Raw genomic sequence first — 70,916 nt, 5'->3', positions numbered from 1 at the left:
CATCCTTTGTGTATTTGATTGTAGAACTCCCTTGGTGATTGGACAGTCATCTCAGGTTTCCAGTGAGCAAGGCTGCCCGATCGGTGTTACCGATACTGGCTGCGAGTGAAACTCAGTCCCTCTTGTCTCAAGAGACATCAGCAATTTTGGCACTCCAAAGGTTGTGCTAAAAGTCACAAGCCGTGCTGTCCTGCGACACGCCAGAGTAACGGAGGACCGGGGACACTGCGGTTCAGTGTTTGGGGAGCACCGGGGAGGTTGACCAAGCCACTGGTTCCCACCTGAATGACTTCAATTCAACCAGGTGAACCAAAAGTGATAAAACCTATCCACTTATTATAAGCCACAGAATATTAGATATTCCCCCGGATATATTTTAAGTGTTCTGACCCTTTTGCTTCTTTAAGCCACACCATATTTCTAGGTTTCCTACCCAGATAGCCCACTCACCTGTTGGCCCTATCTTAAAACCTAGCAGTAGGCTTAGGCCTCCTCATTCTCACTAACACATTGTGTTTCTATTGTTTTCATCTCATTTCAAGTGTTGTGTTTCACTTTGATCTTTTTCTACCATCTGTTCTGTTGTGATTTGTTTCTTTCATTTCACATAGAGACAGTAACCTGGGAGCCACCAACGAAGTTAAATAGTAGAGCGACGACCAGCAGCCGGTGTCATCACACGACCCGCTAGGCTACTGCCTGTCAAATCTCCATTTCAGGTCCTTCGTTGACCCAAGTTAATTGGCTACTTAACTGTCTGACTGTTTGCATCAGTCAGCCCCAAAATTCTCATAAACGGCACAGCCCGTATGAATATAGCTCGTTAAATGTAGAACGAATTTGCATTGGTCTTTTTGTGTGTGTGTGCTGTGCTTCTCTCACCGACAGAGAATCAGGATGTTCCAGGCATCCAGTCCAGCAGTCCACGGGGGCCACCTCTCGACATGGTTGAAAGCAGTGACGACCCCCTTCCTGCCCAAGGATGCCATTAACCTGCAGCACCCAGAGCAACTAGACACCGAGCTAGATGAACTGATGGCACGCGATCCAAACCAAAGCGACTACTACAGAGAACTCGCCAGGATCTTCGGAAGCCTAGTTCCCATTCTCGTCGCCCAGGCACCGCTCAGTGAACGGAGCAACATCGCGGAGGAGGCCTGGAAGGACCAGGCCCCAACCCAGAGTCATCTTGATCAGCTTCTCCTCGAGACCCAGAACCAGCGCGAGAAAGAGGACGACACAGATCCAGAGCTACAGAAAGGAGTTGAAAGACTTCACAATGCCCTGCAAGATCTTCGCCTCGACACAGATCAAAGAGAACAGCTGGAGAGAGAAGCCAGAAAAGAACTCAACAAAAAACTCCAGCAAGGCGACGCTCTCCTAATCAGAGCAGAGACTGAACTGAAAGAAAGAGACTATAAAACCTGGGCCTGCAAAACACACTTGCAAGCGGCCCGAGCTAAATTCAACAAGCTTACTCTGCAGAGAGATGAGCTCCAAGATGAACTTGACACTGTTCACACCGAACTGAGACAATCTCACAGATTACAGAGTGGCTGGATCGGAGAAACGCACACCACAAAATTTCTCCCGGGCCGCCACTCCAACCCTTTCAGCCAAGAACCCAGAGCTGGAAAAGGGGGTGTAGTCTCTCTTCTAAGGAAATCACCAGCCAGCTTACAAGAACATCTGTCAACAACGGAGGGAAGAGAACCCTTCCAGAGAACGCATGTCACTAAACCCTGCACTGCTCACAGAGAACTTCACAAGCTAGCCAGAAGCATCTCTACCTTCAATCCAGATCCTGCAGGAGGACATGATGTTCATGCTTCTTTACAAGCCATTGACTTTCATTTGCAAACTGTCGCCAACGTGACAGATGTGAACACATTGTACCTGTTAAAAATCACGGCCAGCCGTGATGTGCATTGCTTTCTGGATCGTCAACCAGAGACTGTCAAAGCGTACTACCAGCAACTGCTACAGACTTTGATTCTTGAATTCTCTGATCCAAACTCAGATCATGGGCTCCTTATTGCTATGGACCTCAAACAGGGCCGATTTGAAAACCCACAGACTTTCTGTAGTCAGCTACGAAACACCTACTTCGGAGCATGCAACGAACCAGGTATGGAACAGGATTTCAACTTAAAAACTCTGTTCCTCCCAAACCTACATGCCAGTTGGAGTTTTCATCTCAGAGTCCCAGCGTGTCCCCGTAACAGAACTACACAAGAGTTACGGAACTTAGCCCACAAAGCTTGCACCAAGCAAAAGACTATTTGTGAAAAGACTGTGAAAAACCCCAACGTCTCTGTCTCTGAGCACTGCTTGGAGTTAACCCTAGATGGCGCCCTACAACACCACAGTCACAGACATTTTTACAGAGAGTCAATACCATTCCAAGCCAGCAGAGGGCAACACAGTGCAGCCACGTCTGAGACAGCAGAGATCCTGAGGGTGCTGAAAGTGCTTCTTCACATGAAAACTCACAAGGAAGATGAGCCAAGCACCCAGAACACTGCCTGTCATCTACAGACCACAGAGCTAACTGTTACAGCTAACTGAACGAGACAGCACAGGTCCTCACACCAGGTACCACAAACACAAGGTACCAGAAAATGCTGTTTTGACTACCTGCCTTCGCAGCGAGCTACACAAGACCGGTCCTCATCACCCACCGATCGTCCCACCTGCCCTAATGCCAACATTCCTGGGCAGCCCTGTCAAAAAGGGGGTGGGTCAAAAAGGAGTCAACAGGGAAGACCTGATCGACACAGGATTAAACCTGACGGTGATCTCATCTTACCTTTTCAAAAGACTCCAATTTGAAGCTAAGAGACAAGATCGAACTCTTACACCTCAAATTTATGAACTGAATGTACAGACAGGATGACATCCAGTTTGAACAGGTTGTTTCCATTCACCTGACATTCGTTCCGATGAGTCTAATACATCCCATGTATGTCCCACCAATGAACACTCATACATTGCTCATCGACAAAGACCTGCTAGAACACTTTGACCCTTTTCTGAACTTCAAACAGCTAAAAGACTTTGCTCAAGTGCGAGAACCTCTTTCTCTCCAGCCACACAGGTTGCTAGAGCCAGACTGTCAGGTCGCAGAGGTCACGGGAACTCCCACAGAGCCAGACGGTCAGGTCACAGAGGTCACGGGAACCCCAGCAGCCAGCCATGAGTACAACGCCCTAACAACAGGCCCAAGTTCAAGCCTCTATACCTTAGTCAACAAACAGGGTACGGTGGTACCAGCTTACACCAAAGGGGTCGCTGTTCGGCTCAACCTGCAAGGTGGTCAAACCTTACACCACACGCTGGGTTTCTTCCAATCCTCACCTGAATGTGTGGAACTCGGACTCACACTTGCAAACAAGCATGTCAAACACCAACACCTGTTCCAGCAATGTGATAACATCACAAAAACACACAATGTGATCGTGTACTGGAAGAAGGTAAAAGGACACTCGAAGTTACCAAGTCTAGACACGGACTTTAAAGATCACACTGACACCCTTGCCAAAACTGGCACACTAAACAACATTCTGTTGTCACTCCCAACCCACCCACCCACATTCAAGGTTGAAGTGATTACACACAGCACAAGAACTTTACTAGCTAAACTGCCTACCTCAGAATCGCTTACGCAGGCTCCGTTGTCTACACAGACCAACATAGCGGACATGCGGGCTTCTGAAACCTTGATAATGACTTTGTTTTACCACCTCTCAGACCCCTCCATCCACCCTGGCAACCAGTCTACAGTCACTGACAACAAAAGCCCCAGACCACTGCATGATACACAAACCATGCTGCGTGCACAGAACAATATTGTGGGTTGTGCACCGTCTGACATCACAATGCCAGGGCGTGTAATGCCACGGAGCAAAAGGGGGATACTGCCAATATATTTCCATGACGCAGCATGTGCTGCACCACGCAGCACCAGAGCCACTGACACAACACTGAGGCAAGCGTCATGCCAGCAGCAAGATGTGGCAAAACATGGGCGAGGGCGAGCTAAACCCAGTCGCCGCCCACGAAGCAAAGAGACTGTCCTGTCCAACCAAAGAAAGGCCTTGTTTGTTTCTTTCTCCCCTTTCTCTCTCTCTCTCCCTATTATCTGTACCAGGATGCTGCTGTGGTTTGCCGTGCTGTGCTGTCAGCCAAAGAGAGGACAGCTGCCACCGAGAAAACCGCTGAGACTCCTGACTACCGATGACAGGGCACACTACCCCAGCACTGTAACCGAATACAGCTGTACAAGGTTCCGATGGAGAGAGGACTCCCTCACTCACACTGAGGCCGATGTCAAACACCTGTTCAGCCAATATGAGAAAGTGACGGTTACACAAATGGAGTTAGGTGGACACCACCACCGCTCCAAACAGCTCCCGGGAGCTTTGCTTAGAGCCGCTGCTGCTGCCGCCAGAATGTTTAACATTGTTATGTCCAGTGTCAATGCAGCGAACCAGACTGTAAACTCCTTGAAACCACTGTTTACTGTCTTCCAGAAGGACTTTACCCAGACTCAGCTGTTTACAGCGTTAACAACAGACATGCTGTGGGAGGTTAGCTCCTCCAAAGACAGCCTAACCACGAGTAAAACCCCACCATACATGATACCCTTAAGCCTTGTGTTAACTGTGCTGTCTTACACCATCACCATGCCAGCTGACCTGCTACGAATGCACCTGGCCAACTCTCTGGATAGCGCCTTCCTATGGCACGCAAACCCCAAACAGGGAGAAGTGAACGTGCTCCTGAACCAACTCATCAGCGAGTCAAGCCAAGTCTACAGACCTAAAGACATTGTCAGTGTCAGGATGTGGAAGAGCAACACCCACACCAAAACACACATTCCAAATGTGGTGGCCTACCACGAAAGCGACACACAGCTGTACCTGGCCCCAAACATGCACATGTGTACTTTAACCAAAAACATTCATTATCTCTGCCTTAGCAAACCCTTCCTCAGACACAACTCTGAAGGAATCTGCGAGCTGCAACCCTGGGTCAGCGATACGCGCTGCCCTGCTGAAGCCAAGCCTCGTACACAAGTCACAGAAACGCAAGCAGAGATTGTGGGTAACAGATGGCTCGTCAACACTCCTGTGCGCTCAGCTATGCTGACCTACGACCAGCATGACACCGCCACCCGTGCCAACCTGCTGGACCAAGTACTGAAAGGTACCACCCAACACATTGACATTACTCCTGTCGACACAGCCCTCCAAGCACAGCCTCGACAGCCCGTTCTGAACCAGTCATCTGCGGTCCTAGCCTGGACTGCTGCCGACACTGCACGGGGCATCTCCACTGTCATTGGTCCCGCCCTGACTCTTGGCGTAACCTTCATCCTATACAGGGTACTCAACGAGATGCAAACCTCTACAGCCAAACTCACGACAACTGTGGCTGGAGGTCCCCGATGGAATCCCCGGAAAGGGGGTGCCAAGTCAAAGACAACACCGAACCTCATCAAGGGGAGTCCTCAGCTTCAGGAACCACCTGCCATCATGACCCACCTGCTACATGACCATCACGATTCACCTTTCATCTGCCCATCCTGATGATTGCCGTCCGATGATGTCCACACAGGGACTTCATCTGACGAAAGGGGGAGATGTAACAGATATGCAGGTCAGCGATTCATGGGTTAAATTCTGTTTTATAAATTCAGACTGTTGGTACTAAATGCCAGCCTGGCTGGACTTAAACTATTTACGATGCCCATGCGAGCTTCAAAGAAGAAACGAAAACCCCCAACCCAAATTCTTCCAACACTGGAGACAAAGGAACTTTTCGTATAAGTTCCTTACTTTCATTTTATTATTAATATGTATTTTAATTATGTTTATGGATTGCATAAAATGGTTAATCCTTGTTATGTGAAGAGTATAAGTTGCAAGCTTATACTTTAGGAAATGTCTTTCCTCACTTTAACTTCCTCAAAGAGAGCCATGTTTCTGCAACCCCCACTTTTGCAGGTCGTAAAGTTTACGACCACACTGGAGAGGAGAGAAGCCAAATCTTCTCCCCAATGCATTCTATGGAATGAATTTGTTACCTGTTAGTTTTTATGCTGTATAAATGTATTACGTATTCCCTTTTGGTACATTTAGATGTTTCCCAACATCTGCAGTGTTATCATGTGTTAAGCAAATCTTTCAGATGTAGAATTACACATATTTAATGTAACTTCATGTTTTGATCACATATACCTATTATGTTTAGTCTTGTTCTAATCGTCATGCTTTGACAGACCCACTTATCTAAAGTAAAGTAATGAAAAATGTATTATTCTGGAATTACGAACGTGCTAGAATATCCCTGATGAAATCGGACAAGTCCTAAATCATTAGGGTGGGTTGTTCCCAGAGACAAAGGAACTTTCCCGCCGCTTCAGATCGCGGATGTTCATTGGGTGGTTCACGCGAAAAGAGGCGTGAACATCTCAATCTATAAGAGTCGACCAAACAAGGTCCACCCGCTCTTCTTGCTCTTCTGCTCTTCTTCTCCGTTCTCGGACACGCTGCTCTCCAACGTTGCTTCCGCGCGGCCATAGGCCGCGCTCATAGCGCGAACCCCCTCAGCACAGGGGCTGAGAGAAAAAGCCATTTTAATGGCTCCTTTGGAAGCTTTCGTTTCGTTCGTTTTCTTTTCTTTTCTTTACTAAGTTTATTAAACTATTCGCCTCTCCACGCAAGGAAGACGAATTCTGGAACAATGTTTGTTGAACCTTTCAAATACCGCGCGAGGACAGAACAAAGGACCACGTGCTCCACGCTCACGCCAAGCGCAGCGTGCACGCGCGTCACATGGCCTCCGTTTCATGGCACATGGCTGTTTCAACGCGCAAAGCTCACAAGCTCGACGCCGATCTCACGCCACACTCACATGGGACACTTCTGCAAGTATCACTTTCTCTATGGAGATTTAAATGCTGGTTTAAAGTGTTGTTATGATCTGATTTGTTGTTGGTTCCACTAAGGTTTACTGACTGATTTTCATACCTGAGCTCATTCTGTGATCTCTCTCGCTTTCTCCACTTCTCCCTCTCTCTCTCTCTCTCTCTCTCTCTCTCTCTCTCTCTTTTATTTGGATTCCGTTATGTCTTGTAAATGTTTATTGTCTGTATTTTCGTACGCATATTTACTCTGTGTGATTTGTAGTTTGATGTATTACTAGTTGAATTATTAAAAACCCATATATAAAATGATTGGCTTTGGACTCCACCCCACTCACATTACGAGTCACTGAGATGTGTCTGATCTTTAGCTACAAGCTCTAAATTTAGAAACTAAATTTATCATAAGGATAGGATAATATTTTCATGGCCAGAGAATACTTTTCCTTGAATTATAAGGCGTGATAACTTTATTGAAAATTGATAGGTCTACAGTGGTGTGCTGGACATACCACGGTTTGATCTGCAGTAATTTACAGTTAAGAGATATCACAATAATTGATATGAAGAATGTAATATTGACATATTAATGAGTAAATTACAGTGCCCTGTGATTAGTATTGGTATTGGCAATTGAGCTATTTTTCATAATCAATAAAATTAAATGTAACTGTCATCTGAGATATATATTAATCAAAATTTTGATTAATTATTCAAATTCCCTATATATCATTTGAGTTAATTACTATGTAAAACTCATTGTTGTTACAACCTTCACTTTTAGAATAAGGCAGTCAGTGCGCGTGTATGTGTGTGTTAATGCATATTGCATAAATCCTTGGTTTCTGCCTGAATATGTGTATGCTTCACAATATAATGTGCCGTAATGCACTCGAGTAGTGTCGGAGGACAGTAATTTACTGATTAATGTTACAGTTGGTACTTGTAATGGGTACATAGAGTAATTTACTGTAATTTATTATTTGAGCTGCATACATTCTTAAAGATGCACCTAATATTACAGTAAGATATTGTTCCCAGAAGATACAGCAAAACACTGGCTATTTTACAGTTATTTACCCTAGAAAATACAGCAAGGGTTAACAGTGTACCAACAAAACATTGTGCTTCTATAAAATAAAGAAAACAAACACGATGTGCTTTCTGCCGTCTCTGAACCCCAGATGCCTCACAGACATGATAAATATATATATATATAGAAAGCTTTAAATGACTGCTTAATGAAATAAAACTAATCAAAAACAAACACACTTTCATTATTATCATAATCTGTGAACATGTACATCTCTCTAAAGGCGCGTCTAATGAGGAGATGACGAGTCAGGATCGGCAACTTCATCCTTGGGACACAGACTCAGAAAACACTTGCTTATGAATAAATAATTCAGATATCTCCTTACTATTTCCCCCTCACACATTCATGGTAATTACTTTTGCTGAAACATTGCGGCAAGCTTTAATTTATTGCGGCATTTGAATGCAGAACTGTTCATCGGCACTGAAGAGACATTGATATTTGATTTTAATTTTGATCATCGTAGGCTGCATTTTGTGAACGCACATTTTCTGCGATGTCATGCGTCAAGTCATGTTTTCTGTGCATCAGTACAGACAGCAACTTCACTGTGCTGTTACTCCTTTTGAGGCGGATTTCACAAAATTGGTCAGCTCCCGACAGCTTTAGGTATTTTATTAATGGTGATTATGATTTTTTTTTCAATTCATTAGATATCATAATATTTAGGCTATAATATTGGGTTTATATCGGTGACATAATATGTAAATGATATGCGTGTGGCCTGTGATTTTTGCACTTGGACCATTGTGCAGCCCAGTGGAAGAAAAAGAAGTTTGAGAACCATTGATTTAAACAATCCAAAACACAAGCAAGGGTCAAAACACAGGTAATCAGACCAAACAAATCACAGCAGGGAAAACAAGGCACAAATAAAGCACAAAGGAATACGGGGTGACACATCCACAATGACTGGCAATGACAGACAGAGACACACAGCTTTATACACAAGGACAAACAAGATAACTAGTTAACAATGGGGGCGTGGTTAAACGGTGTCCATGGCAACTAACAATGTGGCAGCTTGGCATTGAAACATTTACATTTAGTCATTTAGCAGACGCTTTTATCCAAAGTGACTTACAAATGAGAACAATGGAAGCAATTACCAACAAAAGAGCAATGATATATAAGTGCTATAACAGTTAGCTTAATGCAGTACACATAGCAAGGGCTTTTTAAATAATATAATAAATAAAAAGACAGCAGATATAATAGAAAAAGTATAGAGAAATCTAGTGTTAGAGTTCTTTTTTTGCTTTTGTTAATTGTATAATAAATGAAAATAAAACAGATAGGATACAAAAGGATTAGAAAGCTAGTTTGTTTTTTCTTTTAAGAAAACAAGCAGCAAATGAATAGAGTGCAAGTGTAGAAGTTTTTTTTTAAAAGAATAGAATTAGAGTGTTCGAGTTGGAGGGGCAAATAAAGATGCAAAAGATTTGTTTTTAGCCAATTCTTGAAGGATGGGTTTGCTGAAACCACAAGCAGTTCTGTCTTGGCAAGGTTGAGTTGAAAGTGATGGTCCATCATCCAGGAAGAAATGTCTGTTAGACAAGCTGAGATGTGAATAGCTACCGTCGGATCATCAGGATGGAATGAGAGGTAGAGTTGAGTGTCATCAGCATAGCAGTGGTATGAAAAGCCATGTTTCTGAACGACAGAACCTAATTATGCCATGTAGACAGAGAAGAGAAGTGGTCCAAGAACTGAGCCCTGAGGCACCTCAGTAGTTAGATGCTGAGACTTGGACACCTCACCTCTCCAAGATACTTTGAAGGACCTATCTGATAGGTAAGACTCAAACCATTGAAGTGTGGTTCCTGAGATGCTCTTTGCCAGTAGCGTTGATAGGACGATCTGGTGGTTAACCGTGTCAAAAGCAGCGGACAGATCAAGCAGGATAAGTACTGAAGATCTGGATTCTGCTCTTGCCAGTCTTAGAGCTTCAACAACTGAGAGCAAGGCCGTCTCAGTTGAATGTCCACTTCTGAAGCCAGATTGGTTGCTGTCAAGGAGATTGTTGTGTGTGAGAAATGTAGAGACTTGTTTGAACACAGCTCCTTCAAGTGTTTCTGCAATAAAAGGAAGAAGGGAAACTGGTCTGTAGTTCTCTAAAAGAGATGGGTTGAGGTTGGGTTTCTTTAATATTGGGGTTATACGAGCCTGTCTAAATGATGAGGGAAAAACACCAGTGTGGAGGGAAGTGTTGATGATGTGAGTGAGTGCAGGTACAACTGCAGGAGAAATGGCTTGAAGGAGATGAGATGGAATAGGGTCAAGTAGACAAGTAGAAGGATGATTAGAAAGGATAAGTTTTGAGACTTCTGATTGTGGTGTGGAGACTTCTGATTGACTGATTGTGGTGTGGAAAATTGTGCACTAATTTGTTTAATTTTATTAATGAAAAACGTAGCTAAGTCGTCAGCTATTAGAGATGAAGCAGGAGAGGGAGGAAGAGGACAAAGAAGTGAGGAAAATGTTTTAAAGAGCATTCGGGAGTTAGATGAATTGTTAATTTTGTTATGGTAGTATGTCCTTTTAGCAGAGGAGACATTAGCAGAGAAAGAAGATAGGAGTGACTGATACACAATAAGATCAGTAGTATTTTTGGATTTGCGGCACACCCTTTCAGAAGCTCTAAGCTTGGAACGGTGTTCGTGGAGATCAATTAAAAAAGAAAATTTTGAAAGATTTAGATGTATATGTTTATGTATGTATATATGTATGAGTGTGTGTGTGTGTGTTTATATATAACACACAGTATATGTGTGGTTTATTTTTTATTTTTCTTCTTCCTCTTTTTTCTTTGGCCTTTGGGCCCCAGTAAGCGGTGACATCCAGATAGAGCCCTGCACGAGCCTCAAATCTAGGCCCGAGCCCGACCCGTGTCCGACAGCTCATCAGAATTATCAGCCCGAGTCTGACATGAGCCCGTGTTTTTATTTATTTATTTTATTACACAGCGGAAGCCTGCCCTATTTGCAACAATTAAAAATGGGTCAGTTTTGTGTTATGTTTCTTTTCATTTCTTTATCAAGTTAATTTAGAAAAATGTTTGCAGCATTTTTTTTAAAATGACGATTAACGTTAAACAGCCGAGCCGCCAGCAAGTAGCCAAAAACATATTTAATCTATTAAGCCTCTCAAATCAACACTAATACTTCACTTGGCTACAATAAAATCCATAGATATAAAACACTTCAAGCATATCACACAGACAGTTAGTTTAATAAATGTTTATTTATTAAACCACAGTGAGTAAAATAAAATAAAAAAATTTAAATACTGAGGCAGGATCGCAACAGTGCTTGCAAATGAAATGAGAAATAGCCTATAATCTAAAAAAATTAAATTTAATTAATTAAAAACAAACCTGCAGATTATTTTACCTCAAAAATGCACCACAGAACATGTCCATTCTTTTTTCCATTAGTTTCCAACAGTTAAACGAAAATAAAGTCCAGTCAAATGAAAAGTTAGAACAGTCTCTTACAGAGCATCGTGGAGAAAAAGAATCGGCTCCGGAGTGGAAGGTTTTAACCCCGTCCTCCTCTCTTCTGTCACTCTTCCCGCTGCGCTGCTGCTGCTGGCGGGACACTAAACACAGAGCGAGCCAGTCTTGACAGTAGCGGTAGCAGGGTCTCGTGCTGTTTACATTATTTTACATTAATTTAGAGGCTTATAATAGCTACTACTACAATAAGTGGATATAAGTGAAGTATAATCGTGGGTCGCGCTGACGGAAAAGCGTGCGTGCATGAGACTGTCATGTCAGTATGTCAGTTTAATTATAACGGGTTGAATTATCAGATTATGAAAGTTATGAGGTTATGAAATGTCTTTCGATGTTTGTTTTTCTATCGTCGACGTCAACTTCTCATTTTTTAATTTAATGTCTAAAAATATAAATAGAAGGATAACCCAAAAAAGGCCCGAGGCCCGGCCCGCATGTGAGCTATAACGTGAAAATCGGGCTGAAATGCAGGGCTTTACATCCAGGTCTGTATAGCCCCTTTCACACTGCCATTCCGGCAAATACAAGGGTAAAGTGTTCCTGCAATTGTTCCCTGGTCGTTAGATTTGGCACTTTCACACTGCCAGTGTTGACCCGGTATATGTGCGTGCTTTCACACACAACCCTTGAAGATCCCGGAACAACACGTGACATCAGCGCGTGACGTGTAATGTACGAGTCGACAACGCTTGGCACGTTATACTTTCACTGAAGCAAGTGAACGATCTCTGCGTCAGCGCGGAAAGTGAGGAACTAACTGATCTCTGCTTCATTACAGTTTGCACATATGTTTTCATCGCTAACGCTGATCTTCCTTCAAAACAGCCGGTAAAAGAGTCGCGCGTCATCACTTCGACACGGCATTAGATCTGGCTTTTGTTCACACAGCACTCGTCCTGGGTCGAACCCCGCAATGTTACAAGGTTCCCGACCCGGGTTCAGTTCGGGAATCAATTCCGGGACGTGGTTGCTTTCACACAGAAAAAAATGCACAAAGTTTCCTGTGAGGGTTAGGGTTAGGTGTAGGGTTGGTGAAGGGCCATAGAATATACAGTTTCTACAGAATAAAAACCATTACACCTATGGGATGAACACACTTTACACAAAAACAAATGCTTGTGTGTGTGTCTGTGTTTCTCTGTGTGTGTTTGTGTGTGTGTGTGTGTGTGTGTGTGTTTGTGTGTGTGTGTGTGTGTGTGTGTGTGTAGGTCAAATAGGCCTTTTTTGAGGGAATTGTTGTTAAAGCTCATGGTGACATACTTGAGAGCAGTTTTGTTGGTTAAACATCGATGCGCTCCTCCCCTCTTCATCTGAATGCTTGTCAGACCAGTCTTTGTTCAGGAGTTCTTCAGGAGCGACAGACAGTTGAGTTTTCACTGAGCTCGATTCAGACGAGGATCATTCAGACCTCCGATCAGACCCCCGAGGACAGCTTCTCACAGCTCTCTGTCTTGATGATTTGTTTAAAATCAGACCTGTGAATAATTTCACCACATGTTCTTCATTGTGAGTTCAGCGCTGGTCTGAGTTTCTCTACACTGTTCCTCAAATCCCTCATCTATTTCCATGCCACCAAGAACAACTGACTTTACATGTTGGCCTTTTAAATCTTCCAGTAAAACCACCATATGTTAATGTTAAGCGTGTTCAACAGATGTGTTCAGTGAAGCACTCATAGCTGATTTAGTTTGCATCAATAGATAATTTGCCAGTGTATGGTTATTTTCAGGTTTGAGTACATCAGAGTTTATTTTGAAGATCAGATTGTGTTTCTGTCGCTTCATTCATGAGCGTCTCTTAGATTGTGGTCAGTTTCTTTCATGGAGTGTGTTCACCGGGTGAGATCTGGAGAAGTGTGACTGGCCAGAAGTGATTTATACTGGACTGAGTCTGGATCTGAGCGACGAGGTGATCGAGGAACACACTGAGTCCAGTCACTGGACAGGCTTCTGCGGACCTCCAGAGTGTACAGATAAATTTTCTATTTGAAGTTTTTCTATACCACTTTTTAAAATACTGATCCCCAAATTTTACATCCATGTGTTATTATTGAATTATATCACTTTACCTAAGTTTTCATAGGTAATTTTAGGTGACCAGACTATGACTTTATAGCATGAGAAGGCCTCTTTGATCTTGTGTGTGTGAGTCACACTAATGGTTCATTTGTTAGTGATGGACTCATGTGAGGTCCGCTGCTTTACATTATTCATGTAGTAAGACAGAAGAAGAAGGCTGAGCTGATCCTCTTAACATATTATTATTTTATTTTCAGGATCTGAAGTCTGTCAGATAATATTCCACTGAAGAGAAACTACTGTATATGCACCGAAGTTCATAAGATCTAAAAAAACTAAGAACGATACAGCACACACACACACACACACACACACACACACACACACACACACACACACACACACGCCTCAATGTGCCATTCAGAGATAATAGAAATTCCAGTTAAAGCACTAAATCAGGTGATAAAGACGTGCAGGTTCCAGCACATTAGAGTTACAGGGTAATGAAGAGGCTGATGAGACAAATAAATAAATGATAAATAAATAAATAAAAAGGCCATACACAAGAATGAAGTGGAACTGAAAGTAACTTATGAAGATGTGTGTGCAAGAATATTATTTTGCAAAGAAACACAAAACTCTAAAATAAATAAACATAATAAACAACAAATATGTTTCACTACAGTCAGCATTAAAACACATCACAAACAAGCTGTGCACTGAATTATGGGATGGTGCTGGTTGACACGCATCCAGAGGATACTGTGAATCATGTTCTGATGGAACGCGTTATTCATCGCTTAGCAACAGATCTCTTGTTTTCTGAGCTGCTGGAATCTGGAGTTACCTATTCTAAGTTCTAAAGAATCAACAAAAGCTGTTATTAACGTTTCACACCGAACGGGTCTTTACGTAAGAGCGCAGTAAGTGGAGTTCTTCAACTGGACTGAGGAGGGCAGCAGTGCGCCTCTGATGCGTCGAGTCTGACTTCTGTTGTGAAAACGCGTTCTCCTGCGCTGTTTGTCTCGTCGGGCTTCCGTAGCCTGAAGGCGCGGGTTTCGCTGATCTGATCAGAAGGAGAGCGCTCGTTCGCTGCCGAGTTTCCTCGGTTCACGCGTGTTTGTGAAGCCTGTGTGCTGTCTGTGTGCAGGATGTGTTCCCTCGGTGTGTTCCCGGCGCCGGTAACGGCTGCACAGACGCTGTTCGAGCGGAACAACGAGCTTCTGTCCGCACTGGATCCCGGAGAACACTCACAGGTCTGAACGCGTCCTATAATAACTTCCTCATAAACACCAGATCACTGAACCAAACACACTCTATCTAACCTCTTCACACGAGCCACGAGTGTAGCTCACTGCCATAACATCTCACACTGACTGACCTCGTGAAGAACCTAATATAACTTGTTCTGGCCATGATAATAAGTGTGTGTGTGTGTGTGTGCAGGTGTGTGATCTGCCCAGTCCTCAGTTCACCAGAGACACCCTGAAGGGTCACAGTCGCCCGGAGAGCAGCAGCAGATCAGCCTTCCTGGACCAGAGAGACACGCTGTGGATGAGGAGCGCCGGGGCCTGGTGAGAGACAGAGAGAGAGAGAGACTGTAATACTAACACTGTGTGGAGGATCTGGTCATCTGTGTGTGTGTGTGTGTGTTCCAGGCGTGACGCGGGGCTGTACGGTCTGTTAGACGAGATCACTAACAGTGCAGATGAAGGTATGTCTCTGACACACACTGATCACGCAGCGGTCGGTCTCTGGCAGACGTCTGAGTCCCTGTCCTCTTGTGTTTCAGTGCCCAGGTTCCTGGCGGTGGGCTCCTCCTGCGTCCTGGCTCTGCTCAGATGGGCTTCTTCCTTCCACGGCTCTCTGTTTCCACATCTGACCGTGAGTGTGTCCCGTCTGTGGATCTGTGTGGGCGTCACACTGCAGTTATAATGGACGCGCTCTCTCTCTCTCTCTCTCTCTCTCTCTCCCTCTCCCTCTCTCTCTCTCTCCCTCTCTCTCTCTCAAGTTCAAGTTGCTTTATTGGCGTGACATTTGAGTTACAGTATTGCCAAAGCATTCAGATAAAGAATAGAATATAAAATATAATTACAATAAAATACAATACAATAAAAATAACAACAGCAGATAATATTTCAAATATTAATAATAGTAATTATATACAATCAAGAATATCAAATAAAACAGTTGAATACAATCAATTACCCCTTTCGTATGGTGTGTATGGTGTATAAATATTTAGCAGCTAGTGTCATTGCCGTCTCATTCTCTCCAAGTATATAGAGTAGTTTCTCTGAGTCATTTAGAGACAAGAATGAAGGATTGAACGCTTCAAACTGTGGGAAGAGTGTTTCTCTTGTAGTGCTGTATTTGGGACAGACCAGAAGGAAGTGTTTCTCATCCTCTGTTTGATTCAGCTCACAGTGTTTGCACAGACGCTCTTCTCTCGGGAGCCAGGATCTTTTATGTCGACCAATCTCTATTTCCAAATCATGATCACTGAGTCGATATTTGGAAAGGATTTGTCTTTCTTTCAATTGCTTGAGTGATAAGTAGTTTGCCAGTTTTGTGGTTCTGTTTAGGGCCGAATAACACTGGAGTTTGGTTTGGAGCTCAAATTCATTTTTTAATTTTTCATCATAATTATACTTCAGATTTTTGTCAATTAGTTTCTGAATGTTGGGGTTGTGATTGGAGTCAGACTCAGTTTGGGTTTCCTTCATCAGTTGAAGCACGAGTGTGTTTAGAGGATGAGACACTGTGGGGAGGAGGGCTTTATATTGAACAGATGGAGTGTCAGATTGAGTCAGGTGATGATAAAACTGAACAGCTCTTTTCTGTATTTCTATGTGTAAGGGGTATAAGCCCAGCTCAGCCCTGCAGGCGATATTAGAAGTGCTTCTGTTTACCCTTAGGATGTTTTTGGCAAATTCCAATTGTGTTCTTTCTATTAAACTTTTGTCCCAGTTTTCAAATTTTAATATTGGTCCCCAAATTTCACTCCCTTACAGTAGGATTGGTTTGATGATTGCGTGATATAATTTAATCCATGTTCTAATTGGTAGTTTTAATTGGCCAAACCCTGCTTTAATGGCATAAAATGCCCTCCGTGCCTTCTCATTGAGGGCCTTGACATAATAATAATTATAATAATTCCTTACATTTATATAGCGCTTTTCTAGACACTCAAAGCGCTTACATAGTCAAGGGGTGTCTCCTCATCCACCACCAGTGTGCAGCATCCACCTGGATGATGCGACGGCAGCCATATTGCGCCAGAACGCCCACCACACACCAGCTTACTGGTGGAGAGGAGACGGAGTGATGAAGCCAATCAACAGATATGGGGATTGTTAGGAGGCCATGATGGTCCGAGGCCAACGGGCGAATTTAGCCAGGATGCCGAGGTCACACCTCTACTCTTTCATAAAGATATCCTGGGATTTTTAATGACCACAGAGAGTCAGGACCTCGGTTTAACGTCTCATCCAAAGGACGGTGCTTGTTGACAGTATAGTGTCCCCATCACTACACTGGGGCGCTAGGACCCACACAGACCACAGGGTGAGCGCCCCCTGCTGGCCTCACTAGCACCTCTTCCAGCAGATACCTAGTTTTCTCAGGAGGTCCCCCATCCAGGTACTGACCAGGCTCATCCCTGGTTAGCTTCAGTGGGAAAACGGTCTTGGGCTCCAGGGTGATATTGACGGCCAAGACTGAAGCCCCCTGATGCTGAGATCTGGATCTGTTTCCCTGAGAGCTGGCCTTCTTCTGGATCACCATGACCCTGGTTTTGTCCACTCCTCACAGTACTGTTCCAGCAGGGCCAGGCTGTGCTGGAGACCCTGGGCTGAGGGAGACAGCTTCATACAGCAAGGTCGTGTAGAGCGAGGCCTGGGATGCTGTCGGAGCGCTCCAGAGCTTCTGCCAGCTCGTTGATGTAGATGTTAAACAGTGTTGGGCTCAGACTACACCCCTGCCTCACTCCACGACCCTGCTGGAAGAACTCTGTTCTCAGATTCCCAATCTTGACCGCACATTTACTCTTCTTATACATGGATTCTATAATATCCAATGTTTTTCCACCAATGCCAATTTGTAATAATCTGTACAGTAAGCCGTCATGCCAAATAGAATCGAAAGCTTTTTTAAAATCAATGAAACATGTAAATATTTTTCTTTGTTTGTCCTTTAGATTTTTGTTAATTAGAGTGTGGAGAGAATAGATGTGGTCAGATGTACGTTGTTTTGGTAAAAAGCCAATTTGTGATTTATTTAGGATGTTGTGTCACTATGCGGCTGTTTATTATATTACAGAAGAGCTTAGCTAGACTACTGCCCACACAGATGCCCCGGTCATTACTGGGATCCAGTTTATCTCCTCTCTTATATATGGGTGTGATCAGTCCTTCAGACCAGGCCTCAGGGAAGTGCAAGCACGGGGAGTTTAAAATGTTACGAATGCCATGAAACAGGGCATAAAAAAATGCGTGCCCTCATAAAACGAACACTGAAAATAATGAGACGGATAATGAAAAAGCAGGACCGAGTGGGTCAAAAGAGGATGAAGGTGAGAAGGATAGTGTAGCAAGGAGCTTAGATGAAACTGAAAAGAAGGGAGATGAATTAGAAACGAACGAGAAATGGAATAATCAGGATGTAGGCGGTGAGGAAACAGGTGGAAAAAATTGTGGTATTGGTGTTGAGAGAGCGGAGGAAAGTGAGGTGAATGTTTCTCAATGTAAAGATGAAACTGGACACAGGAACGATCGTACAGGTGCATGTGAGGCTGATGTTAGGGATGATGGAATGGAGGAGATGGCTGATGATGACAGTCTTTCAGAAATGTCTGACATCATTTCTCAGAGTGGTGATGATCAGTTATACACAGTAAAAGAAATTAATGATTTCTTGGATGAAACGTTTGGAAAGACTTTTGATGTCAAGACTTTTTTTCCTGATGCTGAAAGATTTGTGAGGTCAGTCATTAAAATACAGAAGACTGTAGGATTCGAAGAACTGAGTCGTAGGAAAAGATTTAGGCTGAAGGGAAAGAATGGGTTAAAAAGCAATATACATGATGGTTGAGTCACAAAGGGATTTTTTTTCCTTTTCTGTCTTTTCTGATTGTTTGTCTTTCTCTCTTTTCATGGAGAGCATAAAAATAGGGACAATAAATATTAATGGAGGAAGGAATTATAGTAAAAGAGCTGCTTTGTATGAATTTATTCAAAATAAAAATATAGATATCATTTTTTTGCAAGAAACCCATAGCGATCTGCGTAATGAAGTAGAATGGAAGATGTGGTGGGAGGGCAAGATTTTTCTAAGTCATGGCTCAAATCTAAGTGGAGGTGTTGCGATTCTATTTTCAAAGAAGATAAATATGACTAATATATCTTCCTATGAGACAGATAAGGGCAGAATATTGATTGTACAGGTGGAGTTAATATGATTTCCATTTCTATTTATAAATGTTTACTCGCCTAATAATGGAGCAGAAAGGGTAGAATTTTTTTAGAAAATTATCTAGTGAATTAATTTTTGATAATGCATGTATGGTTCTTGGGGGTGACTGGAATTGCACCTTAGATTTTACACTAGACTGAAATGGTGAAGAACTGCTAATTCATTAAGCAGTATAATAAAGAAATATGACTTATCTGATGTTTGGAGGGAGAAACACCCAACAGTAAAACAGTATACATGGGTTAAAGCATCTCATGATCATATTAGTGCTGCAAGGTTGGATAGATTTTATGCAAGTAAAAATAATTCTAATAGAGTTTTAAAAGCCAATATTTTTCCAAATGGTTTTACTGATCATCATTTGTGCATGATTGAAATGAGTGTAAAAAAGTCACAGCCTTCTAGTTACTATTGGCATTTTAATTTGAAATTACTACATGACTCTAACTTTTGTGATAAGTTTGGGTTATTTTGGTCTAAGTGGCAAGAGCAAAAAAGTGACTATGAAGATTTAGTGCAATGGTGGGAAGTTGGAAAAGCACAAATCAGAATTTTTTGCCAGAACTACACCGCTCACTCAAATAGACTTGTAAAGAACACTATTAAAATACTTGAGAGAGAAATAACTGGAATCGAAGAAGGAATTATTGAAGGAAACTCAGAAGAAGGGGATCAACTGAAAGAAAAAAAGACTGTTTTGGCATCCTTGTTTAATGAAAGAGCAAAAGGTGCTCTGATAAGAGCCCGCTTTTCCTCAATAAGAGAAATAGATGCTCCGAGCTCATATTTCTTCAACTTGGAGCGAAAAGAAGGAGAAAGAAATCTTATGTTACATCTGAAACTTCCAAATGGGACTTTAACAACTAATCCAAAAGAAATGAGAAACCATGCAAAGAACTTTTACACTGATTTATTCGAAGCAAGAGACTGTGACATTCACTGCATGGACGACCTACTAAGAGATCTTCCAAAGCTCACTGATGATCAGAGACAATGGCTCGATGCAGATATTCAATTGGACGAAATATCAGAGGCGGTAAAGAAACTTTCTAATGGCCGGTCCCCTGGGATTGATGGACTTCCTTCTGAATTTTATAAGCAATTCTGGACTCTTTTAAAAGATGATATACTTGATGTTTTTAGAGTTTCTTATAGGAAAAATGAACTTCCGACTAGTTGTAGAAGAGCGGTTCTATCTTTATTGCCAAAAAAGGTGACCTTGGACTGTTAAAGAGGCTTTACTGTGCACAGATTACAACATTTTAGCAAAATGTCTTGCAAATAGATTAAAACATTTTTTAGAATATGTTATTAATGACTTTCAAATGACTTTACAATCTTTTTCTTGTGCGTGATGAATTTAGCAAATGCTGGTAATGAGGATGTGGGTTTTCTTTCAATCGATCAGGAGAAAGCTTTTGATAAAGTTGATCATCTGTATTTATTTAAAACTCTTAAAGCTTTTGGTTTTGGTGAGAATTTTATCTCTTGGATCAAACTTTTATATACTGGAGCGTCTGCATTGTTAAAGGTTGGAGGTGGGTTAAGCTGTCCAGTTGTAATTCATAGAGGTATAACACAAGGCTGTCCTCTGTCAGGACAGCTGTACTCTCTAGCAATTGAACCTTTACTATGTAAACTTAGGGAGAAATTGCAAGGTTTTTTAGTGAAAGGTTTTGAAAACAGGCCAATCACTCTTTCAGCCTATGCCGATGACATCACTGTTTTTATAAGAAGTGAAACAGATGTAATGAATCTAACAAACGCTTTAAATATCTACGAAAAGGCCTCATCAGCTAAAGTGAATTGGCAGAAGAGTGAAGGATATCTATTAGGAGATTGGCAGGGAAGGACCCCTCCTGTGCTTCCAGGGGGAGTTAAATGGGGAAGAGAGGGTTTGAAGTTGTTGGGAGTTTTCTTAGGAACAGATGAATACAGGCAGAAGAACTGGGAGGGTATGGTGGAGAGAATGTGTGAGCGGTTGTCTCGATGGTCGTGGGTGCTGCCCCAGCTATCATATAGGGGCAGGGTATTGGTCACAAGCAATCTGGCTGCATCTGCATATGGCACAAAATGAATGTTCTGGATCCCCCGGAATGTGTGGTTGAAGAGCTGCAAAGAAAACTAGTTGACTTTTATAAGACAGTTTTGAGAGCACGGACTTCAGTTTTTAAGGTCAAGAGGGTTCTCACAAACATCTGGACAGAGAATGAACCTCTTTTTAATAACCCACTGATACCAGCACCGGCACTGGAGTCCAGAAGCATCCAGAACGTAATGGCACGAGCGGGGTGTACAAGGATTGCTGACCTAAAGACTGGTGAAAACTGGAAAAGCCCAGAGGAGATGTGCAACAAGACAGGCATCAAGTCCATAAGGATTATAAAGAGAATAATGGATGGAACTGTTTCTGCATTGCCTTCAGTTTTCAGACAGAGATCAGAAGAAAATGAGGTTCCTGAACAGGACAGTGGGAGCCTGTTTCCCCAAGTAGATGTTTCAGCAGCGGTGGATGAAGAGACTGAGGAAGGTTCTCTCCTACACTTCAGGACTCCTGTACTGGAAGGTTTTAAGACTGTCTCAAAAAGGGCTCTGTACATTATTTGCGTGAAAGTGTCCCATTATAATGTGCTCAAAGACTGTAAAGAGACCAAGTGGTCAGATTTGTTCGGGCCAGACTCGTCCCCTAGAAGATGCTGGAGGTCCCTCTACAAACCTCCTATAGAGAAACGCACTGCTGATCTCCAGTGGAGGGTTGTTCACTGGGCGGTAGCTACAAACAGACATGTGGCACACATTGACCCCACTGTAGGGAAAGAATACCCTTTTTGTGGCACTGAAGAATCAGTTGATCATTTGTTTTTACATTGTTTAAGGTTAAGAGGATTGTTTCAGATCTTAGATGGGTGGGCTAGAGATTTGGGCGTAGTTTTTAATAATGAATTATTCATTTTTGGACCAAAATATGTTGCATCAGACAGAAAAAAAATCTCGTTAATTAATTTTGTGATTGTAGGAGCAAAGCTGGCAATCTGGTTAACATGGAAAAGCAAATTGAAAGGAGAGGGGGAAGTAGGTCCTGATGTGGTCTTACAGGCTCTTATAGCAACCAGAATCAAGGCAGAGTTTGCATATTTTAAACTAATGAATGATATGGACAAGTTTATTGAAATTTGGGCTTTGAATGATGTTTTGTGCTCGGTGGATTATGAAAATGAGCTGGTTTTAAATTTATGATTGTAATGATAGACAATACCTTGTAATGTCTATGAAGATGTATGAGTCTCTGAGTGGGTATATGTGTTTATAAATGTACATCTGATGTTAATGAATAGATGTTTATGAAGAATGTCTTTATAGTGTAAGTATAAATAAAGGTGTGTTAAAAGTCTCTCCCCCCCCTCTCTCTCTCTCTCTCTCTCCCTCCCCCCCCCCCTCTCTCTCTCTCTCTCTCTCTCTCCCTCCCCCCCGGCTCTCCCCCCCCCCCTCTCTCCTCCAGCTGAGCAGTGATGAGATGGTGGCAGAGTTCTCCCAGATGCTGGATTGGTGGGTGCTGTGATCATCTCCAGGTTTATGAGCTGAGGTCAGGAGGTCATGTGATGATGTGTGTGATGTGTTCAGGTCTGACAGCGCTCTGAGGAGCTTCGCCTGGCATCCTCACACTGATAAATTCGCTGTGGCTCTGCTGGACGACTCCATCAAGATTTACAAATCGAACAGGTATTCCAGTGGACACAAACACACATCTTACACACAGGGCTGGACAGTAATTCAGTATCCAGATGTGTCGTGGGATAATGATTTTCAGTAACAGTGATATGATTTTAAAACACATTTCCCATATTTCGATTACCAGTGTTTCCCATACGTTGATTTATCTGTGAGGCACCAAACTCTTACATTTCCATGGACAATGCTGTTTACTCGTCATGTAAAGGTCATTTTCTTAAGAACCACATTATTCACAATTCTGTGTCATACCCATTTTTAAATATGACCCTTTTTCCCCCCACAGTCAATAAACCCAACTCCTCTTTTGTTATGCAAATGTGATCGAGAATGCACTTTTGAAATTATCCAAACTAATTAGTTTTGAGTCTTTTGCAGTCTGTTCTTCATAGCTGGGGAACAACTGTGATACCAAACGGAGGAAGTTTAATCCAAATGCAAATTTCTAGTTTTGTTGCATGATTGTGATGTTAGTGGTCCTGCTAGGAGCAGCAGTTGAAGCTCTGTACTGATTAGCAGAAGTGTGATTAGATGTCTTGTGTAGTAAGTGTGTGTGTTTGTGACTGCTGCAGTTCTCCGACGCCGACGCTGAAGCACCGCTGCCAGAGGTCTGTGTGTGCTCTGCAGTGGAAGCCTCTGTGTGGCTCTGCTCTGGCCGCGGCCTGTCAGTCCTGTCTGCTCATCTGGCACGTGGACCCCGCCTCGCTCTCCACCAGGTACTGCTCCATCACCACTGTAGAGCAAATTCCTCTGCCTCGAAGCCTCTTTTAATTTATTTTAAATCTCACGTCAGGTTCTTTCGCAGTGATTTTTTTTTAATGTGACACAACACGTTTGCGTCCGAAGTCGCATACTGCCAGGAGTCAGCAGTGTTTTGATCTGAGGGCGCGGGCAAACGTGATGAGAACGTCGTGGCGTGTGTCCATTGCAAGATAGAGCTGGCATACCACAACTAGGGCCCTATGATTTCTGTGATGCAGGAAACGCAGAGGGAATCGTGGAATCCAGTCATAAAAACAAAATTTACAGTTTAATGCAGAATGGCGTGGAATTTGCCAAATTTTGGTTGAATGAATCAAAAATAGGTAATTGCACCTACATCAAATCACGATATGGACTAATATCTGTAAATATTAAGCCGGAATAGTCTGTTTAAATATTCTGCGTGTCTGTGTTAATGAATGGAGCAGAAGCGCGTCTTCATTCATTAAACACACTGAAGCGCGCGTGACGCTCCGTTGATTTCAGCGTTTGCTGTCTCACTAAATAAGGATGTGAACACATGAACAACATCTCCAGAACTGCTCTGACAGTCACTTCATGAGCATTTGACCATTTGATTTGAGTAAAACTAGCGTCACATCACATACACAGAACTGTAAAGGTACGTCAACCCGTCAAAATAAAAGTCCTGTTTAAGACCATTGTTCAGCAGAGTGTACATAGCCTACTTCTAAAAAAATTAAATAACAATCACACTTTTTTTTTTTTTTAAAGGTTTAATCACACAACATTTCATGTTTTATATTTAATAGTAAATCCCGTTTACAAAAAAGTTAAGTTAATTTTCAATAATAAAAAGATAAATTAAATTATTGTTGTATGTGTTTAATGTTTAATGTGCATCTCAGAAAATGCTTTATTTAAAACACCAACTGAATGGCACTTAAATGCACTTTATTCATCTAACAACTTTATTGTCATTGTTCACAGTACAAGTACAGACAGAGAAACAATGGGTAATAATTAAATGTTTATTTTTGATGTATGCATTGCATTCAATGCATTTAAAAAAATAATAATAAAATAGGAAACTTAGTTGTTCACTTTAAGAGACCCAGGAGTCTTATTTTCTCTTGCATAATTAATATTGCACTTTAAGCAAAAACATTTTATCCGATTTACGCGATGAATCGATGGAATTTTTGGGAGAATACTCTATTACTAAAATATTCGATAGCTACAGCCCTACTCGTAATCCAGTTTTTTTTATATCGACTATGCATTGCATTAGTTTTTCAAACTGGTGTGTTTCACCGGGCCGCGAAGAAATATAGAGCTGAGTATCATCAGCATAACAGTGAAAGCTAACACCATGTTTCCTGATGATATCTCCCAAGGGTAACATATAAAGCGTGAAGAGTAGCGGCCCTAGTACTGAGCCTTGAGGTACTCCATACTGCACTTTCGATCGATATGATACTTCTTTTTAATGCTTTTCTGTAGGATATGCTACTTTCCCGCCAAGCAATACGGAATACCTCTAGTTTTGTTTTCCTCCAGCTGCGCTCCATTTTTCGGGCTGCTCTCTTTAGGGTGCGAGTATGCTCATTATACCATGGTGTCAAACTGTTTTCCGTAACCTTCCTTAAGCGTAAAGGAGCAACTGTATTTAAAGTGCTAGAAAAGAGAGAGTCCATAGTTTCTGTTACATCATCAAGTTGTTCTGAGGTTTTGGATATGCTAAGGAATTCGGATACATCAGGAAGATAACTTAAAAAGCAGTCTCTTCCTCCAGACTGAACTGACCCAGCTCTCTGTTCCTAGCTCTATCTGTCAGTGGATCAGCTGCTTTCTGACAGATAAAGAAGTAGAATTTATATGAAGTACAGAACTGAGATATCATCACTTGGCTGAATAATTTCAACACCATCAACATCAATTCCATGTGACAGTATTAAATCTAGAGTATGATTTCGACAATGAGTAGGTCCTGAAACGTGTTGTCTAACACCAATGGAGTTCAGAATGTCTATAAATGCTGATCCCAATGCATCTTTTTCATTATCGACATGGATATTAAAATCACCAACTATTAAAACTTTATCTGCAGCCAGAACTAACTCGGATGTAAAATCACCAAACTCTTTAATAAAGTCTGTATGGTGCCCTGGTGGCCTGTATACAGTAGCCAGTACAAACATAACAGGGGATTTATCATTAAAGGGGTAGTTCACCCAAAAATCAATTGGGCAAGCCAAACTTGCGGTTTATATAACTAGGAAAAACTAAATAGAAGGTAGAGAAGGACAACATGTGGTTACTGTTTTTAAAAATATGGTTAAAAGCAAGGGTTTTGTTTGATTTCAAGCTCTATAAACTAATGAATGACTTAGAAAGTTTTTTGCCCAAATGGTATTTTAATGGAGCTATTTGTACAGTTAATGAAGAAATGTTGATCTTTACCGCCATGTTACAATAAGGTTTTTTGTTTTTTATTTCCTGGATAATGTGATGTTTTGCTGACGTTGTAATGATATAAATAGTGTGTTCAAAAAAACTCTCTCTTTCTCTCACACACACACGGTCTCTCTTTCTTTCACACACACCCTGTCTCTCTCTCTGTCACTCTCTCTCACACACACACACACGGTCTCTGTCTCTCTCTCTCTCATACACACACACACACTCACTCACTCACTCTCTCTCTCTGTCTCTGTCTCAGGCCGTCGTCTGGCTGTGCGCAGGTCTTGTCTCATCCGGGTCATTCTCCCATCACCTCCATCGCTTGGTCCCCCACCGGCTCCCTGCTGGTGTCTGCGTCTCCTGTCGACACATCCATGATGGTAAGAGCCACATCTTTCTGTAGGAGCAGTAACAGAGCCAGCACAGAAGAAAGAGACTGGCATCATCCAAACAATAAATGGCCTTGTTGTAGCTTCACCTGAGCCCCTTTCACACTGCCATTCCGGCAAATACAGGGGTAAAGTGTTCCTGTAATTGTTCCCTGGTCGCTAGATTTGGCACTTTCACACTGCCAGTGATGACCCGGTATATGTGCGTGCTTTCACACACAACCCTTGAAGATCCCGTAACGACACGTGACATCAGCGCGTGACGTGTAATGTACGAGTCGAGAACGTTAAGCACGTTATACTTTCACTGAAGCAAGTGAACGATCTCTGCGTCAGTGAGGAAAGTGAGGAACTAACTGATCTCTGCTTCATTACAGTTTGCACATGTGTTTTCGTCGCGAATGTTGATCTTCCTTCAAAACAGCCGGTAAAAGAGTCGCACTATCACATTAGATCTGGCTTTTGTTCACACAGTGCTCGTCCCGGGTCGAACCCTGCAATGTTACTAGGTCCCCGACCCGGGTTCAGTTCGGGAATCAATCCTGGGACGTGGTTGCTTTCACACAGAAGGCGACCCGGCAGTGTTACGGTAATATGCCGGGTCTGATGTGTGAAAGGGGCTCTAGTGTGTTAGGGTCATCTGGATATACAGTACAGACCAAACGTTTTTAACATTTGTTTTCTGTATTTTTGATCAAATGCAGGCTTAATGAGCAGAAGATACTTCTTTCAAAAATATTAAAAATAGTAATGTTTCCAAATTTTGGTCTGTACTGTAAATAAACCACAACATGTCAGGGTCTTTTTGTTTTTATGAGAAAATCCCTCAATGCTTTGTATTGAACAGAACTAACTGGTACATTCAAGTTAGCGGTTTAATTTAACTAATTAACTGCTGCTTATTTTTGATGGACCAAAATTGATTATTAGATCTCCGTCTGTGCTGTTGATTTGTCACTAAACACTATCTTTTCTAGAGCTCCTACCATGTAGTAATCGCAATACTTTTGATTTAAATTTGGTCAATTAACTTATACAGTTAGGTCCTAAGATCTGAGACCATCTGTGAAAATGCTTTTGATTTTTAAGTGTATATTAGGGATGTTGATTTTCAGTCATTTCCATGATCGAGCGCTGTTCAAATTGATGATCAATTAATCGATTAATCATTAACCTCAATGCTGTAAAATGTGTTTATTCTGATCACGAGCCGCTCGCAGCCCAACATGAAATCCGTTAACTGACCATCGACGGCTTTAATCGATTGCATCTCTTATCGACAATTGATCATCGATTAATCATTGACATCCCTAATATGTATAGATAATGGCAGAAAAAACAAAGTTCATACTTCCAAAAAAGCATCCATTTTGCAGCTGTACAGGGCTGCTTTCACTGATTTTCATTTGAATGAATGTGATGAATGTTTTTCCCCACATCACAGACTTCAGGCTGGACTTTAGTTTGAGTGAAAAGGCCGGAAGTCATTTTGTTTCTTCTGTTTGCTAGATTAAATTAGACTGAGTTCCTGCTGTCAGTGTGCTCTCAGACCGCTCAGTCACACTGACTATATACAGCATTCTGTGTGTGTGTGTGTGTGTGTGTGTGTGTGTTCTGATCGTGTGTGTGTGTTCTGATCGTGTGTGTGTGTTCTGATCGTGTGTGTGTGTGTGTGTGTTCTGATCGTGTGTGTGTGTGTGTGTTCTGATCATGTGTGTGTGTGTAGGTGTGTGTTCTGATCGTGTGTGTGTGTTCTGATCATGTGTGTGTGTGTGTAGGTGTGTGTTCTGATCGTGTGTGTGTGTGTGTGTGTTCTGATCATGTGTGTGTGTGTAGGTGTGTGTTCTGATCGTGTGTGTGTGTGTGTGTTCTGATCGTGTGTGTGTGTGTGTGTGTGTTCTGATCATGTATGTGTGTGTGTGTGTGTGTTCTGATCGTGTGTGTGTGTGTGTGTAGGTGTGTGTTCTGATCGTGTGTGTGTGTTCTGATCATGTGTGTGTGTGTAGGTGTGTGTTCTGATCATGTGTGTGTGTGTGTGTGTGTGTTCTGATCATGTGTGTGTGTGTAGGTGTGTGTTCTGATCGTGTGTGTGTGTGTGTGTGTTCTGATCGTGTGTGTGTGTGTTCTGATCGTGTGTGTGTGTGTGTATGTTCTGATCATGTGCGTGTGTGTGTGTGTGTGTTCTGATCGTGTGTGTGTGTGTGTGTGTGTGTTCTGATCGTGTGTGTGTGTGTTCTGATCGTGTGTGTGTGTGTGTGTGTTCTGATCATGTGTGTGTGTGTGTGTGTGTGTGTAGGTGTGTGTGTGTGTGTTCTGATCATGTGTGTGTGTGTGTGTGTGTGTGTGTGTGTGTGTGTGTGTGTGTTCTGATCGTATGTGTGTGTGTCTGTGTGTGTGTGTGTGTGTGTGTGTGTTCTGATCGTGTGTGTGTGTGTTCTGATCATGTGTGTGTGTGTGTTCTGATCGTATGTGTGTGTGTCTGTGTGTGTGTGTGTGTGTGTGTGTGTTCTGATCGTGTGTGTGTGTGTTCTGATCGTGTGTGTGTGTGTGTGTAGGTGTGGGATGTGGCAGCAGAGAGCGCAGTGCCGCTGCAGCGTGTGGGTGGAGGTGGTGTCACACATCTCTCCTGGTCTCCAGACGGCAGTCGACTGCTGGCAGCTACTCCATCCGCTCTCTTTAGGTACAGTCCCCTGATCCCTCTGCAGACAGGCAGCTCTCCACTCACTCAGACCACTCAATATAAAGTGGGACTGAATATTTCACTGTGTCCAGGATAGCTTTAAGTTTAATATCCAGAGATTCTTCATTACATTCTCTGATGTGTGTGTGTGTGTGTGTGTTGTAGGGTTTGGGAGACACGCATGTGGACGTGTGAGAGATGGCCGTGTCTGAAAGGCAGTTGTCAGGTAAGAAAACTCCTGAAACTGAGTGTAAGGGGCAGTTCACACCAATAACAATGACTGTTAAGTGTTAATAATCGGTCTAATTATTATTTGCCTATATATGATAAATTGCTTGACACATTCCTAATTTGTAAGTCACTTTGGATAAGTGTAAATGAATGATGATCACATCCACAAGCAGTATATTTGAGAACGGTCCTTCATATACCTAAAGAAAGTGATTCACAGTGAGCGCACTGCATGTCCCGTGTGTGTGTGTGTGTGTGTGTCAGTCGGCCTGCTGGAGTCCTGACGGGGGCTGTCTGCTGTTGAGTATGCAGGGAGAGAGGGTCATATATGCGCTCACCTTCTCCGATCTCACAGGTATGAACACACACGGTCTCCTGAAAACCATCTTTGATTCTGAAGGAGTGAACCTTTGGCTAGGTGACGATTCACTTTGACTCATAACTCATAGGTTCTCTGTTCAGTTTTGAACCATCTGATTCACAATGAACCAAGGCAAAGCATCAGAATGGATCGATCGTATTTAGGAGTCAGGCAAACATGAACACCATCACAAATTCCTGATTAGCAGTTAACTCTGTTTTTTCTTTAAGCCCTGAGTTTCCAAGGTGACAGCGTGCAAGTATGAAAACATGTTGAAATGAATGAAAAGATTACCTATAAATATTACCCATAAAATACATCTACAGAATACAGTGGTGTTGTACATGAATGCTAGAACTAAGCAAGGCAGTTTACAGCACATTCATTAATCAAAAACAGAAAAAAACAAAAATACATTGATGCACATTATTTATTCATTAATTTTTAGATAATAATAAAAACACCTTAAAAGATAAAGAAAAGCTTATTTGCCAACTTGCTCCGTCCAGAGTGACTTGAACACAACTGACATCATTATTATGACTTGCCAACTCCCAGGAAAACTTGTGGTCCATTCAGGTCCTTTTGGGAAGTTCATATTTATGAGTTAACAGGTCATGATTAAAACATCAGTTGTGTTCAAGTCACTTTGGTGTAGGGATGGGCGACACAGTCATATATATATATATATATATATATTAGGGGTGTAACGATACACGTATTCGTATTGAACCATTCGGTACGAGGCTGTACCGAACGGTTCGTTGGACTAATTAATTATATTTGGAAAATAAATAAAAAATTGTGAAATATAATGATATGCGTCAACAAGGTAGCCCAATAACCCAAACGACGTAACAGGCAACGCCCCTGACACCCCCAAAGAAGAAAAAAAACACCAGCTTATATGTTTATGTTAGGCTACTCAGTCAGGCGCTCGCTCACTCAGTATGCGCTGAGTGAGCAAGCAGTTCATGCACAGTACGCGGTGGCCAATGCATTTAACAGACCAGAAGTAGAAGATCCTCCAATAACCAACAGGTCTGGTGTTTGGGTGCACTTTACCAATCGATCTGAAGGGCAACGCTGAGCCCAGGGTCCCGCTCCGTGCATACTGCGTCCTGTGTGAAAGACCCTTTAGTCATTTTGCAACGAGCCTTCAGCGTGTACTGAGTGAGCGAGCGCCTTACTCTGTAGTGGAAAACGCAGGTTTTAAGAACATGCTTAATGTAATTGAGCCCCGTTACAATATTCCTTCACGAGCCCATTTCAGCCAGACCCTAATTCCTGCTTTGTTCCAAAAAACATAAGCCCTGTAGAGAACCAATTGAGTAAAAACACACTCAATATTAAGAGCCATAGAGTTCCATATAAGAAGTGACATTTTTGTATTTGTTCATAACTACTACAACAATATAACATTTTAATTTTTTATATAAGGAGCTGTTTTTGTTTTATACAGTATGCTGCTAAGAAAACACCATAGAAGATGGGTAAAGAATAGCTCCATCATTGTTCAATGTAAAAAAAAAAAACATACTTTGTTAGTTTTAATAAATAAAACATTTTTTAAAAATCAAGGAAATTTATCTGCCAATTTTTTCTTTTTGCTGTATCTAAAACGCACCGAACCGTGACACCAGTGTATCGTATCGAACTGAACCGTGAATTTTGTGAACCGTTACACCCCTAATATATATATATATCACATTATTTCTGGTATTTATTGCGATAACCATAACAATAATTCAGGGAATCCTGTTTCTTTAGAGAAAAGATTTATCTTTCCTATTTTTACCCAGAATAGGGTGTTGTGAGCTTTAAGGAGAGCATGCGTAAGAGAATGACTGTTTAATTCATACTGGATGCTGGGGGCGCCCTTGTGCTGATACACATGCATCGCAGACGTAATAACAGTGATGACATTCCAGGAAATCCCTAATATGGACAAAGGTTATTGCTGAATAAAAGTTATTGCTGAATAAAACGCACAGCAGTGTCAGATAAATTTTAACTGATGAAACTTTAAAGGCGCAATATGTAACTTTTCTGCTTTAAAAATAGCAGAAATCACTATATCTATGTTATATATTTTTTTTTAGTTGTGTACTTACATCATCCCGACAGTTTCCACGAACTTTAAAATCCGGAGAAAATTATAGTTTAATTCGAAGACACGGCACATTTCTTTATTTCCGTTTTGTCGCCCGTCTATGACGTCATATAAACTTTGACCCCTCTAGTTTATCTAACTTCCTGCGGAACCGCCAAATACAAAGGTGAACAGAAACAAAGACGAGACGAAGAAGAAAAAGTAGTAGCCTTGATCGAGACTATTATATTTTATATTTATATTGTTTATATTCGTATTTAAACCTCAATCAATAACTTAGTTATGGATCATGGTTATGCTTTGCCTGCACGTTCTGTGAAGCGCAAACGCACGGGTGAAATAAATGACCCGAGATGGTTTTGGGACAAGAGAAGCAACAAGACACGGGTAAATATTGGAGTTGCATTTCCAAGATAGAGAGAGCTTCGTGACAAGCTGAAACTACAGAGAGATGCCGAACTCGCTTGCATTCTGATAAACAGGTATGCATCCATTCAGCTAACTTTATCTATCCGTATATTTTGTGAAACTATAAGATGTCTTGTGTAAAACGCAGACGGACTAGCTCTCATGGAAATCTACATTTGTTCTATATCTAGCTGAATAAAGTAGCTTCAAATGCAGTTCTCTAACTTGTTCGATATCATAGTATAACGTAATTATAATTATTAACGAAAGGCGACCGTGTTTTTTAACATGTATTACTACTAGCTAGATGGAATATTGATTTGATAGGGGTCTCATAATTCATATAGACGGTTTCATCGGGCGCACGGTCATGTATATCGGTCTGGCTGCGGTGCCTTATACAAACGCAGTTAAAGGCAAGGTGATGAGTAAACTGAAGTTGTGCTCAGGTGGTTGTGCTGCGGGGTGTGTTTCCCATACATTTATTTATTTTTGGAGACTTGCCACAATTTTAAAACTGATCTTTTTTCCAAAAGGCTTCATTGAATAAACATGAGTAACGTTACCTACTTCACGTTTAATAATAATAATTCCTTACATTTATGTTTAAATATCAAAACGAGGCACAGTTGTTTTTATATCGTTGTATTTCTGAAGGAAGACTTGCATGTTATATGCCTGATAGCAGCGTGTGAGCGTACCAGCTCTGCTTTGTTTACAGCTGTTACTGGGGAAACCTCTATTTCTCGCGCTTTATGTCTATGCTTTAAAACATCTCCTGTTGGCAAATAATGAATTGCATTTCCATTAAGTCCGCCTGATCCACGCAGCAAAAATTTTGTTTGTTTTAAAAAAATATCTACTCTGGAGGGACTTGGCTGTTGTTATTGATTCTATTTGGAAGTCTACCAGAAGTTAAGTTAGGTCCACAAAAGCGCTCATGCGCAGTAACTTTTGTTTATGTTGTTGCCGTTGAAACAGTCTCTCCGTTCGAAAAGACGTGATTGTCAAAATACTAAGTTAGAATGAGTGAGGAATGATAGGGAGTGACAGGGCGCGTGTTCCAATGAACAACAACTCCCATGAGCCTTACGCTCTTTCCCGACGTCATCAAAGTACGTCTTATGTTATTATTTTGATTGAGTGACCCCTGGTGGCCAAAAATTCCATATTGTACGTTTAAGACAATAAACATACAATTGCACAAAATAAATGGTTTATCTGTGTTCTTCAAGCAATCTTGGGTATTTTTTTTGATAAGGAAAGTATATTTATAATTCAGTAATAAGCAACAATGCCTTTATAACTGTATACAAAGGGTCAAGTCAAGTTGAGCTTTATTGTCATTTTCCTACATGTGTGGACATAGAGTGGAACGAATGCCTCACAGTTAGGGTTGGGTATCGAAAACCCGTTCCATTTTAGATAACAGGTTAAATAACTTTTTATAACAAAAATAACTGAACATTTAAATACAATAAAGCAATACAGAAAATATATAAAGTTAAAAGTTTTGCAATGATTAAAGTGCAAAAGAACTATAAAGACCCATAGGTATCACTTTACAATAAGATCTCTAGTTCACCATTAACATTCACAATGAGCAATAACTACATTTGCTACAGAAGTTATTAATCTTGAACTCTTAGTTCATGTTAGCTCATTAAATGATACAGTTGCAACTTTTGATTTTAAAATATTGAAATACCTAAGATTAATGAATGTTCAGAAGAAAGTTTCTTTAGCAGTTTGTTAACTAATGAATTAACTAATGTTAACCAATGAAGCCCTAATGTAAAGTGTGAATGAACAATAAAGAATCAAAACGATTTCAAACAATATCTAATGCATGTTGTAGTCCAAATTAAAATGAAAAAAAAAAAATGTTTGAAAGTAAAACGTTTTTGGCGCTGTGATGAACACCATAGCAAATCCACAAATTTCAATGGCTATTTAAATATTTAGAAAGTAGTGCAGCTGCTGTATTTATGGGCTTTCCAGGGTTGGCACCATCTGCTGTCAGAGAATGAATGTGCTTTCATTTAGCGTGTCTCTTAGGTGTTCCTCCATGTGCTTCTCAGTGTTGTAGTAGTTATTTAAAAAAATTAATTAGTTACTTCTGTAAATTGTAATGAGATCACTAGTTACTGCATTTAGATTTAGTAATTTTACCTTTTTTGCGCATTATATAAAGGCTTACATGGTTACATTAACTTTGTTTTCATAGCCTTTAATATGTATTGTTTTGTTGGACAACACTGGATGTTAAGTGAAATAAATAATTAAATACAGATTTTTTTAATACAAAAACAGAAATGTTGAGATATATCGGATATCGCATATTGGCCAAAAAAAAAAAAGTTATGATTTTTTTTTTGCCCATATCGCCCAACCATACTCTTTTGTCTTCTCCACATTGAGGGACGGGTTGTTAGTGCGATAACATTCAGCTAGCTGTGCCACTTCCTCTAGACCTACCACAGTTGTGTCATCTGCAAACTTGATGATGTTGGATCTGAACTTGGCAGTGCAGTCGTGGGTCAGCAGCGTGAAGAGCAGCAGACTGAGTACAGAGCCTTGTGGGGCACCTGTGCTCAGTGTGTTTGTGCTGGAAGTGTTGTGGCCAACATAGACTGACTGAGGTCTTACAATTAGAAAGTCCAGGATCCAATTACAGAGGAAATTAAGGCCTAGCAGATTTAGTTTATTTTCTAGCTGTTGTGGTATTATTGTGTTGAATGCTGAGCTGAATCGATGAACAGCATTCTGACATAGTAGTCTATATTTTCTAGGTAGCTAAGAGCCAGATGGAAGGTGGAGGAAATTGCATCATATGTAGAGCGTAGAGGTGTGTAAACAGGCTCATACACATGCAAATTGTATCACATATGCTACTGTAGTTTAAGACCTATTTTTTGTGCACAGTTCAGCACTAACTAAACCAGATCCAGATAGTAGGCGCTCCTCATGAAGCGATAAACTTCTCAATTTCACATCTGCCCTCCGACATGTTGCTCTGCACACAGAAATGTTAAAAACTTTTTTTTTTTTTTTCAGACTTTATTGTTTGTTATCGCGGTAAGATTAATTCTTAACATGGGGAGAATTTCTACCTGTATATCGCAAACAAAAAGATATCGCCCATCCCAACTTTGGTGGGAACCAAATGGCAGTTGACATTTTTTTCAAGTTTTTTTTTTTTTTTTTAATCTGCATCTACAAAATGATTAATAAAGGATGTGCATCATTGTGTTTTTGCTTTATTTCTGTTTTTAATTCGTTTATGAAGATTTAGTAAACTGAACAATTCTAAGGAAATTATACAAAAAAAAAAAAAAGTTGTATATGAAACTAATATTTACTTGTATATTTTTATTATTGTACCAATACACAACTCCACATACATCGGGAAGAAGGAGGCGGGAACCGGCGCACAATCAAAACATAATTTTAATATTTAAAATAAACAAAACATAATTTTAATATTTAAAATAAACAAAACAGCGCGTCAGCCCCTCACGGCGACTGACGCGCACAAATAAAAAGCAAACACACAAAATGTCCCAGACCTGGTCCTCTCTCGTCCTTCACGGTCGTCACTCCAGTTTTATATCCTTCCATCTCCTACGTGGGACTCGATACTGGCGGTGGGGCGCAGGTGTAGCTCATCTCCAATCACTACACCTGGCCTCACTCCTCGTTCCCACGCCTCTCGGCCCCGCCCCACTTGCCACAATTATACATAATTTTTTTTTTTTACTTTCAACAGATTTACCATCAATAGTCACTGCGTATCTATAGTCTTCGGCTGCATCCATTTGATTTGACTCTCACTGAAACGCCCCCAACTCTTGACCTCTGGGGTTAAATACAGCTGAGTTTCTGATTCGTAATAACTTTGTGCTTGTGTTCAACTCGTAAATACAATAATTGTGTTGATTAATTGATCAAGACACATCAAGTTTTCTCTGAAACTGTAAAGATGTTGAAATCACAATGTCCTCGTACACAAACAGACTGGTGCAGTGTGTAGTTCAGTGTTGTGTGGTGTTGCAGGGGGTCCTAAAGCTGCCAGCGTGGTGGCTGACCTCTCAGAGACCACCTTCCCTGGACCTGATGGAGACCTCACGTAAGACTCTCATTAGCCTGTGTACATGAAGAATACTCCAGTGCTTCACGGCTGGAACACACTACACAACTCAGACAGGAAGCCTGGCCATCACTGACTCTCTCTCTCTCTCTCTCTCTGACTCTGACTCTCTCTCTCTCTCTCCATCCCTCTCTCTCTCTCTCTCTCTCTCTCTCTCCATCCCTCCCTCTCTCTCCATCCCTCCCTCTCTCTCCATCCCTCCCTCTCTCTCTCTCTCTCTCTCTCTCTCTCTCTCTCTCTCTCTCTCTCTCTCCCTCTCTCTCTCCCTCTCTCTCTCTCTCTCTCTCTCTCTCTCTCTCTGTCTCTCTCTCTCTCTCTCTCTCTCTCTCAGTGTGGGGGGAGAGGTGTGCTCTCTTTCATGGGATCCGAGAGGTGAAAGACTCGCCGTGCTTCTGAAAGGTAAAACACAGACGCCTGTGGAAGATGACGCAGGCAGACATCTTTAACCTCTTTACAGCTCCAGAGTATGTTTTCAGTTTTAAGTGTGTCAAATGAAAATCTGGCAGCAGAATATGTAGATAGAAAATGAAAAGCTCAACTTACTGGCAAAGCATTTTTGAACAGAATCAATACAGAAACACGGACATGTTGCAGATGTGCATATTATGTACAGCACATTGGTCAACATCTGCTGGACTAAGTAATATTAAGGAAAAGGGTGCTTTAAGCTGACAGTTATGGTATTTCCCTTACAACTTAAATGCATTTGAATATACATTGCTTTTTTACAATATGAGTTGAAAAATGCCACCTGAAGTTTTACAACAAGAGTTCATCTTGTAATGTCATTAAAATCATCATTTTTTTCTGCATGTTAACATTCCAGCATTTGTCAGATGTTTAATATTATAACGTAACCACTCAAGAGATGCTGAGTGCTGTAAGGTTCACTGATGAAGTCTTGTTCCCGCAGGTGATTCACAGGCGGTCAATCATCCTTCAGTCATAGCCGTCTTCAAGACACGCTCCAGTCCTGTCTTCGAGCTGCTGCCGTGGTGCGTATGATCCGCTGTGAACGGACTGGTGTTACTGTTCCACAATCACTGTTCTGAGTGCTGTCTTTCTCTTCTGCAGTGGTTTTGTGATGGGAGAGTCTGGAGCAGAGCCTAGGTTCATGCAGTTTCATCCACACTTCCAGCACGGCGCTCTGCTTACTGTGGTGAGCTCTGTTAGATCAATCCCACACAATGTGTTCGTGTAGATGTGTTTGTGTGAACGCTCTGAAGCTGATGGAGTCTCTGTCTGCAGTGCTGGTCTGACGGACGCATCTCTCACGTGCCGTTTTACTTCAGCAGCGCTGGGCTGTTAGGAGGAGACTCACCGCTGCAAGCCTTCGCCAGCAGCACCGCGGATCCTTCCTCAAACAAACTGTACTCTGAACAGACTTCCTGAACACCTTCACTTGCTCTAACACTGACATCAACAGCACAGACGCTTCATTCTGCTGACATAAACCCTGTTTACAGCATAATGTGTGGCTTGTATATGTGAAGATTAATAAAGTCTTTGCATTGTTTGGATTTCACATAAGAGTGGAGTGATGCTTGTGTTTTTCCAAAGCAACACGTGTGCTGCTGATCTGAAACATTTAGGAGCGCATAAACCACTTCAGCGCTGGAATTAAATCATTAATAAAGAGCTATGAGCTATGAATTCATTTTGAATACAAAGAGTACTTAAGGCTTTTTTAAAGTTTCTACTTCAGGCAGTGTATTAAACACTGAATTAAATGCAAGATACAGTACCTGAAATACCATAATCATATGCAATCATGTTGTATAAATGTGAGGTGTAGAGAATGAGGAGTTATTCTACTATCTATTCACTCCGTTGCATTTTGGGAAGGCACCGCCACATTAGAAGGGTACACTATCTGTTCTCACGGTTACTTATCATTCTCTATAAATTAAACTGCTCATCTCTTTAGTTTTTGCTTTAAGTTAAACACTCATTCATTCTTCATCGTATGACTGTAGGGAAGAGAAACTATTTTATTGCGCTGCATGAAATTAGATTTTTTTTTCATCTGTTTTGTAGAATTTGGTTTAAAATGTTAACCTGCTGGATGCTCTCTACTGCATCATATGAGAGATTATCCAAATAAAACCGTTCAACAAGCTGACAGAAGTCGATCCATTTCTTTGTTGGAAACTTTTAAATGACAAAGTATCATTTTTGTCATAAATATTAATATTTCCATGGCCACTGAGGAGAATTTGAGATTGTGGGTCACATTCAGCGAACACAAACGTGATGGTTCTTCCATACCTGTAACAAAGAAGATTGCACAGAACTAAATAATGATCTGAGATATCATCACTTGGCTGAATAATTTCAACACTATCAACATCAGTTCCATGTGACAGCTGAGCTCTGTGACGGGAGGCAGCTCAGTTTAGCCAGTCTGTCTGCTCCTGACCTGGGCCACAGTTAGTCAAGTAGAAACACTAATCATAACTCTTAGATATAAACACTAATCATAACTCTGAAGTATAAACACTAATCATAACTCTTAAGTAGAAACACTAATCATAACTCTTAGATATAAACACTAATCATAACTCTGAAGCATAAACACTAATCATAACTCTTAAGTAGAAACACTAATCATAACTCTTAGATATAAACACTAATCATAACTCTGAAGTATAAAGACTATGTGCCATGTTTCTAGAGAGAAGAGCGGCTCCACCCCCCAGGAGGGAGGGATGATAGTCTGCAGATGGCGCTAATGCACTTCGTTTGCAAACCGCCAGATAAAAACCACAGAAGAAGAAGAAAAAGAAGAAGTATTGGCAGCTTCTTGTCATTGTTGTTCAGTTTGTGTCTGATGCAGCAGATGTCTGTCAGCCGCCGGTAAACCTCAGAAAGACGATGAAGAGATGTGTTTGTAGAGGTTCAATGGCGTGTTATCTCTTGTTCTTCTTCCTGTGTGCTGTTCACCTGTCCCGGGCTCAGATCTACTCCGCGCTCTATGATGAGAAAACATCGCGTCTGTTCCTCAGAGAAGGACTCCAGCCCAACTCCGTCGCCGTCGCCAACTTCACCGACGACATCAATAACACCGGGTGAGAGAGTTTGTGTGTGTGTGTGTGTGTGTGTGTGTGTGTGTGTGTGTGTGTGTGTGTGTGTGTGTGTGTGTGTGTGTGTGTGTGTGTGTGTGTGAGAGAGAGAGAGATCAGGTCGGTCTGATGGTTTGAGAGCTGCTTTACTCTGAGTGACTCTGTTTGACTGCAGTGTAGAGTTGTGTTGATATTGGACATGGAAACTACAGAAATCGCCAAAGTGCTTAACATTCAACAGTTGTTTATTAATACGTTTTATTTGAATAAACAGTCTACGGTTCTGAATGTAAGGGTAAAAAGAAAACAAACAAAAAAGATGCACTGTATAAAGCGAGACGTGTTTTGTGTTGGGAACATGACAGACTTCATAAACCTCAGATCAGACTGTGTTTCTCCAGCAGAACTGAATTAAACTCATTCATTCATTCTTAAATGAAAACAGGGGATATGTTTTAGTCCTCTAGTGTTTCAGATCTCTCACACATTGTAATCTGGAGAGGAAGTCACCTTTATTTATGTAGCGCTTTAAACGAAAGCGACTGAACCACATTCATTAGGAAAACGGTGTTAATAATGCAGAAGGACAGTTAAAGGCTGTACATCACTGAATTCAGTGAAGTCTTCATTCACTGAGAATATGTCAACCAAATATGTGTTGTGTTCATACTTGATCATATTTTAGGTTGTCCTTGTCGTATGTTGGCGGTGCGCTGGTTAAACTGTGCAGAAGGTCAGTGGGACTCGTGACAGGGTCATGGGGATTTTTCTTTAAGTTGAAGTTGTATTTTAGGCCATGAAAGGAAATAACTCCTAACCCAAGACTTCCCTAAAATACAGCCATGGTTTCTTTTTTTCTTTCTAGTTGAGAATCAGACATTAACATGTTCTAATTCATATCCAATATGCTAGTAATATTCATGCTAGATAATAGTAAAAATCTGACCTTAATAGTTCGGTGCAGGTCCAGGTAACTTTGGCGTGGTCCTCAGATTTGGGCTCCGGCCCGTGTCTGACCGCTCCGAGTCACTGACCCAAGACCCTGCTCCTGAACACCTTATACTACTGCTCCGGATATTAAAAGAGTTACGTTTGGTATGTTATATACACAATATATACTATATTTCATGTAGTTTTTTTAAGGAGGTCAGTGTGCCTATTCTAAACTACGCTCCTAAAAACCGCCTTTTCCCAGAGAATGTGTCATATGATGATCATATGACGTAAAGACAGGCAAACATAGGCGCTTCTGCCCTTGTGCTCAGTGTGGGTTTAGGTCATGGGAGCCCAACCCTGCTCCTGGCCATCCACGTCCAGCAGAGTTCAGCTCCAATCCTGATCAAACACTTAACCCTTTAACCTCAGAGAAAGGGTCTTGAGTAGAGGTTGACCAATGCTGGATTCTGTCGATAGCGTGAGGTTGGACCACACTGGCCGATACTGTTTAAAGAGCCACACAGATGGGAAATCAAAAATTACCTGTATTACAGTGTATGATGTAGCTGTCCATCAGTGTAAACAATGTGCAAAGTAATTAAACCAAAAAGTACACGATTTATAAAGTTATTGGCTTCTAAAGTAAGGAGTCGACTCTGAATCGCTGAAACAAGTCGTTATAGATTTCAAATCTTTTGCCCATCTCTATGTACGTCTCTAGGAACACTTTGCATAATAATCTCCGCCTACCGTCTTGAGAGAAACTGACCTCTGACCTGCCCCACCCCCCCCACCCCCCACACACACACACATAGACGCTCTGGTTGGTGTGATAGCGTCATGTCGAGGAGACAGTGTGTTTTTAATTGTAAAGGCAAGTTTGTTTTATTTTCACTGCCAAAGAATGAAGATCAGAAGAACCAATGGCTAAAATTCAGTTATACCACAATACCAGAGCAGTACAACAAATCCCTTTTGTTGTGTTCACAACATTTCACTGATGACTGCTTTTCTAATCTCGGTGAGTACAAGGCGGGATTTTCTAAGCGTTTGGCCTAGGGGTGCTCCGATCAGGATTTTTGGGGCCGATCCCCGATTGCTGGAAGCTGTATCACCCGATACCGATACCGATCACCGATTACAGGGTCTATTTGAAGCCTTCTATTTATCATGTAGCATAATTTTTTAAACAATATTTAACAACAATGCACATTAAGTATTACAATTAAGAGAAGACAACGCATCATGAATTGACAACTGTGTATTTATTTGGAAGCAACATTTCCAACAAATTAACTTAGCAGCATGTGCTTGGTTATTAGGAACAACTTAGGACTTGACTAATACAATTTTCCTGGAGAATATATAAATAAAATAAGATAAGACATAACATCTGAGTCTTTAAATTTAGCTTTAGACTACTTTTCTTTTTCTCTAGGCTACTCACCACTTTTCTGAGGTGAGAAAACGTATTTTACACATTTGTTTGTGTGAGTGTGTGCGTGCACGCGCGTCAGAGCGAATTAAAGAGGCAGGCTGGGTAGATTGGCATCCCTCATGGCCTTTTCCATGTTCTTTGCGTTATCCCTTAGAATAACATGCACTTTTTCCTTGGGGATTCCCCAAGCTTGAAACATGTCGCTGAATGCAGCAACAAGACCCTGAAAACTCTTGAGAATGTAGAACAACTTTTTGTAGTTCGAAGTTTTGATTAATGAACTGCGCAGTGAGGCTCAACATGGACATGGGGCATACACTCGCACTCCAAATGTCACTAGTGAAACCAATCGATGTTATGTTGTCCTTCATAAGGCTGTCGACATATGTAAACACGGTTTGGTATAACTGCGGCAGGCACACATCAGTGAAATATTTACGCCCTGGCAGAGTGTAACGTGAATCTAAATAGGACATGAGTCGCTGGAACCCTTCGTCTTCCACAACAGACAGAGGCTGGTGATCTAGGCAAATGAATTCCATTATTTTGTCTGATATCTCTTTATGCTTCTTACTGTCCCTGCTGTAGGGTTGCTTTCTTTGAAATGTCTCTGTTACTGACAGCTGAGTGAGTGGCGCTTGAGTTGCTGAACTGTCTCGCTCTCTCTTTGCGCTATCTAACTTTGAAGACTGCTCATATTCCTTTACGTGACTAACCTTCAAATGTCTGATGAGGTTGGTGGTGTTAAAATGTTTTGCGTGCTTTCCGCCTCGTGGGATTTGCTTGGTACACACGTTGCAGATTGCTAATGTATTATCTTTTTCGCACACCACGTAGAATTGCCAGACCGGTGAAGCCATTTTTAGCAGCACGTAAAAAAATCATCTCGCGAGTTTTGTGTCATCTGATCGGCTTTTCTGGATCGGCCTTTATAGAGACGGCCGATCAAACATCCCAAAGCTATTATCGGCCGATTATGATCGGCGACCGATCAATCGGAGCACCCTTAGTTTGGCCATAAAAGAGGGTTCATTACCAACTTTATTTAGACCAACGAGCATCTCCGAATCACAACGCAAAGTATGATTATGAAGTTATGTGTCTGTTTTCTCCCGAGCGTCGTATCAGTATGTGTGCTGTCTGCAGCCTGTCTGCGCTGATCGTCATGTACAAACACGTCATTAAAATGAAGTGTAACTCCGTGAATACTCAACGAAGAGACATGAGAGAGATATCTATAGAAAGCTTGACATGTCTTCTTTAAAACTAAACAAGTGCTGCTAACAGATATTCTGTGATAAAGTAATCCATATGAAAACAACGCGATGTCTGTTTTTCACGTCTCCCTTCATTATATCTAATGTGACCACGCCCCCGCGCTGAACGCTATTCAGATTCAAACTGAAGCGTGCGCTTGAATACACACACACACAGAAGAAAAAGAAGCGAGACTGTTCAAGTTTTTTATTTTACTGTTTGCTTCGCGATGAGAGGGATAAGACATAATTCACCCCAAAAAGATGCTAACGCATCGTTTACCGTGAAGTTGTGTGCGGAACAACCAATCAAAACTGACTATGTTAGTTGACCAATCAGAACACAGTATGCAACCGAAAGGTGGGGTTTAAGGAAACTGAATCTTTTGAACAGCTTCGCGCGAACCGTTTGGGGATCTCTGAGAATTGGTAATTTTAAAATGATATTTTGACAAAATGACAATGTTTTTTAACCTTGGATGGATTTAAACCTTTTTTACAGGACTTATAAACAGTGTTAGGAAGCTTAGAATTTTCATCTTACTGGCTCTTTAATTAAACAATAGTTTTCAAAAAGGATACTGAACAATAACAAAAGTAGTGATTTAATTAAAAAATACTGACCCAGACTAGTAGTAGTAGTCATGTCAAGTCACCTTTATTTATATAGAAATCTTAACAAAACCGATTGTGACAAAGCAACTGGAACAGCATTACATAAGAAGACAGTGTGTCAATAAAGCAGTGATATCATTGACTTGATTGCAAATAAATGCACAGACACTATTTAACTGAACAGAGATGATATCGCTGTAGATGAAGTGACCCCAACTAAGCAAGCCAGAGGTGACAGCGGCAAGGAACCGAAACTCCATCGGTGACAGAATGGAGAAAAAAACCTTGGGAGAAACCAGGCTCAGTTGGGGGCCAGTTCTCCTCTGACCAGACGAAACCAGTAGTTCAATTCCAGACTGCAGCAAAGTCAGATTGTGCAGAAGAATCATCTGTTTCCTGTGGTCTTGTCCTGGTGCTCCTCTGAGACAAGGTCTTTACAGGGGATCTGTATCTGGGCTCTAGTTGTCCTGGTCTCCGCTGTCTTTCAGGGATGTAGAGGTCCTTTCTAGGTGCTGATCCACCATCATATCCTAATGACAATGAGGAATTAATAATAGTCAGAAGAGGATCTATGACTTCTGGAAGCACCTCTTTTAGGAGCTTAGATGGTATAGGGTCTAACATACATGTTGTTGGTTTAGATGATTTAACAAGTTTATACAATTCTTCCTCTCCTATAGTAGAGAATGAGTGGAACTGTTCCTCAGGGGGTCTATAGTGCACTGTCTGATGTGATACTGTAGCTGACGACTGAATGGTTGCAATTTTATCTCTAATAGTATCGACTTTAGAAGTAAAGTAGTTCATAAAGTCATTACTGCTGTGGTGTTGGGAAATGTCAACACTTGTTGAGGCTTTATTTTTCGTTAATTTAGCCACTGTATTGAATAAATACCTGGGGTTATGTTTGTTTTCTTCTAAAAGAGAAGAAAAGTAATCAGATCTAGCAGTTTTTAATGCTTTTCTGTAGGATATGCTACTTTCCCGCCAAGCAATACGAAATACCTCTAGTTTTGTGAGAGTGTGTGTGTGTGTTCTCTGTGTGAAGGACAGGACTGCATCATAACCTGATGTGTGTGTGTGTGTGTGTGTTCTCTGTGTGAAGGACAGGACTGCATCATAACCTGATGTGTGTGTGTGTGTGTGTGTGTGTGTGTGTGTGTGTGTCAGGTGGGCGTTCCTGGAGGTCAGCACCAGCGGGGGTTATAATGACACGCTGCAGGCGTACGCTGCTGGAGTCGTGGAGGCTGCCGTCTCCTCACAGGTGTCACTGCAGACACACTCTTTACACTCATCTGTTCTGTTCTTCAGTTCTGTAACGTGTGTGTGTGTGTGTGTGTGTGTGCAGCTCATCTACAAGCACTGGATGAACACACTGATGGGTTACTGCGGCCCGTTCTCTCACGATGTCAGCTACTGCCAGCGGCTCAAAGACTACATCACCAGCAACCTGCAGTGGGTCACGCAGCAGATGGACACACACGCAGACGCCCCGTACTGGCACCAGGTACAGGACACACACACACACACACACACACACACACACACTCGGACTGAACCAGCTCTGTCTGTCAGGGTGTGTAAAGGATCATCTCATGTGACAGTGTGACTGTGTGGTGAGTAAAGTCCACTCAGTAGGTGTTTCTTGTGAGGGTGAAACACTTCCTCACATCAGTTTCACTCATTTTCGAGTTGGTCACATGACCTCGCCGCAGTGACCAACAGAAAGCTGCTGGGTGTTGAGAGAGACTTCTCTTTCACCATGTGAGCACGTGTTAATGCAGAACCACTCTTTCTGTTGTGTGGTCACTCGTTCTGTCAAAACGGCTGGAGAACTACACTCGAATTCTGTACTTCAGTATGATCAAAATTCTAATTCTATTTGACTTTAAAATGCATCATTTCAGTTAGGGGGAGAAAAGCTTTTGGCTTCTGTCCTGAGGCCACAAGAGGGTGCATCGAGCAAAATATTACTAATGCACTTTATTTAAAGCATAACTATCTGTGGAAATAAGTGCATAATGTGTATAAATCAAGAATAATTAGGTTGCTTAATCAACAATAAACAACAACATAATCTATGTCTGGGTACTTCGGCTTGGTTTCAGTTTTTCTGCAGTAGTTTTAATGAACACTACAGCAGCGCTTCATCTGGACAGAATAACAGATTCATTATAATACACTTACATCCTCATCACATCTCGTGCGTCACTGATGAGGCTCCTCCTTAACGCACACCTACAACACTTCTGCACTCTAATGTGTATTTCTATCTGAAGTTATGGTCCGGTCGTGCCGAGTGTCCCACAGCTGTGATGTTCTCCGCAGGTGCGCTTGTCTCTGCTGCAGCTGCGAGGTCTGGAGGACGGATACAACGGACAGATCGACTTTCCTTCTGGAAGCTTTTCCATCAACCCCTTCGGCTTCCTGTGAGTGCAGACAGCTCTTCCTCTTCTCAGTCCATGCGCAGTGTTATATCGTGTGTTCTCCGTCTCTCAGGCTGTTCCAGATGGGTGGAGACCTGGAGGACCTGGAGGAGGCACTGAACAAGTCCAGCCCGTCCCGCTCCGTGGGCTCTGGCTCCTGCTCGGCTCTCATCAAGTTCCTCCCGGGTCTGAAGGATCTGCTGGTGTCCCACGACACCTGGAACAACTACCAGTCCATGCTGAGGATCCTGAAGAGATACAGCTTGACCTACCGCACGGCTCCCGCAGGTGTCAAGCTCTCCTCACTGTGCTGTCTGTCTGTGCTAGACTGACTGTATAACATCTCATCACTCTTCCTGCAGAGAAGGAGATCATTCCTGGCAGGATCCAAGTGTTCTCCTCCTATCCTGGCACTATTTTCTCAGGAGATGACTTTTATCTGCTCAGCAGTGGTCTGGTAATGAAGCGATTGTCTCTAGCTGAAGCTGCTGTTGGTGTTTGTGTCTCATGTGTGTGTGTTCTCTTCAGGTGACTCTGGAGACCACCATAGGCAACAGTAACGCAGCGCTGTGGGGATTGGTTCAGCCCCGTGGAGCGGTCATGGAGTGGCTGAGGAACATCGTGGCCAATCGCCTCGCTCCCAGCGGTCGAGCCTGGACCGACATCTTCAGCAAGTACAACAGCGGAACGTAAATGACTTCTGCTCTCTCTTACACACACACTTCTCACACACTTCTCACTGGGACTGAAGCAGACGCTCTCCGTCGCTTGCTTGGCTAGGTACAACAATCAGTGGATGGTGGTGGACTACAAGGCCTTCGTCCCGGGACAGGGATACACTCAACCAGGCCTCTTCACCGTTCTGGAGCAAATACCGTAAGAGTCTGATTGAGACAGTGCGTCAAACTCACTCTTATTCATTATATAATAAAGACCGAACATCTCGAGATGCTTGTCCCAGTGCTCTGTATTAACATTATCACTTCCTAGGGTGAATGACAGAAGATATTAAGCATGTCAGTGCAGAAACACCGTGTGTGTGTGTGTGTGTGTGTGTCCTGCAGTGGGACGATCGTAACCGCAGACAGAACGGAGGAGCTGTTTCAGACGGGATACTGGGCCAGCTACAACATCCCGTGAGTCTAGACCATCAGAGCCTGTGTGTTTGGTGCTGTGCTGAGACAGATGTGATCACAGCATGTGTTTGTAGAGAGACAGTGGTGTAGTGTGTGTGCTGTCGTTATATACTGTAGCATGAGTAATCGACGTCTTGATCACTGACAAACACACTTCAGCTGTGATGATGACTTTAACCACTGACCAGCACAACTTTATTAACAGATTCTTATGCAAGTACAATTCTTTTAAAATTCATTTCTGACGAACCTATACAAGGGATCGTTCATAGAGCCCCGCACAGGCCTCAGATTTAGGCCCTAGCCCAGCCCGAAATAAAACCAATCAAAAGCAGGAACTCTTCCATTATAGTCATGATCAGTTCAGATGCACTTCTCTCTAAAGACGGTGTGTTTCCTGCTGTCGTGCGAGCTCGCAGACGATGGGGGCGTTAAACATCTGTGGCCCGTCTGGCCTGTGCTGAAGCTGCAGATCTCAGGTTGTGTTCTTCTGTCTCAGGTACTTCGAGGAGGTGTTCAACGCCAGCGGAGGACCGGAGCTGGTGCAGAAATACGGCTCCTGGTTCTCCTTCAGAGACAACCCCAGAGCGCAGATCTTCCGCAGGAACCAGTCTCTGGTGACAGACATGGAGTCCATGGTGCGCCTGATGAGGTATCACTCTTACCTGCGGTGTAGAGAGCGGCTCCCTGTGCTGCACATGTCCTGCTGATGGAGTCTGTGTGTCCTGTGCAGGTATAATAACTTCCAGGAGGACCCTCTGTCTCGCTGTGACGGCTGTGACCCCGCTCAGAACGGAGAGAACTCCATCTCCGCCCGCTCAGACCTGAATCCTGGGAACGGCTCGTATCCGTTCGGGGCTCTGAAGCAGCGTCCTCACGGCGGCACGGACATGAAGGTGACCAGCGCTGGCCTGTTCAGCCATCTGGAGCTGCTGGCCGTCAGCGGTCCCACCTGGGATCAGGTGCCCGTCTTCCAGTGGAGCAGCTCGCCCTACAGCTCCCTCCTGCACATGGGTCACCCGGACCGCTGGGACTTCCAGCCCGTGCACGTCAGGTGGTCCTCCTGATCCGACCCTCCAGTGTTCAGAGGAGCAGAAGAATCAAACACGTCCTGACTCTGCTGCTGCTGCTTCAGTGTCTCACACAGGCCTTGCACATCAAAATATGGACATTGTTTAATAATTGTGTGTTCAGACTAGGGCCATTATTCTGTTTTCTAAAATATACAATTTTTTTTTTTTTTTTTTTTTATAAAATGTATCATAAGCAAAGTGTGAAAGCATACAAACATAATTTTATATTTTCATCTGAACACATCTGTTTATAATCCGGTGTCACCATTGTCCTGTGCTTGTTAATCAATCAATAAGAATGACTCATTAGGGAAAATATGCCTCATGTTGAACACTTGCTGCTGTTGAGGGGGATGTGGGTTAAAGTTAGGGCCAATGTAAGTGAATGGTAATTAAAACAAACATTCAAACTGAAAGTCCTGCAGGCTTCTTCATTTGTAGTGTAAAGTACAAGTGTATTGTTACCAAGGCATTGCAAATTCATAAAGAACTGACATTAGCAGTCATTCTTCAGCTCTGTGAGGAGCATCAAACATTTGAGCATCGTAGCCAATCACAGACATGACTGATGAGCATGTGACCACAGTATGGGTTTCATTCAATGCTCAGTTCAGTACGGTTGCAAACCCAGGGGCGTGTCTAGGGGCACTAGGATAAGCCCTGCCTCCCCGAGAAACGGACTGTCCCTCTGATGATAAATAAACATTTAAAAGTTGATTGTTTTGTGCATTTTTTTCCATCAGTAGCAGATGAGTCTGACCCATAGAAAATCCTGTTTGGCGCTGTTTGACAGTGCGCGCGCGCTTCAGGCTTCAGGGCTCAGAAAAAGTGCATCATGTGAGAATAGAACGCCAATGAAATGTTTACCTGGCAGAGCCTTAGAGCAGTGGCGTGTCCACAAGGGTGGCACAAATGAGCTTTTCCACTCCAGTTGCCGTCCCAAAACTGCGTATGGGATCGAAGTTCATTGGGAGCGGAACATCGTGATTTTGACTGAAACAGGGTTTTTTGAAAGTCTGAGAATTCTGCGACTTGCGACTGCGATTTCTGCCGAGGGTAGTATATTAATATTTTTGATTGTGGACGATAAAAATGTCTCCACGATCTGCTTTTGAAGAAATATTGTTGTATTGTGCCGCAGCGCACATTCTATCAGCTGCAGTTCTGGCGCCACGGAATTAATATAATACATTAACATAAGTGTTAACTTAGCGGTACTCTCACAGGATACTGCACTTATTCCCTTTTTTTTTTAATCCTTACTGCTTATTTAAAAGTTTTATTCGTGTGTTTTTCTGACATTCGGTTTTTCTAAGCACAAAGCGTTAATGTGTATCTTTGTTCTCATTTTTTAATAACTAAGATAAAATAATGACAAAGATTTTTATCTTCACCCATGCACTTTGGCCTAAATATCCCCCATACTTTTTCATATTTTGTTACCTTAAAATGCTTTATAATAGGGAAATTAGTTTGGCTGTGATGCTCAAACAGCTTGCAAAATAGAAAAACCAACATGACAAAGAATCAGGATAAAATCATGATTTCTAAAAAAAACAAAACAAAAAAAAACAGACTTATTAGATTTTTATTATATCACCCACCCCTAGCTGAGGGAGAACAAACCCATACAGACTCCACAGCCCCGTAAAATAATAATTATATTTGCCTATGGCAAGCACCACTAATCATAAATAAAATTAAATAAACAAATAAAATAAAAATAAAACCATGTTTAAAAATAGTTATGTTGCCTCTGCTAATGATATCATAAACTCAATTCTTATAGTTTCACAAAAATAGCTTTTATTTCAACTCTTCTTACCCCCTGTAGCCTAATGTTTTCTTTTATCTAGGCCTACATGTTTACATTTATTCATTTAGCAGACACTTTTATCCCAAGCCACTTACAACCAGAGAATACCATTCAAATACTGTTCTCATACTGTTCAAATGAGCATATGCATTTTTTTTTTTTACCTGGGGCCGCATTCACAAAGAAACTTAGAGGCTAACTGGCGAATTTATGGTAGCACCTACGTCTGGAACAGCTTAGAAGAAACAAATTAATTTACCTCTTGTCTATACAAACGTGACTTCAGATTCATTTTAAAAAAGCCTACTCGTGTAGCAAGTCTTCTCACAAGCAAACACCTGTCACTCATCATCAGGCAATCACTGTGATCTGTTCTATATATGAATCTGTAAATAATAATAATATCATCATCATATTATTAATGTTGACCGGGTTTAACCAACTTTTATGTGACAGCCCTATAGTCTAATAGGGGCCCTGTACCTATCTCTGGGTTCCTGGCTTAGAAAAAGATATGCACTAAAACAGATTGTGTGTAGTATAGCTTAATCTTGCGCTCAATTTTTTCAGTTGTTTATGTTGCCCCCCCAAAAAAGCCAAATGCCCCCCCAAACATGACATCCTGGTAACCCCTCTGTGCAAACCCTGTCATTATAATAAAGAAAATGAATAATAATCGCACTGGAGCTCGAGTTAAAGCAAACCTTCCCTCGTGTGAGTACACCCTAACAGCAGTGTGGACATCTTTATTGATTATAACGGCGGTTTCCCCAAAAGAGCGCGAATTCTGAGAGGCTGCATGTGACGTCACAGTAATAACCATAGCAACGCATGGGACAAACAAACATAGGTCACAGTTGTTCTTGGAGAGTAATGAAGAATAGATAGACCTCGTTCTGCATAATGACTTCATTTATTCTTCATTTTATTACTTTTATAACTTTTTACTAGACCTTTTTAAAGCAAAGTTTACTTGATTGGAAAATATTTTGAAGGCAACAAAGTATTAAAGTATTATAATTATCATTATTAATAAACTACGATATATATATATATATATATATATATATATATATATATATATATATATATATATATATATAATTTCAAATCATTTTTACTATGGTACAGAGAACTGAAATTTGACTGGTTTTGGTAGACTACTGACATTTCGGTACTGTGACAACACTAGTATTGTGAGGTTCAAATTTACAATATTAAATTCATTATTTGACAAAGTGATCATTAGGTACACACTTGATCAGTTATTGTTTACTATGAAATATGAATAATCCAGAGAAGTCAGTAGTTTTGTATTGGACGTGTAGGTCAGTCTTTATTAGCACAGACCAGCAGATCCAGTTCACTTCTATCAAACCATTCCTCCAGCTCTTCACTGGACACCAGTGTTTCAATCTCTGTGTTACTAAACACGTGCCTCAAACTATTACTAAGGACATTCTCCTAAAGATTATAGATTATATGAAGGGGGCCATCAGACGTAAGCGTCCACGGCGTGAGATGCTTTGGGAGGTTTGCTGGTCTTCTGGTTCGCTCGGTCAGGGATGGGTGACAGCGGAGGACTGTGTGTCTTCTGGTTCGCTTCAGAGAGATTGGAGGGAGGAGTGTGATTGGACATCTCTTGGGTCTTGGAGCTGAAATCAGAAACATCTAATCGTGATGACATTCAGTGACAGGACATCTGTCCAAAATTCACCAACACAAGGCCAAGCAGATACAAACAATTCCTACATTCAGTGTGAAAATGTGCATTTGTGCTCAATTTACCCTTTGCACGACACATTGAATACTGATTATATAACCAGCTTTCCCAGTGGAACACAAGATGCCAAGTTTGATCCCTTTAAGCACACTTTGTATTACAAACCAGTTGGGCGTCCTTCACCTCTTTGTCAACAGGGCGAATCTGAAGAACATGCTTGTTCATTCTTATCTCTTAACACTACAGAGTCTGCGGCTGAAATGGGATTTGTTTGTGGTGTAGTTGACGGATGATGTGCAGTGATACCTGGATCGGCAGGCTTCCTTCCCTGCGGTGATGCTGAACACCAATCCTCCCACCACGAGGAGAGCCGAGCCGCCCCATCCCACAAACAGAGCGGAGCCCAGCTCAAACCTGCTCAGCACACACACAGAGCCAGTCTCAGACCTCCAGCACAAAACCACCATCATCTCATCGGGTTCAGAGAGCCCTCGTCAAGAAGCACTATACTTCAAGTTTGTTTTACTAGGTATATTTAAGTAAATTTCAAGAATATTTTCAAGTATACTTTATGTAGCAAGTATACAAATATCAGTGTATACTTGTAAGGGTACTGTCTCAGTAGCCTACTCCTTGGGACTAAATTGGCCCACTTTTTAGTATGTAAAAGTAGCAAACTTTGAGTACACAACTAGTTTGCCTTTGTGTTTGTAGTTTGTACTGCAATTTTACTAAAAGTGAGATTATATGTTTACTGACAGTTTACTCATTAAATACTTTGTAAACTTTTAAGTGTAGTCTCAGTAAACTACTAGTTTATTAGTTTTATACTGCAAGTAGACTCATTAGTTTTCTTTAAGTGAACTTTAAATCATACTTAAAGTATACTACTATCTCCCTATTTAGGTTTTAATGTGTATATATATTGTTATATAAATATCCGAACATACAAAAATCAACAGAAACAACAGAGTATCTGCTTGTGAACAAAAACATTTTATTCTAGCTTCATGTATTCTTCTTTAAACACTTTAATGTGTTTCATAAAAAATAAAGAAATAACATTGAGAAATAAGCTGAAAAGACTATGAATTGGTTTCAGAATTATAATCAAAACATAGATATGGTCGATCAACACCCCAAAGCCTGACTGTAATTATTAGCTCTTCATCTATAATTTTAATCTATAAGGTTACAGTTTTGATGCTGTTTCATGTCAGATGATCATGTTACATGTGTAAATATCTGGTGTTTCATTTTCTTCTTCATTTGTGTTTCTTTTTTGGAAATTCTGTGCAGAAGATGTGTACTAGCGCCCTCTAGCGTATAATAATGAAAACACAGATTCTAGGAGCACAAGTATAGCTCAAATATATTTTGAATTTTTCTAAGTATACTTAAAGTTCAAGTATATTCATGAGGAGTACATAAAAAAACTAAAAGCATTCTTTCCTATTTTTGCTAATAGCACACTTAAACTTCTTTTTGGAACGAGTACTCACTTTTTTGCTCTGTAATTTGGATCCATGAACTCAGAAATCACCTTGTGGGCGTACCAGCTGTAGGCAAACATACCGCAGAGACCTAAAACAGACACAGATCAAGCTCACATGCACGTACTGGAACAACAGGACAAGTGAAGTGTTTACCTGACAGGAGGTAATTCATCCCTGCAGCAAAGGTGACCTTCGCATTCATGATTTCAGAGCCTCCTAGTTTTGTGCACTTCATCCCCACCAAAGCAAGGATGGCCCCGAACAATCCCAGAATTATGGAGGTGATGACGAGAGATCGGCACAGATGAATGTACGCTGGTGAATGATGAACACAGCAACAGACACACTTATTGGTAAAGAGCATTTTACAATACAACATGTTTTCAAAGCAGCTTCACGTGAAGTCGTGCAGTTATCGGTTACACTTCATAATAATGCTCCATCATGTATAGGTAACTATGCACAGGACCAATGATTACAGTACTACAGTAACACAGCTACTTTTACAGTAAGTAATAGCAAATATAGATTTAAGATAGTTCCTCAGTAGCTAATCAGTAGATAAAGTCAATAATTTGTCTCTAATAAATAATACTAAGGGATTTTTCTAGTAATACTCACTCTGCAGAGCCAGCAGGGTGGGGAACTCTTTGCAGTCAGAAACGCCCGTGGAGTCAGACAGACAGTCTTTCCAGAGGTTGGAGAAATAGTGGCCAGACGTCAGAACTAAACTGTCCACTTCAGAGTAAGTCCAGTAATTCGTCGGCATCGTGGAACAAACCAAGATCCAGCCGCAGACGCACGCTACGAAGCACCCTATTTCAGTGTACATCATGAGCGTCCTGTAATGCATGCTGGGAAGAGTCTGATGCAGTTAGAGAAGATCTGTGAAGGCAGAAGTGAGGAGGACAGACCTTCCTGGAGGTGTGCTGGACAGATCTAGTGTGCTCACTGACTCAAGGGGAGGAGGACACTGTTTGTGGTGCCATCAGGGCCACTCTGACATACTGTGTTTATTATACATACAGATCAGAACAACCCCTATTACATGATTTCACATCTACAAATGTCACCTCGTTCACCAAACTGGAAACAGAAGAAAGACAAAGTGTTTTTCATGAGCTGGAAAAGAAGCCTTGTTTATTTCTACAGTGCTTTTCACAACACACGTGATTTCAAAGCAGCTTTAGAGAAACTCAGTAAATTAGAATGTTGTGGAAAAGTTCATTTATTTCAGTAATTCAACTCAAATTGTGAAACTCATGCTTTCAAAATGGTCTCTCAGTTTGGTTCACACGGCTACACAATCATGGAGAAGTCTGCTGCTCTGACAGTTGTCCAGAAGACAATCACTGACGCAGAGTGCTGTATCCAAGCATGTTAACAGAAAGTTGAGTGGAAGGAAAAAGTGTAGAAGAAAAAGATGCACAACCAACCGAGAGAACCACAGTGTTATGAGGATTGTCAGGTAAAATTGATTCAAGACTTTGAGTGAACTTCACAAGAAATGGACTGAGGCTGGGGTCAAGACATCAAGAGCACCACACACAGAGGTGTCAAGAGATTTGGCTACAGTCATCGTATTCCTCTTGTTAAGCCACTCCTGAACCACACACAACATCAGAGGAGTCTTACCTGGGCTAAGAGAAGAACTGGACTGTTGCTCAGTTACTCTTTTCAGATGAGAGCAAGTTTTGTATTTCATTTGGAAACTGATCACCTCCATGTCACGCTGAACTGAGGCAGTAATTAAAGCAAAAGGAGCCCTTACTAAGTACTGAGTACATGTACGGTAGATGAACACACTTTCCAGAAGGACAATTCACTAAAAATGTTTATTATTATTATTATTATTGGTTTCATGACGTATTCTAATTTGTTGAGAGTGAATTGGTGGATTTTTGTTAAATGAGAGCCAAAATCATCACAATTAAAAGAGCCAAAGACTTAAACTACTTCAGTCTGTGTGCACTGAATTTATTTAATACACGAGTTTTTACAATTTGAGTTTAATTACTAAAATGTACTTTTCCCATGACATTCTGATTTATTGAGATGCACGTCTGTAAGTCTATTATGCCTTACTGCTTTTACTGTGAGTTGTGGTGCTATTTAGATCTAGTTATATTGTATTTAGAGTGCTGTCTAGCAGATATCAGTCCTACAGTGATCAAACACACAAGCATTCAGATTTACAGCACAATGATTTTTACATCTGACAGTATTAATGAAAGCATGATGTCTAAATGTGTAAAGTAATTAAGGAAATAGATAAAGGTCAGTTTAGATTCAGGCAGAGTTAGCTTCTGGTCGGATCAATGACTGAAATCACTGAAGCCAGAGGAGCCATGAATTTACTTTTTTATTATACTACTGCATTTGAAAAATAAGTTGAGCTGTTGCAGAACAGATTTGATTGCAATGTTACAGAGCTTTCTGAAGTTCAGACGAATGTGTCTCTGGGAGATATGTTCCCCCCGGTGACCCGAGACTTCCTGGAGACCCGAGAGCCGCTGGACTGGCTGAGATGGACAGACGGTCTGGACGGGGCGTAGTACGCAGACGTGTACTGCGCTTTACTCGACGGAGGAGCGTCTGCTTTCCTGCCAAATACTGTCCACCCACTACAACAGAAAGAAGAGGACTGCAGATTCATTGATCTTCTTTGTTGAGACACATTGTTTGTAAGTTTTACCGTAACAGAGCAGATTATTTACCTGTTCGCGATGATTGTCACAGCATATAATACAGATCCCAGAATTATAAAGAAACTTCCAATCAATCCAAAGAAAATGGGAGTTCCTAACCCATACCTGCTCAAACATCAATAGAACAGTAACATCTTCTGTACATTTCTGGCATCTGATAATAAGCACTGAATGTGATTATTAATAATTTAGTACTAGATGCAGCTCTCTCATGCAGCTTGGAATGGATTTGCGTCTCATCTTTGACTGATATTTCTATATATGAAATCTTTTCACTTTTATATGACCCCCTGATCAGTTGTACATGAAATGTAATTAGTTGTGATTGTTGATGTGAATGTGATGATCAGTAGAAGCTGGAGCAGATGAATCCACAGCACTCTTCAAACTGTGACATGTCTGGCTCCTCTCTACCTCTCCGTTTGATTTCTCTCATCATTTTGTCATCTAATATACTGTTCTTCTGATGTGCTTAGTACTGACACAAAACTTAATACAAAACTTAAAAGTGCACTTAAAAAGAGTACATTTTATAGATATATTTACATATGAACATATGACTTGACATATGAACTGAATGTACACTTATTGAACAAATAATTGCACGCTATTTGCAATTAAATTACAATAAATTATCATTTCAATTTATATTAAACACAGTTAGCTGTACTTGCTAGCGTGCTTAAAATAATAATTAAACATTTTACATGTGCTTTAGCATGTAATCAACATGTTTTTTTATTTGCTTTTAAAAAATGTTGTAATGATCTTTTGTTGTACTTTAAAGTAAAATATTTCATGTATTAATTTGAAGTTCATCAAATGCACATTCAAAGCAATGAAATGCACATCTTTCCCCCAGTGCTATCTCGATCATCACTATTATTCTCTCTTGTGTGATGCTCTCTGTCTGTTCTGGGCATGTACCTCATGATACTTCTGTCAGCAGCGGGTGATAGGGCAGTGCTGACCACTCTGTTTGTGTATAAACAGTACGCCGCAAGCGCCGACACTCCTGTGAGGACAACAAACAAAAGATTTAATATACAGTATGTGGGGGTGAACACTGCTAAATGATCTGATACTCTGTGTTTAAATGAGTTGTAGGAGGAGCGATGCTGGTTATTAATCATCCATGTAACAGAAGAAATTAAAGCTCAAGTGCCTACTCCTCTTGTATTCAACCTGTATGTATATAAAGATCAGATGTGTGTGGTTATATAAATGTACAAATACTGGATAAATGGCTTTACTCACCACCAACAAAATGAAAAGCTGCTCCGAAAAATAATATTCTGTCTTTGTGTTTCTCACTTCCGCCGATGTATGTGCAGTCCATCCCAATAAAGCAGAGCACAGCGGCGATGAGCCCCAGACTCATGGCGATCAGAAGCAGGCCTCGGACCCCCTGAACATACGCTGTTGAAGAGGAACACCAGCTCAGATAACTGTGGAGATGTGAGGAAGGCTGGAGACGCCAGAGCACTTACGTGTGACGGCCCACAGCACATCGTAGTCTCTGCAGTTAGTGACGGACGAGGTGTCCACCACACAGTCCTTCCACAGGTTCGACCAGTACCACGTCCCCTTGATCATCCAGTTACCACCCTTGCCTCCTACATAGAAGATCCTCCAGTAGTCCATGGCTAGCGTGCAGCTCACAAACAGCCAGCCGAAAGTAGAGATCAAGAATCCAAACACCTGTATCAGACTCTTCCTCATGTTCCTGAGAGCTGAGCATACGCTCTTTCTTCAGCAGAGGATGCCGTCTGAGTTTAGGAAACAGAGGACGGACCGTGTTGTGTTGTGTATGTACACACGTCGTGATGCTGGTTTACTATAAATATTATCAAGTGTGTGTGGTGGAGAAAATAGACGCAGTGCTATTAGAATGCAGCAGATGTTATGCACTCTGTTGCATGCACCAAAAATACCTTGCAACAATTATAGCAATGTGGAATATTTATTAAACATCAACAACAAAATAAACATTTTTCTTAATCACAATGATGACTGAGACTTGGCAATACAGGCTACACAATCCAGTGTTAGAAATTCAGACAATATTGAAACTCGAATCTGTATCTGTATTGAAAAGTGTCATTTCATTTGACAGTTTCCAGAAACATAACTCAATCTGGCTCAAAATCATGATCAACCAGCATGAGTCACCCAAAACTGCTGGAGTACAGCACAGCTACCAACAGATGACACAATCACATGCAGCGCTGCGTAAACATACACGTGGAGCTGAAAACACAGTCTTCAAAACTGCAAATTATAATCCTGACCAAAACTTCAATTACAGCATCTGTACAGGTCATCTGAGCTGGCCATCCAAAGGCACTGAATAAGCTAACAAAAGATACCAGTGAGATATTAGCCATCAGCGGGGGGCGAGGATGAGGCGAGGATGAGGCGAGGATGAGGCGAGGATGAGGCGTGGATGAGGCGAGGATGAGGCGAGGCGAGGCGAGGATGGCCGGAGTCAGCCGGGGGTGTTATACGTAGGCGTTTTTGTCGAAGTGTTTGGAAGGGCCGCTGTATTCTGGCGGAGGTCTCCTGGTGTGAGACGACTGACTCTGTGGCATCGCACGAGACATTAAAGACGCTCCACTGTTGACGAAAGCTCTTCTGTCCGATGGATACGGAGAACTGCTGAAAGGAGGAGATAGTATCATCATCTGTTAAGGTTTGGTGACCAGAAATGACCTGTAGTTTGAGTCAAAAACACATTGGAGCTTATATCTTACATGACACTGTTTTCAATTAAAAACAGAAAAATTTTTATGGGTTTTGGCCTTGCTTTTACATGACAACAGCATTTGGTAACACTTTATTTTGATTCTACTAACAGTAAGTAACTTTGCCACTACATGTCAACTGGAAGTTAGTACAAACCTGATTCCAAAAAAGTTGGGACACTGTACAAATTGTGAATGAAAACAGTATGCAATGATGTGGAATTTCAAATTTCAATATTTTATTCAGAATACAAGATAGATGACATATCAAATGTTTAAACTGAGAAAATGTATAATTTTAAGGAAAAAATACAATTTTGTGTCATCAACACATCTCAGAAAAGTTGGGACGAGGGCATGTTTCCCACTGTGTGGCATTATCTCTTCTTCTTTGTTCATGTTCCCAATTGACCTAATAAGTTACAAATTGGTCCTCCAGCTGTTCCTTATATGTGCATTTCACTTTTTGAAATGTTTAGCTCTCATGAAATCCAAAAATAAGCCAATATTTGGCATGACATTTCAAAATGTCTCATTTTCAACATTTGATATGTTATCTATATACTATTGTGAGTACAATATAAGTCTATGAGATTTGTAAATTATTCCATCCTTTTTTTACTCACAGTGTCCCAACTTTTTTGGAAATATCCTCTAACACTTTCTTTTCAACTTATTCAACTAACCCTAAACCTAGCCTAACAGTCTACTCTGAGTTAGTAGACGTGTAGTTGACATGTAGTTACAAAGTTACTTATAGTTAGGTAGAATGTATAAATTGGACAATCGAAATAAAGTGTAACCCAGCATATTGTGGGCCTGCAAACAATCTTTTGAAAATGGGTTTCAAAGTGCAAGAAAATGATCCCATCATAATACAAAAATGTGAATTTGTGAAAACAGTATCATCCTGTGCATATGTGTTACGTGTTCAGTCTACAGGTATGTGCACACAGTGGGCCTCGTTCGTGAAACTTGTGTAAATATATCAGTAAATTCAAAGTAATTTGCCCATAAAACAGACCTTCCTGAAAACTATACTCAGGATTCACAAACACTTCAAAAACATCAGATGTTTGATCATAAACGTCTATTCCGATGGTTCATAAACAGGGTTCTCGTGAACACTCATTCACAATAACAATAATCCCGCCTATGAATTACAGCTACATCAGTTACGTGTCCAGGAACGCAGTGTAACATTCTCAGGTTTGGCTCAAGTGATTGGACGCTGGGAAAGAAGTGACAGTGATGAGTGTTGCATTTTACGCAAATTTGAACAGTTTTCAACTCTCAAATATAAAAGAAGAGAGAAAGCGCAGAAAGACTTGGGAAATATTCTGAATCTTTACGCATCATTTACATGTGATAGGGAGCAGGTGAACATTTCTGTTGTACTAACTAACATCTTGAAAATATAAAAAAAAATTGAATTTGAAAGTTAACGTCAGAACGACTTTATGAGCGATTTACACAGAAATTTGTTCTGCATGTTTTTCATGAATGAGGCCCTGTGTTTCTTTACAAACTACTGGCCTGGAGTGAGTAATACAGGGATTTTTGTTGTTTTCACAGATCTGTGTGAACAGCGACAATTTTGTTGACAAAATGTTATCATCCGTACGTGAAACTTTGAAAAACGCGAAGGAAAAACATTTACGTTTTAAGTACTTCATTGTTTGGTAATCATACTCATCTCAGATATTAGAAATTTACTTGTTGCTCATGCCATCAGACAGTGACAGGCAGAAGAGCGCCCCTCCGAGGATGCACAGAGTCGAGCCGGCCCAGCCGATGAACAAGGCAGCACCCAGTTCATACCTGACGAGAAGCACAGCATTTCATCAGCAACATCGCTACACTCACCTTCAGTCAGACAAAGGTTGGTAGAGAAAAAAATAATAGATATATACTTTTGCGCAACAAACATGGGGTCAAAAAACTCGGACGTGATCCTGTGCGCGTACAGAGAGCAGGCGCTGAGAGAACACAGACCTGCAGAGGAACAACATGCACAAGTTACTGCATCGTTATATTTGAGTTCAGCACTAGGCATGTCCAGCTGTGGATAACAGAACCGTACACAGGAGAAACAGATGTCAAACGCACCAGTACACATGAAGGTGATCCCAGACAAGCAGACAATTCTGGCTTTGGTTTGGTCAGGACCACCGATCTTAGTGCACTTCATGCCAATCAGAGCAAAGATCGAAGCAAAGAAACCCAGACAGACTGCAGCGATCATCAGTCCACGACACACCTGGATATAACCTGCACAAAACATGCAAAAACATTTGTTTTCACCTTTCTTTGTTGTTCATCCAAAGAATGCTCAAGTGAAATATTTTACAATACATCATTACAACAATATATTTGTGACATCACAGCTCGGAGGGATTAGCACGGTAATGTACATGACAATGTATTAATGTATCTGGTCTTGGTGGAAGAGATCTGCTACACTGCTGCTGCTGTCAATACATCCACCTCATGCTGCTGAGAGCATGTAAGAAACACTGCTGCTGCACACATAACAGATGAAATAACCCCATAGAGTTTAACACCTCGTAGCTGTTCTATACAGGTGGAGCTGGGGAAGGAGGAGGGTTTCTTAAGCAAGCTGCAACTGCTACAGCAAGCACTAGTCATACGTGTGAATGTTGAGCAGCGAGCTCATTGGCTACTGATACAGGAGAGAACCAATCAGCTGTGACGTGTGATAATGATGTCATTAGGTCAGATTGTGTTAGATCTATTGGACTGCGCCATCTAGAGTTTCATGCTAGAACTCTGTATTTATAATGTAATAAAAATAATAACAGGATATTAAGGTAATGAGTCTATATTTTGACAGAAATGAAATGGCAGATTAATTAATTCACACAAACTGATGAAGCTGTAGTAGAGAACGAGTTTCTCTGATATCTGTCCTTCCTTCAGTCATGGAAGAGCAGACTGGTATCCACAAACATGCTCTGCTAGCTACTCTCTGGGCAAACATTAGCTCGCTAGTTAACCCACAAATGCTACTAAATGAATGGAAAACAGCCTGGAGATAAATGCATCTAATTTATTGCCCACAGCTTTCTGAAAAGTGCTAAACATTGACATGTTAGAAGGAAAAGAGTCATTCCACACTGTTGTGAGTTTACATTTGCACAAATGAGAGAATTAATCAAAGAAAAAATTATCTTCTCATGATTCAAGACATATATGTGAACTCACAGTGGTGTCATTAAATTTATATTATATTAAAATGTAATGAATAATACATATACACAGTGGGGTAATGATGCCTGAAATTACTACTGAATGTATTTTGAATGAAAGCATTACAAACGTATTTGTTATTAGCATTAGAGTCTGAGTAAAGGTTCAATTTCAAATGAAGCCGGATGAGAGATTGTGATCGGCAGCACTGGAGCGACATGAAGAAAATCTGAAGACCATGCTCTCCAGCGTGATCTAAGATGATCCAACGAGCTGGAGCTTCAATGCATCTGAAGATCTGTCCGTCTGGATAAAAGTCTCAGAGATGTACATACATCTGATTAATCAGTCTGATTTTTCCCCCATAACATTTCTTAAACTGTTCATTATTTACTGGCTTCAATAATAATAATGATAAAATACATGCATGTAAACATACAAGCAAACAAACATCACACAAAAAGAGACGTGTCTGACCGTCCAGCGCCAGCATTGAAGGGAAGTCTTTGCAGTTGGAGACTCCAGTAGAATCGGTCACACAGGTCTTCCACAGGTTGGACCAGAAGGTGGCTGTGGTGATCACCGTGCCGTCGATTGAAGACACCTTCCAGTAGTCTGTAGGTAAGGTGGAGGACACCAGCACCCACCCCGAGGTGGTGAGGATAAACGCCAGGATCTCTCTTGCCATGTTACTCATTGTTCTTCTTCAGTTCTCCAGCCGTCACTCCTGCGGTTCTCCAGGTTTAGTGAGCGCTCTACATCAGCTGGCTCATATATTCTCATTTGACAGCACTGGGAGGGTGTGCCAAACCAAAAGATTGAGTGCAGCCACTGAAGGAGACAGTGGAAAGGTGGTAAAACAGAGAACTATTAACAGGACTTTCTACTTACTATTTTGGTTACGTTTGATTTTGATGGTCCCCTTTTACACATTCTGTTGACATATCTACGAGCTTTCACTGTTGTAGAGTACTAGTAGACTGCTAGGGTTAGGGTTAGAATAAGCTGACATACTTGTAAAGTATCTAAAGTAAATGTCTTTAATGAGCTGAATCTAATGAGAGTTAGACGACACAAAGAAGCAATGTTACTTAGAATCAAGACCATCAAAATAAAGTGCTAGCATTATTTTTTACTAAAGTAAAAAAGTGAAAGTCTGCCAGACCAGCCGGCAGAATCTGTATATTCTTTCTTCATCATCTTCATAATAAATGAATGACTAATAAATAAAGGATCAAACAGATTAAGTGGTAATTTAATCTATCAATAACTGTTCCTTAACATTCATTAATTCCTCATTGTAAATCTTATGTTAATAATCAATAACAATAATAAGACGTATCCCACTGTGTTTTGTAAGTACACGACCCAAACCTGTTCATCAGTGTGAGATGAAGTACAGTATTAAGACTACTGTAAGCCCAGGTTAAAAAAGATTGCTTCCATAATGTACTTAAAGTGCTCTATTTTCACACACTCATGTTGTATTTAATATACTAAAAATGATAATTCTCAAGATAAACAACATTTACTCGACTGTGCTGTTTTGGGACGCCATGAATATACACTAATGCTACACTTGAGTGTACTAGTGTAAGATGGGTTCAAGTGGCGAATAAATTCATTTTTAAATACAGAGATAGCATGTTAAAAGTTCATTTTAGTGCATATCCATGGTGTCCCAAAATAGTACAGTTCACCCACATTGATAATTCACCCAAAAATGTCAATTCTGTCATCATTTACTCAACCTCATGTCGTTCCAAACCTGTATGAGTTGCTTTCTTATGCTGAACATTAAATAAGATATTTTGAAGATTGCTGGTAATCAGACAGTTGGCGTTTGCAATGACTTCCATAGTATTTTTATTTGATTTGATGGTTAGGGTTGATGTTAAGGCATGGTAAAATCTCAAGAGTTTAGCTCCATCCCTAATCATACACACCTGATCCAACTGTCTTCAGGATTTCTTGACAATTGTAGGCAGGTTGGTTTCGATTAGAGATGGAGGAAGTGAACTCCCACGCCTGATCTAAATGATCTGTGTAACTGAAAGTGAACATTGAAATTGAGGATATGTGTCCCACAGTTATAACGGGTGCTATGTGTGACAGAGGTCACCCCTTAATGATTCTTAGAGTTTGGTTACTCATTCAGAGAGAAACCATTCCTCTAATACTGACCTCAACAGCTAACGTTTATTCTGAACTGTTCCATATTACACATTACCTCACCGGTCCAAGAACAGCTTGAGAGTGGATAAACCAGGACAAAGTTTTCCAAAACACATTATATCTGAATCACAGAGCTGCAGGGGCTGACAGAAATCCATCTCATTAATCTTAACGTGTTTTTCATTATAAGTCATTCATATTAGTCAAAAGTTGATTCATTAAAAATAGCTGACTAGGGGCTAACAGGAATTTGACTCTGAATAAGCAAAAGTATTTCTATCAAGGCTTTTAGTTCTCTACTTGAGTCCAGCTTTAATTCATTTCTGTATGTGGTTCAACAACAAACCGAAAGAGCAACATGACAACATATTCCCTTCCAACCATGTTTTACACATACACCAAAAACTGTAAGATAACATAATACAGCTGCTGCCATGACATTAAATGATTAAAAACAAACAAACATAATAATATAATATTCATGTTTTATTTATATGGCGTCAAGGTCATGACAAGCTTTGAAAACTAGGCTGAGTATCTTAAGCTGAACAGGACAGATAACAGGGAGCCAATGCTGTAAAACAGGAGTGATGTGGGCTGATTTTAGTAAATGTAAGGGTACAGCTGCATAGGAAAATGAGCTGTAAGAAACTAAGAGCTTTGATAGGTAGGCCATATAACAAGGAGTTACAATACTTTAGATGAAAAGTTATAAAAGCATGATTAACAGTTTCAGCATCTTTGAGATTTAGGGGTGGTCTTAAATGGACAATATACTGAGAAGATGGAAAAAGCAGGATTTAACAAGCTGGCTGATATGGGGTTCAAAGCATAGTGTAGAATTAAATAACATGACAAGATTGTGTATAATGGGGGAAGGATGAACTATAACACTGTCAATATTAATAGAAATATTAAGATGAGAGGAAATAGATGACATGACCAGAAATCAATTACAATTACATTTATGCATTTAGCAGACGCTTTACACAATTTAACATTGATAAGTCCACCCAGTTTAAGAACGTTTTCCAAATTTGACACAAAGCGTCTTACTCTGATTGACCACCACATTCAGTCTTCAAGCAGAAAATACTGCAAAAGAACATTTAAGCAAAGAGATATGAATGGTCCTCTATGTGTTTTAACAGATTCTGCTGAATTTAGCTGATACACACCATACACATAGTCACACAATGCTGATGTTGTTAATTTAGCTGCTAATTTAGTTAATTTAGCACATAACAAAGCCATCTCTAGTATGCTTTAAGTGATTGTGTGTTGTAAAGATGTGAACTCAGCTGGTCAACCAAGTATCTTTCAAATAATTTCTGGCCAAAACTTCTGGACACTCCCAGGACATGGTACACAGGTACACAAACCTGAACTGCATTTCACACAAAAATGAGAATTTCTTACTTTGCTCATTAGTGAGGTTATCAGAGAATCCTGTCTAATATTTAGGACCACATCTCTTCTTATTACTTTCAAGGACAGAGTCAACCATGCCTATGTCAGAACCAGGGCTCAAACGTGGGTCTCTGATGCCAGAGTCTTAATATCTACCACTGAGCCACAGAAGGCAGTTGAACCCAATAGTCAGACGCCTTCTTAACTTAACACAGAAGAGTTTATTTAACAAAAACAGCAAAAGAGAACAAAAAGGTCCTTTGTTTTAAGTTAGGTTACTGAACAGAAAAATATTCAGACCAGAAAGAGTAAAAAAAAATTGTCTCCAAAACCTGTCTCCAAAACAAAACTCAGAGAAAAACAGCTAAACTAATCACAGGAAAACAATTCAAAAAAGACTTTCAAAAAATAGATCTTGTAACTAGAGCAGACTTATGGCAGTAACTTGCTTAGGAACAATAATAACCAAGCAAAGATACAAAGGAAGTGATCAGCTTAAATAGACAGCCTAGAATAAGAAACATGTGAAAACAATAACACTGATTACGAAAGGAACAATGTTGACGTTAGGGCACATTGGGGACCTCTAGTGGCCAAAATAACACATTGCAAAACAAAAGCTCTGACAGGACCCCTCCCTCTAGGAACGACTCCTGACATTCCCTCCAGGACAACTTGGCTTGCGAGCGTGAAATTCTTGCACTAGTTTGGGGTCCAAGATGTCCTTGGCAGGAACCCAGGAGCTCTCTTCAGGACCACAGCCTTCCCGTTCCACAAAATACTGCTGGGACCCACATACTTGATGGACATCCAGTTTTCTGTGGACTGTGTAAGCTGGCTGGCCCCCAATGATACGAGGAGGAGAAGGTCTACCTGTCGTAAGTAAATGAGAAGACAAAACAGGTTTTAACAGAGAGACATGAAAAGTGGGATTAATCTTCAAGGACTTAGGCAAGTAACTGGGTTCACTTTCCTGTCAATCTTGGAGGGGCCAATGAATCTCTGGGAAAGTTTGCAGGACTCCGCCCGCAAGGGAATGTTCTTAGTGAAGAGCCAGACTCTTTGGCCAGGGCGCAGAGTGGGGGCAGGTCTGCGTCTGCGATTAGCCTGGCGCTTGTACTGCTGAGAGGCCCTAAGGAGCTTGAGCCTGGCCTTTTTCCATGTCTGGCGGCAACGTTTAACAAACTGTTGAGCAGAGGGAACTGCAACCTCCACCTCTTGTTCAGGGAATAGTGTAGGGGTGTACCCGGACTGGCACTCGAAAGGGGACATGCCTGTAGCAGAGGAGCGAAGGGTATTGTGTGCGTATTCTGCCCACATGATGAATGAAGACCAAGAGGATGGATTGTTAGCTGCCATATATCTCAGTTTAGTCTCAAGATCTTGGTTAAGCCTCTCTGTTTGTCCATTGGACTCCGGGTTAAACCCAGAAGACAGGCTCACTGTAGCCCCCAGAGATTGATATAAAGCCCACCAAAATCATTAGGAAAACTGGGGTCCTCGATCAGAGATGATGTCTTGTGGAATGCCAAAAATTCCACAAGACACTAAAAAATAAGACTCTAAAATCCATGGTCACCTTTATTTATATAGTGCTTTAAACAAAATACATTGAGTCAAAGCACTGAACAACATTCATTTGGAAAACAGTGTCTCAATAATGCAAAATGATAGTTAAAGGCAGTTCATCATTGAATTCAGTTATGTCATCTCTGTTCAGTTTAAACAGTGTCTGTGCATTTATTTGCAATCAAGTCAATGATATCGCTGTAGATGAAGTGACCCCAACTAAGCAAGCCAGAGGCGACAGCGGCAAGGAACCGAAACTCCATCGGTGACAGAATGGAGAAAAAAAAACCTTGGGAGAAACCAGGCTCAGTTGAGGGGCCAGTTCTCTTCTGACCAGACGAAACCAGTAGTTCAATTCCAGGCTGCAGCAAAGTCAGATTGTGCAGAAGAATCATCTGTTTCCTGTGGTTGTGTCCTGGTGGTCCTCTGAGACAAGGTCTTTGCAGGGGATCTGTATCTGGGCTCTAGTTGTCCTGGTCTCCGCTGTCTTTCAGGGATGTAGAGGTCCTTTCTAGGTGCTGATCCACCATCTGGTCTGGATACGTACTGGATCCGGGTGACTGCAGTGACCCTCTGATCTGGATACAGACTGGATCTGGTGGACACGGTGACCTCGGAACAAGAGAGAAACAGACAAATATTAGCGTAGATGCCATTCTTCTAATGATGTAGCAAGTACATAGGGTGTTATGTGAAGTGTTTCCGGTTCCGGTTTACCTAATTAATCCAGCCTAAAAATACTTTAACGGATTTGGATATTAAAAGCATATTAGTATGTTATGTGTATGCCAGGTTAAAGAGATGGGTCTTTAATCTAGATTTAAACTGCAAGAGTGTGTCTGCCTCCCGAACAATGTTAGGTAGGTTATTCCAGAGTTTAGGCGCCAAATAGGAAAAGGATCTGCCGCCCGCAGTTGATTTTGATATTCTAGGTATTATCAAACTGCCTTTTTTGAGAACATAGCGGACGTAGAGGAGTATAATGTAAAAGGAGCTCATTCAAATACTGAGGTGCTAAACCATTCAGGGCTTTATAAGTAATAAGCAATATTTTAAAATCTATACGATGTTTGATAGGGAGCCAGTGCAGTGTGGACAGGACCGGGCTAATATGGTCATACTTCCTGGTTCTAGTAAGAACTCTTGCTGCTGCATTTTGGACTAGCTTTAGTTTGTTTACTAAGCGTGCAGAACAACCACCCAATAAAGCATTACAATAATCTAACCTTGAAGTCATAAATGCATGGATTAACATTTCTGCATTTGACATTGAGAGCATAGCCCGTAATTTAGATATATTTTTGAGATGGAAAAATGCAGTTTTACAAATGCTAGAAATGTGGCTTTCTAAGGAAAGATTCCGATCAAATAGCACACCTAGGTTCCTAACTGATGACGAAGAATTGACAGAGCAACCATCAAGTCTTAGACAGTGTTCTAGGTTATTACAAGCAGAGTTTTTAGGTCCTATAATTAACACCTCTGTTTTTTCTGAATTTAGCAGAAAGAAATTACTCGTCATCCAATTTTTTATATCGACTATGCATTCCATTAGTTTTTCAAATTGGTGTGTTTCACCGGGCCGCGAAGAAATATAGAGCTGAGTATCATCAGCATAACAGTGAAAGCTAACACCATGTTTCCTGATAATATCTCCCAAGGGTAACATATAAAGCGTGAAGAGTAGTGGCCCTAGTACTGAGCCTTGAGGTACTCCATACTGCACTTGTGATCGATATGATACATCTTCATTCACTGCTACGAACTGATGGCGGTCATATAAGTACGATTTAAACCATACTAATGCGCTTCCACTGATGCCAACGAGGTGTTCAAGTCTATGCAAAAGAATGCTGTGGTCAATTGTGTCAAACACAGGACTAAGATCCAATAAAACTAATAGAGAGATACACCCACGATCAGATGATAAGAGCAGATCATTTGTAACTCTAAGGAGAGCAGTCTCAGTACTATGATATGGTCTAAATCCTGACTGGAAATCCTCACATATACCATTTTTGTCTAAGAAGGAATAACCCATGGAAAGATGGGACCAAGGTCTATGAGGTATGGAGAGAGGGTGCAATAGCCCCTGAGGAGTGCGGTGAGAGATTTTACTTTGGTTGCATGTGGGACATGCGTTCACAAATGTTGTCACATCCTCCTTGATAGTTGACCACCAAAATCGTCTTTGGAGGAACCTAAGAGTGCGCGAAGTACCAGGATGACAAGTGAGATGAGAGGAGTGTCCCCACTGGAGGATCTGAGAGTGGACAGCTTTTGGGACAAACAGTCAGTGGGTTGGCCCCCCTCCTGGGTCAGGTTCTCTGGCTTGGGCTCGTTTTACTGTATCTTCAGATTTCACCTGATAGGAGCTAATAAAAGGGGATAATTGATGCAACATAATCTTCCTGTGGATTTTTCACAATGCTCGGGACAAAGCATCAGGCTTTAGGTTCTTAGAGCCAGGGCAGTAGGATAAGATGAACTGGAATCTATTGAAAAATAAGGACCAACATGCCTGGTGGGGGTCGAGACACTTTGTCTGCTGAATATATTCCAAATTTTTGTAGTCTATTAGTACTTGGAATGGGTGTTTGGCCCCCAATGCTTCCACTCTTCAAGCGCTAACTTGACTGCCAGTAACTCTTGATCCCCTACATGATAGTTCCTCTCAGTCGGTGTAAGGCGGTGGGAAAGGAATGCACATGGTTACAGCTTGTTGTCCTCTCCTCTCTGGGATAGCACAGCTCCAACCCCTACATCCAAAGCATTGACCTCCAAAACGAATGGTCTATCTGGGTTAGGGAGAATGAGAATAGGTGCAGAGGTGAAATACTTCTTTAGTTTGTTGAAAGCCTACTCTGCTTCAGGTCCCCAATAAAAGCTGGTTGTGTTCCCCTTGGTGAAGGCAGATAAAGGGGCTGCCACAGTACTGAAGTTCAGGATAAATTTGCGATAAAAATTGGCTATTAAGTTATCAAGAAGGCATCTCAGAACCTTACTGACATGTTTTACATGCTCTTGGAGTAAAGGGAACTCAAGAAGAAGAGGATATCATCTAAGTAGACAAACACAAATTGGTTTAGCATGTCTCTGAGAACATCACTGATGAGAGCTTGAAATACTGCAGGAGCATTAGCGAGGCCAAAAGGCATAACTAAATATTCATAGTGCCCAATGGGTGTGTTGAAGGCAGTTTTCCACCCATCTCCTTGCCTAATGCGCACAAGATGGTATGCATTGTAAAAAGTCAAGCTTAGTGAAGATGAAGGCTTCTTGCAAAATTTCTCATGCAGTTGTAATTAGTGGCAAGGGATAGCGGTCTCGAATGGTTATCTTATTAAGGCCCATGTATTCAATACATGGTCGAAGTCCGCCATCCTTCTTCCCAAAAAAAAAGAATCCAGCTCCAGCAGGGGAAGTGGATGGTTGGATGATGCCTACCACAAGAGCTTCATTAATGTATTTGTCCATAGCAGTTTGTTCAGGGGGAGATAAAAGAGAATATATGACCTCTGGGGAGACCTCTGGGGTACCTGGGAGTAACTCAATGGCGCAGTCATAAGGCCGATGAGGAGGTAAGGAGATGGCCTTCCTTTTACTGAACACTGCTTTGATGTGGTGGTACGGAGAAGGGACTTAAGACAGATCTAAGGGTTCTTGGGACTCGAGAACAGGGTCAGGGGGGTTCTGGGCCAAGCATTTAGTCTGACAGGTGGGTCCCCAACTGAGAACAGTGCCAGTGGACCAGTCAATGTGTGGATTATGCTGGAGAAGCCATGGGTGACGGAGGATAACTGGGAAATCTGGAGAATGTATAAGGTGAAAGCACATTCTATCCT

General features: G+C 41.3%; 5 protein-coding genes across 6 annotated transcripts; 2 read left to right on the top strand and 3 right to left on the bottom strand.

The window, feature by feature from the left end:
* Positions 1–14,570: 14,570 nt before the first annotated feature.
* Positions 14,571–38,400, top strand: aaas (achalasia, adrenocortical insufficiency, alacrimia). Its single transcript, XM_026272725.1, has 16 exons — positions 14,571–14,815; positions 15,006–15,133; positions 15,218–15,273; positions 15,352–15,443; positions 22,531–22,577; positions 22,653–22,751; positions 23,333–23,476; positions 26,206–26,326; positions 28,891–29,015; positions 29,181–29,241; positions 29,511–29,601; positions 36,185–36,257; positions 36,610–36,677; positions 37,192–37,273; positions 37,353–37,437; positions 37,527–38,400. Exons 1-16 carry the CDS (start codon positions 14,711–14,713, stop codon positions 37,668–37,670), a joined length of 1,521 nt encoding a protein of 506 aa, XP_026128510.1. The 5' UTR covers positions 14,571–14,710; the 3' UTR covers positions 37,671–38,400.
* A 636-nt stretch (positions 38,401–39,036) lies between these two features.
* plbd2 (phospholipase B domain containing 2) lies at positions 39,037–48,633 on the top strand. Its single transcript, XM_026272724.1, has 11 exons — positions 39,037–39,346; positions 44,756–44,849; positions 44,934–45,092; positions 45,914–46,014; positions 46,085–46,299; positions 46,374–46,468; positions 46,540–46,700; positions 46,792–46,887; positions 47,076–47,147; positions 47,647–47,799; positions 47,881–48,633. The coding sequence occupies exons 1-11, from the start codon at positions 39,153–39,155 to the stop codon at positions 48,212–48,214; spliced, it is 1,674 nt and encodes a 557-aa protein (XP_026128509.1). The 5' UTR covers positions 39,037–39,152; the 3' UTR covers positions 48,215–48,633.
* A 2,494-nt stretch (positions 48,634–51,127) lies between these two features.
* cldn10c (claudin 10c) lies at positions 51,128–54,132 on the bottom strand. Its single transcript, XM_026272723.1, has 5 exons — positions 53,877–54,132; positions 53,409–53,570; positions 53,262–53,343; positions 52,066–52,173; positions 51,128–51,691 (listed from the first exon to the last, which is right to left on the bottom strand). Exons 1-5 carry the CDS (start codon positions 54,106–54,108, stop codon positions 51,532–51,534), a joined length of 744 nt encoding a protein of 247 aa, XP_026128508.1. The 5' UTR covers positions 54,109–54,132; the 3' UTR covers positions 51,128–51,531.
* Positions 54,133–55,604: 1,472 nt separating this feature from the next.
* LOC113109142 (claudin-10-like) lies at positions 55,605–57,919 on the bottom strand. Its single transcript, XM_026272720.1, has 5 exons — positions 57,454–57,919; positions 57,221–57,382; positions 56,891–56,978; positions 55,973–56,068; positions 55,605–55,879 (listed from the first exon to the last, which is right to left on the bottom strand). Exons 1-5 carry the CDS (start codon positions 57,683–57,685, stop codon positions 55,699–55,701), a joined length of 759 nt encoding a protein of 252 aa, XP_026128505.1. The 5' UTR covers positions 57,686–57,919; the 3' UTR covers positions 55,605–55,698.
* Positions 57,920–58,036: 117 nt separating this feature from the next.
* Positions 58,037–62,704, bottom strand: cldn10b (claudin 10b). 2 transcript variants are annotated; one of them, XM_026272722.1, is made up of 5 exons: positions 62,395–62,704; positions 60,817–60,978; positions 60,621–60,702; positions 60,424–60,528; positions 58,037–58,618 (listed from the first exon to the last, which is right to left on the bottom strand). In XM_026272722.1, the coding sequence occupies exons 1-5, from the start codon at positions 62,612–62,614 to the stop codon at positions 58,465–58,467; spliced, it is 723 nt and encodes a 240-aa protein (XP_026128507.1). In that variant the 5' UTR covers positions 62,615–62,704; the 3' UTR covers positions 58,037–58,464. The 2 variants fall into 2 exon arrangements, with proteins under 2 accessions (XP_026128507.1, XP_026128506.1); XM_026272721.1 differs by having other exon boundaries at positions 58,037–58,621; positions 62,395–62,703.
* Between the last annotated feature and the right edge of the window lie 8,212 nt (positions 62,705–70,916).

This window comes from Carassius auratus, chromosome 9 (assembly GCF_003368295.1).
Source record: "Carassius auratus strain Wakin chromosome 9, ASM336829v1, whole genome shotgun sequence".
Classification (NCBI taxonomy): domain Eukaryota; kingdom Metazoa; phylum Chordata; class Actinopteri; order Cypriniformes; family Cyprinidae; genus Carassius; species Carassius auratus.
Note: the sequence above shows the minus strand (reverse complement) of the source record. Positions and strands in the feature narration are given on the sequence as shown.

Coding starts and splice junctions, on each gene's coding strand:
- cldn10b (XM_026272721.1), bottom strand. CDS start 62,614: ATGAGTAACATGGCAAGAGAGATCCTGGCGTTTATCCTCACCACCTCG. Junction 60,703..60,816: donor GATCACCTTCATGTGTACTG/GTGCGTTTGACA, acceptor GTTCCTCTGCAG/GTCTGTGTTCTCTCAGCGCC. Junction 58,622..60,423: donor TCTGATGGCATGAGCAACAA/GTAAATTTCTAA, acceptor TCCTCCTTTCAG/CAGTTCTCCGTATCCATCGG.
- aaas (XM_026272725.1), top strand. CDS start 14,711: ATGTGTTCCCTCGGTGTGTTCCCGGCGCCGGTAACGGCTGCACAGACG. Junction 15,274..15,351: donor CACTAACAGTGCAGATGAAG/GTATGTCTCTGA, acceptor CTTGTGTTTCAG/TGCCCAGGTTCCTGGCGGTG. Junction 26,327..28,890: donor CTGTCGACACATCCATGATG/GTAAGAGCCACA, acceptor GTGTGTGTGTAG/GTGTGGGATGTGGCAGCAGA.
- plbd2 (XM_026272724.1), top strand. CDS start 39,153: ATGAAGAGATGTGTTTGTAGAGGTTCAATGGCGTGTTATCTCTTGTTC. Junction 46,015..46,084: donor ATCAACCCCTTCGGCTTCCT/GTGAGTGCAGAC, acceptor TCCGTCTCTCAG/GCTGTTCCAGATGGGTGGAG. Junction 46,469..46,539: donor ATCTGCTCAGCAGTGGTCTG/GTAATGAAGCGA, acceptor TGTTCTCTTCAG/GTGACTCTGGAGACCACCAT.
- cldn10c (XM_026272723.1), bottom strand. CDS start 54,108: ATGCATTACAGGACGCTCATGATGTACACTGAAATAGGGTGCTTCGTA. Junction 53,571..53,876: donor CACCCTGCTGGCTCTGCAGA/GTGAGTATTACT, acceptor ATCATTCACCAG/CGTACATTCATCTGTGCCGA. Junction 53,344..53,408: donor GATGAATTACCTCCTGTCAG/GTAAACACTTCA, acceptor TGTCTGTTTTAG/GTCTCTGCGGTATGTTTGCC.
- LOC113109142 (XM_026272720.1), bottom strand. CDS start 57,685: ATGAGGAAGAGTCTGATACAGGTGTTTGGATTCTTGATCTCTACTTTC. Junction 56,069..56,890: donor GCTGACAGAAGTATCATGAG/GTACATGCCCAG, acceptor ATGTTTGAGCAG/GTATGGGTTAGGAACTCCCA. Junction 55,880..55,972: donor GTGACAATCATCGCGAACAG/GTAAATAATCTG, acceptor TTTCTGTTGTAG/TGGGTGGACAGTATTTGGCA.